Below are 72,089 nucleotides of genomic sequence, written 5' to 3' on the forward strand. Positions count from 1 at the left end.
AACAATCAAATCTGTAATTCATTGAGTTAAGTACAAATTCTCAAAGAACTTTCTCATTCAGGGTCAACTCGACCTATTTTTACCTTTTAAGGGCATTTTCGTAATTTCTTAACCCAAATAATTTCGGTATTAACTCTTAACGAACATACTTATAATTTAGAGATCATATGGTTAATTTCTTCCCCGAACATTCTCTGATCTTGAAATGATTCCTTAACAGACTTCTAGTATCTTGTCCAAAACCCTCTTGGAGTTAAAAATCGGTTATACGAATTTTCTAAGCAAACTAGCATTTCTTATGCACATATGTAGTTTTATCATATCAATATATCCTTTCAGAGTTATATAGAATTTCCAGGGACAATTCTTGTCATCTTACGGAGTTAAAAATCGGTTATACGAATTTTCTAAGCAAACTAGCATTTCTTATGCACATATGTAGTTTTATCATATCAATATATCCTTTCAGAGTTATATAGAATTTCCAGGGACAATTCTTGTCATCTTACAACTTAAGGGTATTTTCGTAATTTTACCCTACCGGAGTATTCTCATAATTTATCATCTAAGTACCTTTAATGAGATAAATTATAATCTACATATCCATGGTTGATTCCTTTATCACTTAATTCTAGAACTTGTAATTTAATTCCAATTGTCATCTAATTTCTTATAATAGTCATCTGAGCCATATTCAGTTACATACTTTCTACCGCATTCGTATAGAGTGTAGTACTTCATTAATTAACTCCACATAAGTGACCAACATTATCTTATTCATGCATTTACCAATATCAACATGTTCCATAAAGCATAAAGAGGTAGTAAAGTATTACCTCGATTTTCGTGCCATACTGATCGACCATAAAAATTCCATTCGAACGTCCTCGATCTTTAATTTAACTTTCAATAATTCCTCAGATACATATCAACATAAATTATATAAAAAACGGAGCTTAATTCTGAAAAATGGATTGAATCGGGTGATAAGCCTTTAAGAGGTTTCGTTGTTTACTTCTTTTTACCTTTTGTAAAGGTGTTTTGGTTCTAGCTAAGCCTTTGAAAAGCTAGTGAGTTTGTAAATGTTACTCTTTGTCCTTGAAAAATAAAGAACAAATTAGTAGATTTGTTAGAAAATTCTAAGTGAGGAGCTTAGGTATTGGATGTAGACTTTGGTTGAGAAAGTTGAACTACTATAAATCGTTGTGTAAAATTGTCTATATTTTCTTTCTCATTACTCCCTAAATACGATTTACCAATTCACCCTTCTTGACACTTTTTAGATTGTCAATTGAGCTTCATAAATCCAACATAAAGATTGCTCATCAAAACCGAGAGAAAAGATAAAACCCTAACGCAGAGGTACGAGTGTACAAATAGTTAAGTTTTTGAGTAGTTCATTTAATATTGTTTAAAGTGATTTATACTTTTATATTTATAATAATTTTGACAATTTTGATTTTCTTTTCTCTTTCTATGATTATATGGTGCACTCAATAAAGTAGAGAGGAGGATCATTTACAAGAATAATCATTTATCATTTAATAACTATATTTTTAATTTTTTGGTATTTTTAGTTGAAAGTAACATTTTAAATAATTAAATTTGTTATTCCTAAAAACAAATTGATTATATACTGAACCGATTGAATAAATCAATTTAAAATTTTAGAACCTTCGAAAATATTAATTAATACATCCGATTTAAAAATATAAGATAATTAATTTACATGAATTTGTACTTATCTTTGAAGTTAACAATTAGCAGATTCATAGTGACATACCGTTGAATAGTAATGTGAGTTTTGTCCACTTTCAACAGCTGGATTATCAATATAGTCACACTCACAAATGCCCACAATTTCCAATACTCACTGTAAACTATTTCATCAAAATAGCATTACTTAGAAAAGTAAACAATAAACTTTAAGAGCAATGATTTAATTAATGTCTCTTTTTCAAACTATTTTTATGGATAATTATCATTTTTCTAAATTAATTAAATTCAATATTGAGATTCATCATTTTGTTGGTGCAAAACATGAACTTGTGACAAATGTTCTTAAATTTATCAAGGATATTGATTATTAAATTTACCAATTAATCTGATTTAGATATTATAAAATTCAATTATAAGATAATTTTTTGAACCTAATTTTTTTATTTACAATGAAAAGATGTAAACAATAATTATAATTTTTCAATGCAATAAAAGAATTAGGATAAATTTGTTACGCCGACGGGCATCGCTGAGTAGCATTAATTTAAGTTATAAAAAATTAAAAATTCTAAAGAACTCAATGTCTAGTAAATGACCTCTAATTACCCTAATAAAGGGCATGAAGGCATGAAGGGAAATTAAGTTCTCATTTATTACGTGTTAATGAATTGGGATTGTCTTAGGAAAGTCGGGCTAATATACGGTGTTACCGGATACATTAAAAGATATTTATCAAATTCGGTTTAGCGCTACCGGAAATGTTGAGTAATAATAATGTAGTAGGTCTAAATCATGAAGAAATATTAAAAAAAAATTGGCAACAGGAAAACTTAACTTGTCAGTTTGTGTCGATCCAAATAAAAAATGTATCGATCCATATCAATATAACAGGTAAAAATATGACAAAACCGGTCACGAAAAGACAATACCAGTAAAGCGCTACCGGGTATATTGAAAGTGTCGATACTTTAATATAAGTATCGACACTTTGTGAATTTAAAAGAGAAGCAGTTTTAGCTCCTATAAAGTGTCGATACTTTGTAAAAATGTATCGATCCACAACGATATAACATGTAAAAATATGACTAAACCGGTATCGAAATGATAAAACCGATAAATTGCTACCGGATATATTAAAAGTGTCGATACTTTAATATAAGTATCGACACTTTGTGAATTTAAAAGAGAAGCAATTTTAGCGCCTATAAAGTGTCGATACTTTAAAAAAATGTATCGATCCACAACGATATAACAGGTAAAAATATGACAAAACCGGTATTAAAATGATAAAACCGGTAAAGTGCTACCGGATATATTGAAAGTGTCGATACTGTAATAAGTACGTGTAATAAATTATCGATACTTTCAAAGAAATAGATAATTATCCTATCGAAAGTATCGACACCTGACATAAAAGTATCGACAATTTGGTAGTTGTATCGATTAAATATAAATAACATATTCGATGAAAATGTAAAGGCCATAGCTAAATATCCTCTGAAAATATATAGAACAGACGAGTTTTTGAAATCGAAGCGTAATTGTTGCTGCATTTCAGAAAGCGTTTCTAAAGCGAAGTTTGTTTGTTGCTGCAATCGAATCGAAAAGTACGTTGTCAAAACCCTAATTTTTTTTATTATTACAATAATCAGAAATAGGGTTTTTATGTGTTGTTTGGGGTTTTGGAGTAAAGAAGCATTTGAGACCGATTACAGGTATAAAGTGATATTCAAGGTAAAATATAAATGTCGATACTTTTATTAAATATTATAGGTAGAAAATGATATTATAGGTTGTATAAATGTGCCGACACATTTTGTAGTGGCCATTCAAATTCTTTTGAAGAAAACCGTTTTACCACAATAGTAGTTATCTATATTTGTATATTGAATAAAGTGTATGTAACAAGTATTTGATTTGATTTGCGTTAACTGATATATGAAGGAAAAATGGAGTCAATGGGCGGAAAAATTGTTGGTGGCGCATATGACTTTGAAATTGAGGCCGAGACTCGGAAGCAACCAAAGGGTGGATATATGTACTTCTAGTAAGTATCAATGTCTTTTTGTTATTATTGTTGAAATGGTAATTGGATTAAAGTATTTAAGAACTTTAAATTGATGACAAATTTTAAATGTTGACAGTATGACCGAATGCCAAAGGATGAAGGAATGTGGTGAACACATCGGATCGATATGTAAATTGACATTGAGTATTATTTAGCGTTAATGTATTGATTAAGAAATGTTTATGCTTAATATTAGGTGAGAAATGATGTGTTGGAGAAATGGAATTCGATGAGTGATGCTGATAAGGAACCTTACATCGCACAGTCAAAGATGGATAGTGAAGAATACAAAGAATGGAGGAAAGCACATGAAAAGAAGGTATTCATTAACTTGTAAATACATTGATACAAAATATATAAGAACTATAACATTATATATTGTTAAAAAATATAGGAAGTGTCGACAAGGTGCAGCATTAAAAGGGTGAATTTATTAATTAAACACCTTAAGGAGACGGGTTAGTTGAATGTGCTGGGAGAAATGGGCTTTGGATCATTGGTAGGAGTAAGGGATCGACCTATTCGGAGGGAATTGTGTCGATCCTTGATGGCGTAATTTGATGTCAAACAATGTATTGCTAAGTATGGTGATTTTTCATTTCCTCTCGGGATCCCATATACTGCAGCCGTCTTAGGGGTAGAAAATGAAGGCAAAAGTGTTGTAGAAGTCTCTAAGAGTAAGAACTGGAAATCACTTGCCTCCAAATATGGTTTGAAGCAGAAGGTTACATATGCTGAACTTGAAGAGGAAATCAAAAGTGGATCTTACGGGGGGATGAGCTGAAGGTCAGATTTCTATTGTACCTTGTCGAGATCTTTCTTTGTCCAACGGGTGATACGTCAACGAACAATGACTATATGAAGCTCATTTGCGATGAAAGCTTGAAGGATGAATTCAATTGGGCTGAATATGTCCATTCGAGATTGATTGAATCAATAATCACCTTTAAAAATGACATCCAGAGATACCTCAAAGGGTGCATAGCAATCTTAGAGGTAACTGAGTTGAAGAACTTTTTTGTTTTTTATATATAAAATGATTGTATAGTTATTATATAAAATTATAAATTTTATTATAAATACAGGTTGCACTGTTTGATTTTTGGTCTGGCTGTGAGGCAGTGTCGACTTATGAAAGAACCGGAGTGGCACGCATCCGTGCATGGGGGAAGGAAGAGGTGGTTAGAGTGATGGCGAAGTTGAAGTTGGATAGATCGAGGAAGCAAGAAAGGGTAATAAATGTAATTAAATAATATTAAGAATATAATCATTTTCTTAATATTGTAATTTAATTTTGAAGGTTATTGGCAATAAGGTAGAGGAGGCAGAGGAGAAGAAAGAATAGATGGTTTTATTGGGGGATGACGGTGAGGGAAAATAGAGTAATTTTGACATTTTGATGTTTGAATTGGCTGATATCAAAAAAATCCAATTTGATATCATGCAAAGACGATCAAGAGTCGAAGAGAAACTTGAGAGAGTCGAAGATAATCTTAAGAGAGTCAAAGAGACACTTGAGAGGCATAAGGAGGAAGTAGAAGGAAAAATAGTGGACGGAAAAATAGATGGAGTAGTGAAAGAAGTAGAGGTGTTGAGGGGTGAAGTGGTGAAAGAAGTTGATGTGTTAAGGGGTGATCTTAAGATGGTGACGGGTGAAAAAATTGATGGAGTGGTGAAAAAAGTAGAGGTGTTGAGGGGTGAAGTGGTGAAAGAAGTTGATGTGTTAAGGGGTGATCTTAAGATGGTGACGGGTGAAAAAATTGATGGAGTGGTGAAGGAGATTGTGGTATTGAGGAGTGAACTTACGGGGGTGAAGTAGAGAAAATTACGATGAACTGAAAAAATATGAAGAAGAAAAGAGGGAGGAAGAAGAAAAGATGGAGGAAATGAGGAGAAAATGAGGAGGAAGGATGTCGATGTGATTTATTCACCGGAGAGTGTTATAGATGCAGATTTGGATACGGAATGTCCTGCACCCCAGAAGAAGAAGCAGAACGTAAGTTGAATAAAAGAAAACTTAATTTGATCTTTATCATGTTGTTGTGACAAAAATTTGTATGCAAAATTGTAGGTTGAAAAAGCGGATATTCCAAGCGGAATTGATGACATCGAAGCTACAATTTGTGATTATTTATGGAATAGTGGGTTAGAATCGGGGTAAGTGAAATATATTGCTTTGTGAGTGATATTTAAATATTTAATGACAAGATATTAATCCTAATGATTCATACAGATATTCTGTAATCTCAATAGGAAATCAATCCGCTAGTGTATACGACTTTGCAACGTTGAAGCCTACAGAATGTGTTGGCGGTGTGGTAAGTAGAAAGTACAAAATGTTAAAACCTATTGAATATGTTCTGATTGTGTAATTAATTTTGTTAGGTTATTGATTTGCTTGCCTGGACAGTATGCTACGATTCGAAAAAGTCACTCCGGAGGATTGGCTACCTTTCATACCACTTAGTGGTGAGTTAAATTAATAAATGTTGAAAAGTAGTGTTATAGACGATAAATTAATTATGATTGTTGCGTAATTATAGCAACAGGCGTTGGATGCCAACAACAAAGAAAGTGTTGAGAGTATTGCTACCTTTTGGGGTCTTATATTAGATAACTATATGAAATTCACCGATTGTGAGAAGGTAAGACAGCATACGAATTGCAAATGATGTTTTTAGATATAAAATGTTGAATTTTGTCAAATTGGGTGTGAAATTTGTTGCAGATCATGATCATAATAAACTACCTTAATTCACATTGGTATCTGTTGGTGTTGGATATGGTAGATCGTGTTGCAACAATATATGATAGTCTGTTTACATCTGAAGCAGCTAAACAGAGAGTGAAGGATGCTAAGAGATTAATATGTATATATGTATGTATGTATGAAAGGACATTATGTAAATTATAATGCATAATTGTTTGGATCATAACTTCATATTTTTTAATGCAGATTAAAATATTAGATATTTATAATAAGAAACTCATTTGGGTAGAATACCGTGGATCTCTAGGAAAGTTCCCCTTGAAAAATTTCAAATTTGTGGAGCATAAGAAGAATACACAATTGAATGGGTATGAGATGTTATCATAAATAAAAAGCTTAATTTATGCATATTTCATAATTGATATGTGTGGTTTTCAAATTTTGTAACAGATATGATTACGGCATGTATGTGATGATGTGGATGGAATCGATCGGTTCTACAGGGGCAACTGGTGATTTTGTAAGTGGAATTAAAAATTCGTTTGCGGTTAAATTGTTAAAAGTCGTAGATTGAATACTGTGGTTTACAATACTTAACGTTCTGACAATTTGAATATAGGTTGTTGGAGAGTGGGATCGATCGCGAATATTAAACGATCTCGTAAGCCACAATCAAAATCAAAGAAGACATGAGATAACAAAAGCTGCTATGAGACACAAGAATAACAAAAGGATGCAATGATGTAAATGTAGGGTTAATTTTGTATAAGATTTATAATTTTGTATACGATTTATAATTTTTTATATGAATGTAATTATGCATGAGATGAGAAAATTTAACAGTAGGTTGTTGTACATGTTTCTTATACACATTACGAGTCATGTTGATATTTACGATATTGGAGATTGTTGTCTGCATTATTCCAAATGTCATCATAATTGTCATCATGTGCGGGACTGAATGACCATTCCATATTGAGGGTATGTACAATAACTACAAAATTCAATAACTTTAAAGTAAAAGGTAAATTTACAATGTAGTTGGTAAAAATAGACTTTTTACTGAAAAATTAATAAACACAAAGATTTGTTTCAAACATTTTGTCCAGTATGGTTCCCAAACGTAAAGTTTCCAAAAAGTAAGTAAGCATATGTGTCGATCCATTTATAAAAAGTATCGATCCCAGAAACATCGAAACCCATAAGTATAATGTAATAAGTAATTTTTCAATGTAACCGGTATAAATATACCGGTTTTATGAGAGAATAGGTCTACAACATGTATCGACACTTTTTAATTTTGTGTCGATACTTTTTGTCCAGAATGAATGGACAAAAAGGGTGCACCCATAAAGTGTCGATCAATTTATAAAAAGTATCGATCCCAGATACATCGAAACCCATAAGTATAATGTAATAGGTAATGTCGATCAATTTATAAAAAGTATCGATCCCAGATACATCGAAACCCATAAGTATAATGTAATAGGTAATTTTTCAATGTAACCGGTATAAATATACCGGTTTTATGAGAGAATAGGTCTACAACATGTATCTACACTTTTTAATTTTGTATCGATACTTTTGGTCTAGAATGAAGCCAAAAAGGGTGCACCCATAAAGTGTCGATATATTTATAAAAAGTATCTATCCCAGAAACATCGAAACCCATAAGTATAATGTAATAGGTAATTTTTTAATGTAACTGGTATAAATATATCAGTTTTATGAGAGAATATGTCTACAACATGTATCAACACTTTTTAATTTTGTGTCAATACTTTTTGTCCAGAATTAAATCCCAAAAAGGGTGCACCCATAAAGTGTCGATATATTTATAAAAAGTATCGATCCCAGAAACATCAAAACCCATAATTATAATGTAATAGGTAATTTTTCAATGTAACAGGTATAAAGATACCGGTTTTATGAGAGAATATGTCTACAACATATATCGACACTTGTGGAGATCGTGTCGATACTTTTGGAACAGAATCAAATCCCAAAAAGGGTGCACCCATAAAGTGTCGATATATTTTTAAAAAGTGTTGATCCAAAAAAATCAAAATCCATAATTATAATGTAATAGATAATTTTGTAATATAACCGGTATAACTCTACCATTTTTATGAGAAAATAGGTCATCATAAAGTATCGACAATTTTTAAATTTGTGTCGATATTATTTTAAATATCGTGTGTTTTCTCCCTTAATTATTTATAGATTATAATCGATACAAACTCTAAACCGACAAACCCTAATCCTAAAGACAGAAGAGAACTCTTCCTCTCCGATGAATACTAGCGTTATCATAACAGTGACGATAAGATATTCAGGTAAATTTATCGATATTTTATGGGTTTGATTGATTTCTATATTAGAGTGTTTTTTCCTGAATGTGTTTGTGATCCAATGTAATAGCATCCATACCCAAAATGGTTCCAAAACGTCAGCGTCAGAAGCGCGGTCTTTCTCAAAGCTCTTCTCAACCCAGCTATTCTCAACCCATGTCTTCTCAACCACAACCTCCTTCTCAAACAAACGATTCTTTTAAGGAAATCAGGTCCTTCAAAACTCTGAACTTTAGATCCGATATGGAGAAACAAATATGGCAGACGAGTTTTAAAGTAAGGAAGATTTATCCTGAACGTGTCATTGACCTGGGTTTCTTGTTTGATGATAAATATGCATTTAGTTTTAAATCCACATTTCAATCTTGGGGTTGGCTTGAATTCCTTGGTGTAGGACTAAAATATTACCTCAACCTAGTTAGAGTCTTCTACAACAATGCTTCCTTACAGCATGAGCCTAATAAGACTAATATAATAGGAATTAATACCCATGTCATATGGAAGGATATATATATATATATCTCCGGAAACTATTGCGGATGGTCTAGGTATCGAGAATAAAGGGGATTCATATGAAAATAATTTAGATACTACAATACAACGGGTTGTTAGAAATATCCCAATTCACCTAGATATAGAGTTGAGAGTGTTTCACAAAATGCTCACTTGGTATATCCGGCCTACCGGGGGAAAACATTCAACGCTACGAGACAGCGATTATTGGTGGATAGTAAAGTATAAATCCAAATCCAAAACTGCTCCAAACATTGCTAAACTGATATTTAATACAATTGTATATATGTTCACAAAGGGAGCAACAATTTCAACTTCACTACCATATGGATGTGTCATCACCCATCTGTTGAATAAGAAAGAAGTTGATTTTTCGCATGACACCCCTGTTCGATTAACCCGCAAGATTGACATGTTATTTATTAAAAAAGTGGGATATGATTTTGTTGAAAAACTTGGTTGGAAGCGTGTCAAGGAGGTCAAATTAGATTAAGAGATGGAGGAAATAGACCCCATTGGCCATGAAGACGACCAACCAATTGGAGACGCAATGATGGAAGAACCTCCAGTTGGAGAGGATGTGACAATTAAGACCGTGATGAAATACATGGTCAATTTTTAGGAGCATATTGATTCCCTTATGAGTGGAATGTCATTACGTGATGAAGTCTCCATGTTGCGTGATGAGTTACGCCAACGACATCAAACGAGTTAGGTAATTCATTATTTATATTTCTTAACATTTACACGTTCTGAAATGTATTTTATTTTCTTTTAATAGATATGGACAACCAAGTGGTCAATGAAGATGACGATGATGATGATGATTCAAACAAGTATATCGTGTCTGCAACGCCGCCTTTAAGAAAACTTTTAATTTTTGATCTCAATGGTGTCCTTGCCTACATCCCAAGACAACATGCAGGTTTTAATTTTGTCTTTTTGTATCCATTATTTTAACATATAAGCGTAGAAATTTAATCTCATTTTCTTCATGTTGTATATGTTGTCCTCAGAACAGGATTATTTGATTTTCTGTATTTTTGTCTAGACAATTTTGTTGTTCCCATTTGGTCTTCCAAGATGAGGTTAGAACTGTTGAACAATTGAATTACTGTAGCCAAAATCGTTAATATACAATTGAATATTAACATTCAAACTTGATTACAATCTCAGGCATAACGTCGACCGTGTACTTGAGAAACTATCTTTATTTTCTGAGCATTTTCTATTCGTTTGGGTAAGATGAATGTCATTACAGTTTGCTGACTTTTATTTGTCTATGATTCCTACATATTTATGTTCGACTGTTTGTGAACAGGATCAAGCAAAATGTAAAACATACGATAATGTTACCTACTGTAAAGATCTCAATGATGTTTGGAACGCGTGTCCTGATTTTAACGAGCTAAATACACTTTTGGTCGATGATTCAGCGGAAAAAATGATTTATAATCCGGTAAGTTACATTTATGCAATATGTTTTTCCAGTTAAACAGGTGTTCATACATTGATTGATTAACAATTTATATGTTTATATAGAAATACAATTATATATGTCCACATACATTTAAACGTTGCTTCCTATTCGAACGACAGTGCTCTAGGTATGACATAAATTTATTTCTTCTTATGTGAATTTAGTTTATTGTTAGTAAAATTGCACCTCATTAGTTTGATAATTGAAATTATTTATGTATGTCCTCAGAAAAAGGCAGAAACATACGAGAGTAGTTGGAAAATTTGTTGAAGACGCCTAATGTTCCGGACTTTGTTAGAAATAACCATTTTTCATCGGATTAATTTCGTTGTGGGTACATTATTTGAACATTGTTGTGTATGTATCTTTTGGTTTGATTATATTGTGTGTATATTTTCATTCAGATGGGATGGGATGTGCATAACAAAACAATCTATCTATCTCTTCCATGTGAGTACTTATCTAAATATGCATGATATCATTGATTATTCCATATTTGCTTCTCTGTATACAGATACATTTAAGGATTGTTGAAATATCAATACTAGTTATTAATGTATTTTACATCTGCGTGCAAATGTATCGAAACACATTATTAAAGAATTGTTTTCTATAATCTCCACAACAAAGTTTTCATACTTAGAAATATCAGTATATTTATAATCGTTTTCTATAATGTATACAAACTTAAAGTTTCCCATAAAGTGTCAATCCATTTATAAAAAGTAGCTACCTCAAAAACATCGAAACTGATAATTATAATGTAATAGGTAAATTTACAATGTAACCGGTATAAATATACCGATTTTATAAAAAATAGGTATATAACATGTATCAACACTTTTTAATTTTGTGTCGATACTTTTTATCCAGAATGGATGCCAAAAAGGATGAACGCACAAAGTGTCGATACATTTTCAATAAGTGTCGATCCCAAAAACATCGAAACCCATAATTACAATGTAATAGGTAATTTTGTAATATAACCGGTATAAATTTACCGGTTTTATGAGAGAATAGGTCTACAACATGTATCAACAATTTTTAATTTTGTGTCGATACTTTTTGTTAAGAATGAATGCCAAAAGGGTGATCGCATAAAGTGTCAATACATTTTCAAAAAGTATCGATCCCAAAAAACATCGAAACTCATAATTATAATGTAATATGTAATTTTGTAATATAACCGGTATAAATATACCATTTTTATGAGAGAATATGTCTATAACATGTATCGATACTTTTTAATATTGTGTCGATACTTTTTTTCCAAAATGGATGCCTAAAAGGGTGAATGCATAAAGTGTCGATACATTTTCAAAAAGTGTCGATCCCAAAAACATCGAAACCCATAATTATAATATAATAGGTAATTTTGTAATATAACCGATATAAATATACCAGTTTTATGAGAGAATAGGTCTACAACATGCATCGACAATTTTTAATATTGTTTCGATACATTTTGTCAAGAATGAATGCCAAAAGGGTGATCACATAAAGTGTCGATACATTTTCAAAAAGTGTCGATTCCAAAAACATAGAAACCCATAATTATAATATAATAGGTAATTTTGTAATATAACCGGTATAAATATATCGGTTTTATGAGAGAATAAGTCTATAACATGTATTAATACTTTTTAATATTGTGTCGATACTTTTTGTCCAGAATGAATGCCAAAAAGGGAGAACACATAATGTGTCGATACATTTTCAAAAAGTGTCGATCTCAAAAACATCGAAACCCATAATTATATTGTAATAGATAATTTTGTAATATAACCGGTATAAATATACCAATTTTATGAGAGAATAGGTCTACAACATGTATCGACACTTTTTATTTTGTGTCGATACTTTTAAATAACACGATTTTTCTTCCTTCATTATTTATATGTAACATAGCAAACCCCAAATGGACAAACCCTAAAGGTAATTCTCTTCTCTTCCTCTCTGACGAATACCAGCGTTCATAACAGTTACGATCAGTTATTCATATAAATTTATCGATATTATGGTATTGATTTCTAGATTGGACACTTTTCTCCCCTTCTTGTGTTCGATAGGTATGTTATCAGAACCCTAATTTTTAGAAAGTCTTCAAAAAGAGGGGTTATGTTTTAAAGTTTGTTGTTTGTGAATGGTTATAGGTTACAAGTTCAATCTTTGTTCGTGAAGATGATGACCTTCAAATGGAGCCCTAACGTATCAATATTGAAGAAAATCGAAAGCGACCAGTAAGTATCAATGTATTCATGTAATTGTTCTTGAAATGGTAATTGGATTAAAGTATTTAATCCAATTTAATTGATTCAAATCTCTACAGTCTTACTGAATGCGAAAGGATAAAGGAAGCTCATAATCATGTTGACAGCATAGCCAAATAAAACCCCTAGTAGGGTTCAAAAGGTAAGCTAGGATTTGGTAAGGCAATCTTTCTTTGAGGGTTTATGTTTTAGAGCCCTCCAACGCAAGGAGTGCATGATTGAACATTACGTATAATAGTTGTATTCAGTTGTTGAATAATTGTTTTTAATTTTATATAAGGATAGTTGTTGTGATATACGTTCACGTTTCGGGACCAAGTAGTTAGATGCGTACATTAGCCTATATCCTCGGGGTAGAGTACAAGAAATCTGGCACTTAAAGATTTACCAAGAGCGGTAGCTTTTGCTCTGCATGAAGACCGAACTTAGAATCAACTTTGCAATTATGCCTATCATGCTGAAGAGAACCTGCTGAATAATAGGATTTGCACACAACTGCAAGCATTTTAATCCCTAAACCCAACCCCTCATATAGAAAATTATGCAACAGAGATGTCAATCATGTGAGGAGTTGGGTTTATGGATTAAAATGCTTACAGTTATGTGAAAATCCTATTTTTCAGCAGGTTCTCTTCAGTATGATAGGCATAATTGCAAAGTTGATTTTAGGTTCGGTCTTTATGTAGAGCAAAAGCTACCGCTCTTGGTAAATCTTTAAGTGCCAGATTTCTTGTGCTCTGCCTCGAGGATATAGGCTAATGCACGCATCTAACTACTTGGTCTCGAACGTGAACGTATATCACACAACTATCCTTCATTTAGACCCCCCAGGTTTTATTGGTTATGCTGTCAACATGATTAACCTGGATAATCCCAGTTACATAACTGATTACGACCATGATTGTGGGAGACTATAGTCTACATATTGTTTGGCATTTATGTGATACGGATGAAATATTAAACGGTGTCGTAAGCCACAATCAAAATAGACTAAGAGAGTAAATTTTGTTAATAAAGGGTTAATTTTGTATAAGTTACATACGATTTATAATTTTGTATGTGATGTAATTATGTATGAGATGAGAAAAGTTAGCAATTGGTTGTTGTACATGTTTCTTATACACAATAGCAGTCATGTTGATATTTATGATATATGAAGATCGTTGTCATCAAGTGTGGGACTGAATGTTCATTCCATTCCGTCTTCTAAAAAATCAGTTGATGTAGGCTGTGTGCTTGTATTCAAACTGAGCTTGACTTGAGGACATGTTAGTTTGTTATGTCCCTCACCGTTGCAGTACCCACATCGCCTAATTTTCTTCTCGACCTTGTTCTTCGATACTTCTTTTCACTTGCGTTGTTTTCGTTGAAGATCACGAACGTTGTTTACTACAATGCTCTGGTTTACTGAATCATTCAAAACAAATGATTTTTCTAATTCTTCTATTAGTCTTTTCATCTCATCTCTTGCGGTTTGAAAGACACATCTATATTTGATGCAATGTAGCATAACCTAAATTGACGTTGAACGTAGAGCAGCGAACCTTGCCATTTGCATCACTTCTGGAGACACATTCAAGTCAACATAACTGGGTGCAGAAGCCTTCGTATCCTTAGTCCACCTACTTTGAATCAAAGTCCCGGGCAAATATGTGTAATCCAAGTGCTTCAAAATGTGAAGTTGATGGCGACACGGAAGTCCAACGGTCTCGAATTTTTTGCAGTAGCAAATTAGGGTTTTCGTACGAGAATCAAAACTAATTTCAAATGTCCTATTTTTTTCTTTGTACTTTGACAAAATATAATGTTGACATTCATCTGATAAGGACTGAATCTCTTCCTCAATCCAGTACAATGTCTCCCGCAGAAGTTCATCTTGGAATGCACGAAAAGATTCGCGGGTAAAAATCTCAGTAGCATTGCTTTTAAGGTCGACCAGTTTTGTGATCTGGAAGAGCTTCGTATGGGAACTTAAGTAATCCTCTTTCAACTCGTTCATACACATTCTACTAATTCCATCTTCAATTGCACAAACAACATCTAAGTATATCTTCTTGTGTTTCAGTGCAATCGCTAGTGAAGCATTCATAGACTCACACCTTTGTGTTGAGCGAATATTGGCAAAGAAATGACCGGTTAGATATGCTTGTGCCCATAAGTGTCGAGTATTTCCCTTCTCAATCCCCGTGGATGCTTTTCGATGTTGAATTCTGAAAAAATATGTGACATTCATCTGATAAGGACTGAATCTCTCTCAATCCAGTACAATGTCTCCCAGAAGTTCATCTTGGAATGCACGAAAGATTCGCGGTAAAAATCTCAGTAGCATTGCTTTTAAGGTCGACCAGTTTTGTGATCTGGAAGAGCTTCGTATGGGAACTTAAGTAATCCTCTTTCTCGTTGTTCATACACATTCTACTAATTCCATCTTCAATTGCACAAACAACATCTAAGTATATCTTGTGTTTCAGTGCAATCGCTAGTGAAGCATTCATAGACTCACACCTTTGTGTTGAGCGAATATTGGCAAAGAAATGACCGGTTAGATATGCTTGTGCCCATAAGTGTCGAGTATTTCCCTTCTCAATCACCCGTGGATGCTTTTCGATGTTGAATTCTGAAACTTTAGCATAAGGGATAACAGATTTGATAGCCCTCTGCATTGCCCTATCCCCATCGGTGACAACTGAAATAGGTGATTTATTCATCATGGCTTCTAAAATATTCTGTAGCACCCACTTGAAAGATTGAGACGTCTCGTCAGCGATTATGGCAGTGACAAACATAATTGTGTTATGGTGATGATTGACACTGACAATAGGCATAATTAGTCGACCATACAAATTATCTTTGTACGTTGTGTCGAACGCAATTACATCACCGAAGCATGTGTAATCCGATCTCGATGTAGAATCCGACCAATAAGATTATGCAATGCCCCTGATTCGTCTTACCGAGTATGTCATAAAAAACCCAGGATCATCATGTTTCTTATAATCAAAGTAGGCAATAAGCGCATTCACATCCCCATCGACGATTTCCTTTGTTTTACCTCTTTGAAGTGCATTGTAGAGGTCTTTATGTGTAAATCTAACATTATGATAGCCCCCTGCCTGTTGCGTTAAATAGTTCATTACTTGTGACGTGCCAACACCGACCTCTTTCAATGTTGTTGCCTCATCGATATCAACCTTACTTACAGCTATATTAGAACGCATAAATGGTGTCATAGCAGGTGTGCACAATGCATGATTATGTTTCTGATAAGACTTACTTATAACCCACTGATCATTTGTATTTGTTGTTGAAACTACGACTCTAGCCTTACATCCTGTTCTTGTGACTGGCGTATGAGCACGTTGACGATCAACAATATTGACTTTTGATACTCAAAACCCTTATTTAGAACAACAAAATTCTTGTGTCTTCACATTCCCTTCCATGTTAAGCCGTGTTGTTCCCTTACGTGCACTAAACCCATGTTCTCGTGCGAATCCATTGTAAAAGTACTAAGCTTGATCACGTGAACAGAAGAGCTGACCAACCAATCTGTCAGATTCATCAACATTATGTACTTCATGGCATTCCTCGGTTGGCTTAACATTGTCTACATCAGTATGATCCATGGCAAAAATTTTGTTGTGCAAGTTCAGTGGTCTCGGAGTTGATGGAGATGTAAGTAAAGGTTCATTGAACATGTTTCAGTCGTGCTACTTTCAATAGGGTGTGGTATTGGTAGTGGTAGATAAAGGGTGGGTACAACATTAAATTAGCAGTACATATTTAGATATGTATAATAACTACCTAAATATGTGTCGATACATTTTCTACAAGTATCGACCCAAAAAAATGTATCGACACAAAAAACTTCAAAACCAATAATTATAATGTAATAGGTAAATTTAACAATGTAACCGTTATAAATATACCGGTTAATTAGAAAACAAGTCAACATAATGTATCGACACTTGTGGAATTTGTGTCGATATTTATTGTCCAGAATGAATGCCCAAACGAGGTGCATATATAAAGTATCGATACATTTATTAAAAGTATCGATCACAAAAATATCGAAAACTGATAATTATAATGTAATAGGTAAATTTACAATGTAACCGATATAATATACCGGTTTTATGAGAAAATAGGTCAGCATAAAGTATCGACACTTGTTAAATTTGTGTCGATACATTTAGTCAATAATGAATGCCAAACGGGGTGCACGCATAGAGTGTCGATACATTTATTAAAAGTATCGATCCCAAAAACATCGAAACGAAAATTACAATGTGATAGGTAAATTTACAATGTACCCGGTATAAATATACCGGTTTTATGAGAAAATATGTCTAAATAATGTATCGACACTTTTTTAGTTTGTGTCGATACTTTTTTTCAGAATGAAATATGAATGCCCAACGAGGTGCAAGCATAAAATGTCGATACATTTAAAATTGTATCGATCCAAAAAACATCGAAACCGATAATTATAATGTAATAAGTTAATTTGCAATGTTACCGGTATAAATATACCGGTTTACTTCAAAAATATGTCAATATAAGTGCTGCCTATTACATTATATAAGAGCTATCTAATATGTTATTGTACTTGATAATATTTCCGGTTAAATGCCTATTTTATTATATAAGCGCTACATATATAAGCGCTACCTAATATTTTACTGTACTTGATAATATTTTCGGTTAAATGATATAACATAACCGGTCTAAATTTTAACTTGTCACTTATTTAACCGATCACGCCGTTTTTTAACCGCCCGTACAACAGAACTTGCGTAATGAATTGGGCTAGTAAATGGCCTCTAATTACCCTAATAAAGCTCTCCTCCTTTGACGAAGCGTAGTTTGATGCAGTTTTCAAACATTTATATGACACAACCGTGTTTCTAAGCAAACCATTGGAATTGCCAACTTAATTATTGTCTTTAAATGAAGAAAGCTTATTTGAAGAGTAAGGTGATGCAGCCTCCTTCAAGTGTAGGGTTCGTAAAGTTTATTTAGGCTTCCTTGATATTGAAATTTATTATAATTAATTCATATAATATACGGTGACAAAACAAGTACACCTAACATGGACCATTTATAATTAAGTTTGTTCCTTATCAATAAGTTTTTATTTTTTATTTCAATAAAACAATGCAATAGAAGTTAGTTAGAAACATAATCTAATGACACAATGAGATGGAAATTAAGAATCGATGGGTAAATTAAGTTTTAAGCTAACTTGCATTATTTAACTTGATAAAAAAAGCATCGGATAAAAATGAAATTAGTGTTAAACTTAGGGTTTTTTTAAATAAATTTTCAAATAGTTTGAGGTGATTATAAGATAATATATGTTCATAATTTTTTATTTCGTCTATCGACAACATACACCTGCTTGCTTAAACCCAGCTTTTTTTAGAGAGAACATTCACTTTTATTACTAAAATCATTTAATGAATTCGTGTATTTTTAAATTTAATTCATTTCATAGTTATATTTATATAAAAATAAAAATAATTAAATCATATAATGTGGGAAGGAAATAAAATAAACGATTACCATAATCACTCTATATCCATTAATAAAAAAAGTCCATCCCTCACTCCATTTGAAGTGGAATGTTTAGAAATTCATTGTATGACTCAAATTTTGCCATTTAAGAGTGAATACTAATTCTATAGTCTGAATTCTGAATCTTGTTACGTAAGGATAAATTCAAAAAAATAAATATTTATTTTATTTAAAATTATAAATAAATAAAATAAAACCAATAAAAACCAACAATCCAATTTTTTTTCTTTTACGGTCTTCTCCATTCAATATACATATGCCCGAATTTTGCTAAGATATGTAATTCATCTATCATTTACAAAATTATAATTGAGCATCGAATATTCAAGTCACTCACATCGATATATTGAGATCAATGCGAGGCTTCTTAGCAGCTGGCATAATGGGAACAAGGGTATTGCACCTAGGACATTTAGGGTTATGTTTCATTATCAACACATAGGATAAGCAAGCTGGGCAGCCAGCCGCGACCGGCGACACGAGCTTCTCTTCACCCAGGTCACCCTCTAGTGAATATTTGATCGAAGATGACGACGAAGAATACGAAGGCGATAAAGGTGATTTCCACAACGACGACATTGATGTTCGCTTCTTTACCGGCTCTTTCTCAAATCTCTCGAGCGCAAATTTTACTTTGTCTAGGGTGCACACGCTCTGGTAATTGCTCGACGACGGTGAAGAGACTAATTTCAATTCCAAGCTGCTCTCATCAAATAGGTTTAGCAAAGGTTTAGAAGAAGGCAATGGCGTTGCCGGGAAATTCAAATCTTGAAGCTTTGCCATTGTTTGATTAGTTTGGTGCTTAGTCCCATCAGACGATGATGAAGAAGAGTTTGTAGAATTGCATCTTTGCAAGTACACTTTACCAGACTGCAACCAATTTACAAAATAATAAATGACTCGTACATTAATTACAACATTTAATCTAATAAAATCAACAAAAATACATAAAGAATTGGGTATGCGAAAATGTTAAAGAAAATACATTGCAATTAATGCCATGATTCAAAGAGACGCTATAGTAATTAATAAAAGTAAACCATAGCAGGCGACATTTGAAGTTGCAGACCATTAAAGAGTAGATTGATTTGAAGGTAATTAAATGCAGATTTTAATGCTATTGATTGGTCATTAAAATCAATTTCTACAAGGAAATAAAATGTTAAAAAAGTGAATGAGTTATATATTTTGCATCTAATATTTATTTAGAATCTGATTATGAATAAATGGCTTATTTCAGTTGGAAGAAAGTAAATTAATGAGGCAACCAAATTGTGTTGATTGATTTAATCTCCCAATTGCTTCATCACTTTCTCAGGACCCAAACAAAAGAATTTAACAAGAACAGAGAACTAATCCAAACAAACATATATTACATTCCCAAAAGGGATGATAGTAGAAAAACCTCCTACCAAATAAAAAATTATTGTAAAAAAATTATAGAACATTCATAACTGAATTCAACTGATGAAGAATCATATAACAAAGATAATTAAAACGAAACTTCCACTGACGAAATTGAAACCATGAGTGGGGAAAATCATATATGGCATTCGATCAAGGCGGAGCCACCACCTCCGGCGCCAAGCAAGTCTCTAGTAATCAAAGCCGTTGATTTCGCTCCAACGGATTCATTCCCCAGCGTTAGATCATCCTTGAACCCACTTAAAACTCTGTGCGATGAGCTAACGTCGGCAACCATAGCCAAAGAGCTTCTTCCTAGTCTAGCTTTCTTGAGACAGAAAACAGAGTTTTCTTTTTTGCTTTCTCTTGGAGTAATGTGACATTAAATATACAGAGATATGTGAGCCATTTATAGGTGTTATAGAGAGTATTATAGTTACGTTATTTAATATAAATAAATAAATAAAGGGTCATAATTTGTGTATTTAATCACTATTAAATTAAATTAAATTTTGATTTTTAAAAAATATATCAATTGATTAAATTACTTGTCCTAATTTATTTGTTTCATTCATTGCTTTGCTTATCTATTTAGGTGGTTATTAATAGGTATTTATAGATACAATTATGTAATTAATAATTTCTCTGAAGAATGACAAGGTCACTATATATGTTACCGTATAGATGGTAATACATTTAAATTATGAATATTTCAGGTGCATTTTTTTTATTGAATATAATTTTTGAAAAATGTTTTTTTATAAATAAATTTCAGTGTCTGTTTCATGAATTAATAGAAAATATATTATTTTTATGTAAATTGATTTCTCCTTTTTTTAAAAAGTGTGATTATTCATAATTATTTTAGATATTTAGTATTAGAGTAATAATACACTTACTTCTAGAGCAAAACTTGTTTTTTTTTTTTACTTTTTAAATATCGTTAAATGAATGAAGATAAACGGTTAAGATAATCTCATTTTTTTAGTGAACATCTTTTTATTTTCTATTATTAATATTATCTGTATATTTCAAATCATCAAATAATCTTAAAAAGATATAAAAGTATAAAAGTTCTATACAATAAGAACGAATCTTGCTTCTTAATGTGTAAAATTCCACCTACACCTAATGTAAAACTTTTAATTTTATTTTTTTAAGATGATTAGATGAGTGGAAATTGACGACTGTGATGATTTTCTTCTTTTTACAGTAAAAGTTTTATCATTTTCTACTGTTAATATCAATAATATATTTTCACTCATCAAACAATCCTCTTTAATTGTTACATTCTTGATGTAACATTCTAATGTGTTAATACAACGGCCTATAGTCATAACATGATAGTTTAGTAAGATAAACATAATTAATTAATATATTTAACTAAATATAAATTTAATAGAATTTGCATATATTATAAGAAATAATAATAAAATTGAATCAGACAGGTGCTCGTCGAATCAAATAGCACGAACTCAATGGAGGCTGTGAAGACTTTCATATAAAAGACAAGAGTTCTCACTTATAAAATTGATCCGTAAGTTGTTTCATGGAAACATCGTAGTTGGTTCATTAGTTAAGATGAATCGAGATAAAACCATGGAATGAGACTTCGACACTCTCCTCCCAACTGACTGTGTTGGTGCATGAAGAAATTACGTTAATTTCATCAAATTAAGTGTCTTGATAAATAATATTAATAAAAAAATTCTAAATTTTATTTATGTAGAAATAACATTTCCGGATATAAATTCAACAAAGACCCACACCGATCAACTAATAACATTTCAATGTATTTATTAAGGTAGGGTGGAGAGTGGGAAAGGAGAAGAGAAAGCATGCAAATAATTAAGTATCCACATTAATCATTTGGAAACACAAGTGGACAACGGGTATCTAATACATAAATAATTTTAGCAAAACTCATAAAAATTCTAAAATAATAATAATAATTTTAGTCAACGTAAGTAATTTGATTTTTTTTATATTATAAAACAATAATCCATTTGATTGCTGATTATCTTTTTTTTATTATCTTTATGTTTAACAATCATATTTGCTAAAATTTAAAAAAAACCAATAATATTTTTGGTCAGCTTATGTAATTTAAAAATATTATCAATTTTGCATGAAATGACAATTTATTTAATTTATCATCTTCGTTATTGAGTAACATAATAATATTTTTAATATTACTATACATATAATATTTGCATTCAGTACATCAAAAACTATCAATAAAACTATCCAATGTTGCATTTAATATTATAATTAATTTATTAATCAATTTAAAAAAACGTAATAAAACCTCAAAATAATAGTATGTATTAAATGGAGTAGGTTTTGATATGACTACGTGTATTAAAGTTGTGCAAAGCATTTTTGACTTTATTAAAAATATTTGAGGCGTTAGTTGAAGGGAGATGAACGACTGGTGATTTGTCAATTAAAATTCGAGTTTAATATCGTTGCTTCATTCACCTACCCAGGAGCATTTTCAAAGTAGTTAAATGATGCACCCTTCCATCTTCTTTATTTAATATTTAGTTTTGGGTTATTGTCAACGTATTCAAAATTAGCACGTATTTATTTTGAATATATCTTTTTGAATAATGGTAACTAGAATTTAATAATTAAAATAATTAAAATTACAATACACCCGAATGAAACGAGAACAAATAAAATAATTCATACAAAAATAAAAATATTAAACTCAAATATACGTAGAAAAATGAAATCTCCTTGAGAGTAATGTCGAACACCAAAATAATTTAGTAACTTTCTGTCAAACAAGACACTTTACGAAGTAATAAAGGAGTGGTAACCGAATCAATCTATATGGCAGATTGTTTCACTACACTATTCTGATTAACTATATCACCAAACAACATTTTATCAAAGATGAGATCTAACTATATATGACCACTGACAAGCCAATCATAAAACAAACGCCGTGAAAGTTTTGCACGAGTACTAAAACAACCGCAAAGGTATATGAAAAATGTACCAAAAGTCATAACGAACATGCTTAGGGGAAGAGCTCTCTTGGGGCCCAAAGGGCCCCGACCCCTGTAAAAAAATTGTGTTTGGTATATTTTGATCAAATAATATTATACTTTATGTAAAAATAAGTATTCAAATTAAAAAAATAAAAGAATTTATTAAATATTTAATCAAGTAGGGGTCGAAATAAAGAATGATAATCCAATGTTCTCAATTTTATGTCTAATAACAATTTAGGTCATTATAAGTTTAAATATTAAACAAATTAGACATTGTCTTCTGAATTATAAGTTTAAATACCTAATAAAACATTGTATGTTTCTTACAAAGTTTTGGCAAAATTGGGTTCGAATCCCATAGCCCTTTTGTGGTGAAAAAGACTGAAAAACTGAGATATGAAATGCCCGCATTAAGATTTAAAACTTGTCGTCGACTTTCAGGAAATGTTCGGAACAGAGAACTTACAATAATACAAGGCCGCAATCTCCGAAGATTGAGGAACAAGAAGAGATTTTCTTACAAAGTTTAATATCTAATTATGGTTCCGTCCCTGAACGTGTCACAAGCGCAGAGAAAACATTTATCACGAGAGCATAGAAAAAACATGTCATAAGAAAAGAGATTCTTATTAAAAATTCAAGAAAAGGGGAAAACAAAGGACATAATATGTTAAGAGGAAGTCTACAGCCAAAACTTAATGTTCAAGGTCAACCGAAAGTTGCTGCTCCAATGCAAACTCGATCCTATCTCTAATTGTAATTTGATTACCATCTTACATCTAAGGTGTACATAAACCTATCCTTGTGAATAATGACAACACAATCAATTTTTACATGGTATCAGTAAGTCATTAAGCACCAATGCAAACTCGATCCTATCTCTATCCATGGTTACTGTCATCCAACTCACCCAAACTCAGCTCCCACTCAAACTCATAAATATGAAATTTCTTTCCTCGTTTCACCAAATTGAATCACTTCTCATTGGTTTAGATTTAATCGGCTATATCACAGGTGATACCCCTATCCACACAAAAATATAGTCTCAACAGAAAAGAATGATGCTCGTGAATCTAAAAAAGTTAAGAATCCTAAGTATCATCTTTGGGAACGACAGGACAAACTGATTGTCCAAGCGATAGCCTCCTTTCTTTTAGAAACTGTTGTACTGGTGATAGCTATGTATGTCACGTCCATGGAAGCGATGAACAAGTTGATTGTTGTCTTTTCTAGCAAAACAAAATCGAGAGTGATAGCACTCAAAAGATCCTTGACGATGTTGACGCAAGGAAACAAACCTGTTGTTGAATTCCTTTAAAGTGCCAAGTCCTTGGTCGATGAACTTGCCCTAGCCCAAGCCCTGATCCCTAATGATGAATTGGTGATTTACATCTTCAGCGAAATTAATCCTAAATTGAATGATATTGTCACTGCGTTGAAAGCAAGGGAAACAACACTCACCTAGAAAGAATTAAAACGACAAGAAAAAGGGTTCGTTACACCTCTTAGTGTGAATTATGTACAACGAGGAAGAGGCAGTCATATTTCACGACCACCAAACAATGGAAATTACCGTGATAACAATTTCGATCCTAATTTCAGAAATCGAAAAGAACCAAACTATAGCCGAAAATTCTGCTCAAGGTCCACAACATTCAACCTCTCAACTTTGTGGTAAATATGGTCATGATGCCAAAATCAGCAAGAGCAGGCAACATAAAATATGGTTCAAAAAGCCCCGAAAACGGCAGCGTTGGGTCATTGACAGTGATGCCTCTACACATGTGACCAACGACATAGCAACCTTGGATGCCTACGACGATTACGGGGGCAACGATGAGCTAATCAAGGCAAATGGTAAAGAAATTCCCATCCGAAAATAGGTTCCATCAAAATTATTTTATCTCCAAAAAATTTACATCTTCCCAATAGTCTTCATGCCCCTACTTTTTAGTGACATTTGGGGAGCCCAAAAAAATAATTCTCTTGAAAATCATCATTATTATATAATTTTTGTAGACCATTTCTCTCGTCTTACATGACTCTATCCACTAAAACATAAATATGAAGTTCAAACAATTTTTTTAATATTTAAGGCTAAAATTGAAAATCTTATAGAAAATAAAATTCTTATAATTTTTACTGACAATGGGGTGAACACATGGGACTTACAAAGTTTTTTAACGAACATGGATTACACATCTAACGAGCCCGCCTCACACCTCAGAACATAATAGAATTTCATAGAGAAAATATAGACATATAGTTGAGACATGTTTAACCGTATTACATGATGTTTATATGTTTGATAATTTTTGGGTTTTTACCTTTCAAACATCGATCTATTTAATTAATATGATAACTACACTTGTTTTACAAAATAAAATTCCATTTGAACTAATATTCCAACGAGAAACAAATTATAAAAGCTTAAAAATCTTTGGTTGTTTGTGTTATCATTGGACTAAACCTTTTCAAGATGAAAAACTCAAAGTCAAACTCAAAGCTTAAAAATCTACGTCCACGTCCGATTCTATCCCAACCTCAAACATCCACCCAATGAAAACAAGACCAGAAAAGGAGTTACAAAACCCCAAACATAATATTGTAGGCAACAAATGGGTGTTCCGAATTAAAAAAAAAAATCCTAATGGTTCAATAGAGAGAATCAAAGCAAGATTAGTTGCTAAGGGGTTTCATCAACGTCCGAAAATTAACATTAAGGTTACGTACAGTCCAGTCATTAAACCATCTACTATACGAGCAGTTCTAGCAATTGCGGTCTCTAATAAATGGGATCTCACTCACCTTGATGTCAACAATGCCTTCCTCTAAGGGTCTACATGGCTGAACCAAGGGGGTCCATTGACAAAGACAAAAGAGATTGTGTGCAAATTAAAAAAAAAACGATCTATGGGCTAAAATAAACTCATAGGGCTTGGTACAAAGAACTAACTAAGTTTGTCATTGATTACGGCTTCCAAAACATTTCGGCTGATGCATCACTTTTTGTGTACACTTAAAGAGGTAATATAATTTACTTCTTAGCTTTCGTTGATGATCTAACAATTACATGGAATAACAAGGATTAACTCAACAATTTATTGAAGAATTATTGAAAAAGTTCTCTCTAAAAGATTTTGGAAGCTTAAGTTACTTCTTGAGAATAGAAGTAATACAAACTAATATCGATCTCCTTCCTCTTCAACACAAATATATACTTGACATACTTGAGCGGTTTCACATGGAGGGAGCCAAACCTACGTCTACACCAACATCTACGACCCTAATGATCAAAGCCACAGACGGTTCAGGCGAGACAAATGCCAATACGTTTCAGCAACTCTTAGGATCCCTGCAATATGTAGTTTTAACAAGATCGGACATTGCATATTCAGTAAATAGATTAACACAATACATGCATGATCCAAAGGCTAGTCATTTGGCAATGACAAAACGTATTCTTCTCAAAGGTATAATAGATCATGGATCTCTAGCTAATACATTTAGTGATGTCGACTGGGGAGGTAACATAGAAGATAGAACCTCTACAAGTGGTTATGTGGTATATCTAGGTGGCAACCCAATCTTTTGGAAGTCAACAAAGCAAAGAACTATCGCAAAGAGCTCAATCGAAGCAGAGTATCGATCTCTAGCTAACACTGCAGCATAAATCAAATAGCTCATCAACTTGTTGCAAGAATTGCATATTCCAATTGAGAAATCGCCAAACTTACTATGTGACATCTTTGGCGAGACATACTTGAGCGTCAGTCCTGTCTTTCACTCAAGAATGAAACACTTAGCTTTAAACTATCACTTTGTACAACAACAGATACAAGAGAATGAGTTGAAGGTCCAATATGATTCCTCTACAGAACAATAAGCGGATGGACTTACGAGAACTCTGTCTAGGCAATGGCTCGAGCATCTACGAAATAAGAATGGCGTCCTTGATGGGAGCTCATTCTTGCGATGTCATATTAAGAGGAAATCTACAACCAAAACTTAAAGCTCAAGGTGAATCGAAAGTTACTGCTCCAAAATCTCCTAATTATAAACAATTACTATTTTTTTTATTGATCTAGGGTAATTTTAAGTAGTAATATCTATTCTAAAGACTTTCAAACATTTAATAGTGAAAAACTCTTTAATCATTGAGATCATTTGATTCGTACTTATATGAATTAATACTTAAGTGAAAGAAATATTCATTTTGAATATTTAAAACAAAAAATTTTGACGTGATTAAATCTTATATATTTTTAGAATCTTAATACATTATTTTTAATTATACATGTAACTAATCTGTACATTGTATAGTATATAAATTATTATTAAATATATTATTATTTTTAAATATTTATTAAAAAATAACTTAAATATAAAAACAAAAAGTAATTAAATATTATTAAAATCGCTAATGATTAAATATATAAATAATTAGTGTATATAAGAATAGAAATATTTTCCTTGAAATGCAATTCAAGGATGGTTAATTGTTAATTATTTTAAATAGATATTCCAAAAATACATTTAATTTTATTCATCTTCATATCATTGCACATTTAGGCAAAGGAAGCTGTAAACATTAAAGATCCACCATACAGTTTTAAATACCGTGGAAACATTTTATGATGACCAGACCTTTATGTTCTACCCAATCTAAAATCTTTAGGGCTTGCTTGCTTTTCTTTTTTGATTAGCAAGCAACGATATAAGTCTTAATGCTGATAGTTATCAATATTTTTTTTATTTTTCTTATATTATATATTTATTATCATTTATTCTTTTAAATTTTTTAATAATGTTATCTTTAAAGCATATTTTTTTGTGATATTTTTTTTACCTTTTTGATACGTTTTTTGTCGTTTAGTCGTCATTTTCGTTTATCTTTTTTTTTCTTAGGATTATATGTGACATGCCACAATTGATCAATATGACTCTTATTTATTATTATGTTGATCTTCCTTACTTTAGACTATCAAATTAAATTTGGATATGCAATTTATGTTCGTGGGTAGTTCTCTCAATTGCTCGACTTTAATTTGCAGTTTATTGGTGGTGTTTCAGTAGTTTGATAATTTTTTTACGAATTATTTGCCGATGAGATCAGATCTATTCGTATTTATTTTTTGTTCGAGATTTTTTATTATGTTTTTTTTTACTTTTCTTGTACAATCATTGAATAATCTTAAATAGTAACTTTCTTTTGTCAATGATTATAGAAAAATATCTTAAGTATGTATTTAGTTTATAATTATAGTTATAAACCTTTATTATAACTCTGAATATTTTATCTTTTAAAATAAAATTGCTTGCTTCTAAAAAATATTAGTAATACTATAATATATCTTCTCATTATACTTCGTAAATTCAAAATAATTTTTTAAACATTGATGTATATAATGATTTAATTTCTAAATAAATTAATTTAAGATTTAAGTATTAAATTTCTTAAAAAAATTTCAAAGAAAAACAAAATATGAAAAATCAAATAACAAAGAAAATAATTTCATAAATATATCAAAATTTTAGTAAAATATCTTATTAACGTATAAGAAATTATATAAATTTATAATAATTTACATTCTTTCAAACGTCACTAGGATTGGGTTGTCTTCTTTATCGATTGAGGAGGGCATTGGGATATTTCCATTCCTTTTATATTAGAAGGATTCTTTTATTCAATTCTTAATATTGACCGAAAGAGTAGAGACAACTTTGTTCGAACAATAAGAGTTTCTTCATTGGAGTTCACATAACATAAAGATATATAAACTCAAAAACCTCGAGATGTCTTTGCAATTTCACAGTACTTTATTGGGAAAAATTATCTCACCCTAACTGTTATAATTTAAATAAATTTTTAAACTTTAAAGAGTGCTATGATGTCTCAGCTCCATCAATAAGAATCTCTTTGTTATTATTATGAGTGTATATATATAACAAGGGGATAAAGAACATCTCGCTACTTCTATCAAGATAAAGATACATGCACCCATCAATCAGACTTCTTTGATGATGTCGAATTGTATTATCTCCGATCGAAAATGTATAGATGTCTCCGTCCCACCTTAACTAAAGATATTATACTATAATGTTTCCATCGATCCAAGATAATTGAGATGTCTCGACTTCATTAATAGGAATCCCTCCATTGTTATTATAAACATTAAGATGCCTTTGTCTTAGTAAGAGAAAATCAAAATACTCTCATTACTTCAACCAAGACAAAGATGCCTTTGCTCATCAATTGAACTCTTTCGAAGTGTCGAGTTGTTTCATCTATGACCAAATACACATAGATGTTTTTGTCTCACCCTAGCCATAGAGATTATATCACAATCTCTTCATTTACCAAAAAGAGCCATGATACGTCCACTAAAGTTATAGGAGTCTATCCTTGATTTTTACAAAGTATCAAGATGTTGTCATTGCTCAAACATCCCACTAAAGCGTTGAAAATACTCTGCAATATTTATATACACACACGTTGAAATAACTCCACCTGACCTAAATATTACATAATTTATAATAATACGTTCAGATTATGAACCTAAGCAAAATTCATAAACCAAGGACCTCTATAAAACGTTTAGTGTAGAGGCAAAGTGAGGGGATAATTTTTTTTTCTTCCAAAAGGCATAATGCCTCTTAAAATGTAAAGCTAAGTTGGAGGAGTACCAATAGAAACATCGGTACATATGAGTCTTTATTGAAATCTTTTTATGACAATCCTATCGTAACCGTTTTTCGGCGGAGACAATCGTTTAATTGTTTTAAAAAATGGTATCGACTTTAATTTTGGAAAATGATTAATTTGGATTAAATTGGAAAGAGTCGTCATCGACCTTTGGATTAGGTAGGTCAAATACAAAAAAAACATTTTTTAAAATAATTTTAAGAAAAAATTATTTTTTAAAACAAAAGTTGGTATGCGTTTATCAGAGGTTCATTTTAAAGGGTTCGGGAGTCCGTTACACGTGGGAAAGGATTAACACCCCCATAGCGTCCAAAATTGGTACTGTGTAGCTTACCTATCGTCGTAAATAATGGAATTTATGAGTTGAATATAAAGTTAAGATATGATCCACCTAATGAGTTACTTTGAATTATTTATATTATTAGGAAAATTTTACTAGAATAAAAACCTCGAAATTAACAATCCTTCACCGAAAAAGCTAACTTGACTATTTCTTATTTGTAAAAAATATTTCCTCATCAATAAATATGCGAAACAAATATAAATTGAAAAAAGGACATTCGCGTAAAACAAAATAAATTGCTATATAAAACATATTAAATCGTTAAATAAGAGATATTTAAAAATATTAACATTAAGTACAAGAGATGTTGACAATATGACATTTTAAAAAATCGTTAAGTAAGATCAAACAAAATAAATTAAACGCTAATAATATACTGAAATACATATAAGTAATATGATATATAAAATACATTATTGTACAATAAAATAATAAAAAAAACTATGATATGCATGTAGTAAAATGCACATGTACAAAAATATATATATGTAAGTCAAGGACTAATATATAAACATAGAATCATTGGAGACTGGAATGTAAACAAATGAAACTAAGCATACTAGGTCATTAAAAAACTAAATAATAATAGTATTACGTTGGAAAACTAAACGATAACAATCATGAAAAATAAAAGGTTGAAAATATTAAACAATAAAACACTAAGATGCAAACAAAACACAAATAGTATATGGAACCCACAATTACATATTATTCAAGATTTTACTTTGAAAATGTAATCTATGTCCACGAAAGTTGAAAAAAAAAGTAAAAGGGATTATAGGCCAGTGCCGACAAGTTTTAACTACTTTATTTATTTATAGGATAAAATGTTTATAAAAAAAATTATGAAATATGATCCTTTTATTTAATTGAAAATAAAATGAGGTACAAATTCAAATTCAAAATATCTATCTACAAATGTGATGAGTGGAAATAACTATTCATAATAAAAACTCTAAATATAATGATAATAACATTGAACATATAAAAAACATACCCAATTTCCAAATATTATATAATAATTATAATAGAATGATAATAAATCCAAAATATTATAAAGGATTAAAATATGAACAATTAAAATATCATACCCTAAATAGAAACTCAACAAAAATATACAACAAAAAATGATTAAAATGAAAACGTAATAATTTATGCTGCTTAAATGTGAATAAACTAAAATACAATGACCCAAACATAAATAAAATAAAAACATTAAAAATGAAATATGGACATAATTATAATATAGAATAAACTAAGTACTCAAAATAAAAGGAATTTAAAGTTTCATTGGTGATCGAAATACTAGTTTTACAAATGTTAAAGGCCTAAATTGAAATTATTCCGAAATTAACAAAAACACGGGAATAGAGGGAACTAAACTACGTCGTTTTCAGCATGAAATAAAGCCCCCACACTCTAGCTTTATTTTCCCATTTCCATCATTTGCTCTCATTTCATAAAACAAAGGATTACCTTCGAAAGAAATGAAGAATGCAACAACTTTCGCGTTTCTACCACTGGCTTTAAAGACACCAAAAATTTCCTTTCCTTACCCTTAACACGAATCTAGCCTCCCCTTAGTCTAAAACTTAACCAAAAATCGTATATCTAAGGGATTACCTTCGAAAGAAATGAAGAATGCAACAACTTTCGCGCTTCTACCACTGGCTTTAAAGCTTCCCGAGGGCTTTGAACCTCCACTGTAAGTCTTTTCCCCCTTTGCTTCTTGTTTTTCGTTTTTTCCCTCCTTGATGAGTGTTTTTTTTGTATGTTCCCCCTTATTATGCGTTTTCTTCTTCCTTTTTATTTCTCTTCTCAATACCAAATCCTCTTGTCATTGCATGCTTATTTTCTATGCGTTTGGTGAGATTTTGATGTGTTTAGTTGGGATTAGGTGTTGTTTTGACATGGGTTGTCGTTGACTTGGTAGATTTGTGCAGGTTTATCGATGGTGATAGCTCGGGATATCTCAGCTTGATATCCCGACGATGGCTTCGACTTACAACTGGTGGCGTGCGACGGCTATTGGCTCGAGATGAGCTGGTGTACGGTAGCTGTTGGCTCGGTGAAGGATCTGACGTGGCTGGGGAAGCTAAACCGTTAGGCTGCCGACGGCTTTGGTTTAGGGGATTAGGGTTTCAAAAACCCTAAAGTTACTGGGTTATCATTTGGGATGCTTGGGTTTACTTCACTGGTGTTGGACGTCTTGGTATTTGTAATTGGACCTGCAAATATTATAAAATAATACTAATAATAATAATAATCATACTATAATATATAATAATAAATATAATATATATTTTAATCCTAATCAAAAAATGGGTATCTACAAATCGATTGATCAATAGAGACAAATATTATGTATCGATAAATACTAACTAATAATAACTCTTTCACAAGACTGTTAGCATAAATGAATAGATTTGTAAAATTTAAACCTACTGGTAAACAATTATTTATATTCATTTACGTTATCAGCTTATAAATAATCATTTTGATTATAGATGTGACATTAAAATTAATAGTTAGTTTATAAATCCTATACTAAAGGAGAGATCTATCCTCGAGTGTTCAAAAGATAGATATATTTAACTAGTTGAAACGATGGAAGAAATTGTTTCCCCTGAAGCTCTTCAAATCCAAAATTCCAAAAGCAGCGTGAAGGTCCCCACCAGCCACCACTAAGCAAAATCCGACTTTAGCAGAACACGGATTTTGGAGATTCCCATTCGCCGCTCGTTTTCTCATTACCACAAAACGAATATATTTAATTTATACACTCAAATATTCCTTTCCCTTCCAAAATTTGCTTCTCAGCGTAAAGCCATTGTTTGCCTAATAATTTATTTGAAGGAAAAATAGTTTTGTGTAGTAAAGACATGCAGATCTTTGTGAAAACGCTTACAGGGAAGACTATTACTATCGAGGTTGAGAGCTCCGACACCATTGATAATGTCAAGGCGAAGATTCAGGTTTTTCTTCTTTTGTTTTTCGTTTTTCTACGCTTTTGATCTTGGTTTATATTTTTTTTAAGGAATCAGTATTGTTATTGTTCTCGTAGTTGATTTCGTGTTTGGTTGATGAGAAAAATAACTAACCGATTATGGAAAAAACTCTAATTATTTGAAGGGGAACTGTTTGCTAGGTTTTAAGGTGTTTCCTTAGTTTTTTTTTCTTTTTAATTTCATTCAAATATTATACTTCTAGAATTCTTAGTTGACCTTTTCTGTTTGGTTGAGGAGAAAAGTACAGAAAACGAAAAGAAAAGCTAAAAGGAAAAAGAAAATCGATTGGGTTATATCAAATTATGTTTTGTTGTTGTTGTTGTTGTATTTGTTTGGTTCAAAGTTGGCTAAATTGATTAGATGCTTCTAAGTCTGAATTCAAATTTTATAGGAATGGAAATACTTCGAATTCTGAACTTTATTTTGTAAGAAAAAAGCATTACTCAAATTTATTTTAGGATTAGAGATAGTTTGATATTCAATGCCAAAAAACTTGCCATGATCACTCAACCCAACCCAACGTCGAAACATTGTGTAATATTTTAGCCTTTTTGGCTTTGTTCATAGCTTTTCTGCTATTTAACAGTGTTGGTAAACGATTCTTTGTTGTTTTAAGTTTGAAAAGTTATCACCAAATTTACATATTAAGAAGCTTTGATTTGAAATTTTCCTAGAAAAACTGAAAAATTATCATTAGTTATATATCAGGTTATATCGAATTGTCATTTATAGTATTATCCAAACTCATTCTTTTTCTTTAAAGTGTCTGTCCAACACATATTTGAACATTTAAGGGGTATGATCCTCCAAAAAACTTTTGAAAACGGGAACATGTATCTCGGATACATACTTGTATTCAACGACTTTCAAGTCTGGTTAACGTGGTTTATGAGATGCTTTGGTTTAACTTAGCGTACTGGATTATCTCATATTAAATGCTTGTAAAAATGATGATGATCACCCTTATTTTATTATACAATCTAATGATGACGATATTGTCGACAATGCCTCCATCTTGTGTTTTATTTACTTTCTTCTTGAGTGTGTTTGTGTTACTAGGCACTGTTTTTCTTTTAATCGTTTCGCTCGTTTCGCTATTTGTCCTGTTATGAAATGTTTGTGGATACACCTATTTCTACTTTACAGGACAAGGAAAGAATACCTCCTGATCAGCAGAGATTGATTTTTGCCGGCAAACAGCTTGAAGATGGTCGAACTCTTGCAGATTATAACATCCAGAAGGAATCGACTCTTCATTTGGTTTTGAGGCTTAGGGGAGGAACTATGATCAAGGTCAAGACTCTCACTGGTAAGGAAATTGAGATTGATATCGAACCAACTGATACCATTGATCGGATTAAAGAACGTGTTGAAGAAAAAGAAGGAATTCCACCTGTGCAGCAAAGGTAGCCGAGGGTTTCCCTTTTACACTGTCATCTTGTTTTGAATTCTGTGCATACACCATGAAAGATGCTTGTTGAGTATAAAACACCTGGTTCTAGTGGTTCACTTTTGCAGTTATCTACACTTTATGGGCTCCACTGCAAAGTCATGATGTCAAATTTCTCTTGAACTGTCCTATGGCTGCAGGCTCATTTATGCTGGCAAGCAGCTTGCGGATGACAAGACCGCTCGTGGATACAATATCGAGGGAGGCTCCGTGCTTCATCTTGTGCTTGCACTGAGAGGAGGAAGCCTTTAGATGGCAGCTTCTATGATCAGAAACGTCTAATGGCATAAATTTTATAGTTTGCACACTCTGCAATATGATCTGTGATGATCGAATGACATCATCCGATAATTTCCTTGACATGTTATAGACGTTCTGTTCCTTCTAGTAATTCATGACTCACTGAGGAAGTCATCTACTTTCTGCTTTGAATCCGGGAAACTTTTGAGACAATCGAAAGAAATAAACTTCTTTCTGCATGAATTCCCCGGTCTAGAATTTTTTTAATAGTTTAAGGTGATTACAATGTAATATCTGTTTAGAATATTTCTTAACCGTTGATAACTTACTGCAGATGCATTTGTTCGAATCCATTTTAGACTAGATTTTTTAATTTTAGAATCCCTTATTATTTCTGGTAATCTTAGACGTGATAATGATTATATGACATAAAAATGATAAAATAACTAAAATTATGTTTACATGTTGATTGTGTGTGATCTTGTGTGTATCCATGTACAATTTAGCAAAAATGTTCATAAAATAAAATAAAGGAAATCATACAACACACTACTGACATACTTAGATATCCATTTAAATACGCAATGTATTTATCTATCAATTTCATTTTACTTAAAAATAAGTTATCTTGGAATATTTAGAACTTAGAAGTGCAAGCTTGCTATTGTGCAATTACTGCATAATTTATGCTAGATAATAACAAAAGCATTGGGAAGAAAAAAAAATAAATATATTTTTAAAGTAAATTATAAGTTATTTTATAAATAAAATGAAGGTTGAAAATTAATAATTTATAGCTACAATGAATCTTGAAACTAATTCTCAAGATTTTCGAGGTCTCAACATAATCACTTAGCTAAAATTTCATTAAATTTTAAATGACATATAGTAGATTAAAAAATTTATAAAAGTATTTAATTATAATTTTTTAAAATAAATATATTAAAATAATTTAATAAAATTTATTTTAAAAGAATTCTCTCAATCAAATATTATAATTTAATATCTCTATCTAAATAAATCAAATAATATAATATAAATATTAAAAGTACACTTTTATAAAAATATTATTATAATCTAAAAATTTTATTCTTAATAAATTTTGTGAATGAACTTTAACAAATTAAAAGAAACGCCGTCGTACTGCTGTTGAATTATTACTATCTCATTTTTTTTTTTATTAACGCCGTGCTGATTCAACTTCAAATCCCACACAAATTAGAAATAAAAAGGAAAAGAAATAGAAGTCCCTCCCGGTCTCGGCATAGGGCATCGTCCACCCTTATTTAAGCCTTTTGAAATCATTCATAACTCTTCGGCAAAATTAACTTGAAGTTATAGATTTTTCGTTAATTTTCTCCAGTTTCCTTTAATCACTGTAAGTTTTGCTTTTGGCTTTATTTCGTTTCGATCACTAGTAGGTGAATAGAGTTTAATTTACCTTAAGTTAGTGTAAACCTTGTTCTTTAATTGTATTTTCAGGTTATTATTGTGGATTTTCGTTGAGTTCAGCGATGGAGGTTGGTTAATTATTTATTAATTCTTTTAAGTTTTGAATGGATTTTGTGGTTTGGAATTGGATTTTTGATTTTTTGAATGTTTTTAAAACAGCCTTTTGATGTGAATAAGACGATGGAAACCTTGGAACCTGAAGTGGTCAATGAAGGCAGTGGTGGGGGATTGTTTGTTCCAAAGGATAGACCCAAATACATATCTCCGGCTGCCAAGAAATCTGTTTTAGGTATATTTTTGCTTTGACATAGTGATGCCGCTATTATACTCTTTTTAGGTTCTAAAATTTAATTGATTGTTTGAAATTGCCTGGAGCTTGATTGTGGGTTAACTTGTGAAGGTTAACCGTTAGAATTGTTGGAACTTTTAGTAGTTTGATATATTAATCATTCTTATTGTATCTTCTTTCTGAAGGAAGCTGGTATCGCTTTACAAATAATAAACTGTATTGATTAACTATGAGTAAGTTTGCTAGCAGTCTTACTGCTTCACTTTCAAAATCTTGTCCATCTACTAGTATCTTTAATGGTTTGGAGGTTAAATTTATAGATGACCTGATTCTTTTGGTTTTCTTGTACTTAACTTTGTTTTCTGTTTCTTTGGACATCAGTTTGTTTTTCCAGTAGAGTTTTTTGTGCCCTTATTCAGCTTTCTTTGCAATAATTGCTTCCACGGAGTGTATCTGTTCTGATGGTTTTGTTGTTGAGAGTACTTTTACCACTCTGTTTTTTCTTTGTCGATTTTATCTGTCAAGAAAAAAAGAAAGAAAGTTATAGCATGTTTGTATTGCCTGAATGTGCATATTATTTTCAAAATTTTTATTAGCAGTAACACCTAGTCTTTTCTCTTCTTCCTATGTATTCCATTACAGCTTTTACTTGTATGCTTCTTTTAGGCATTTCTGCTTCCAATTAGCCTTTTGTTTGTTAATTGAGTTTTTTTTTAATTATTAGGTTTGGATGTTCGTGCTAAAGAGAAGCAAGGACATTCTAAGGTTGATGATGGATTCAAGGTTCCTAAAGAAAAAATCACCTCCATTGCGGCATCTATTGATGTGGACGACGGGTTTGAATCTTCTGAAGACACTAGAAGTAATATTACACATAGAAGCCGAAGCCACACTAGCAGACACTATCGTGATAAGACAGCTAGTGTAATAACTAATACTGGTAATCTATTTATTTACTTCTTCTTAAATAACTTAGCAAGATATTGAAGTTATGTTTGGTTTTTAATTAAGAAATTGTGTTTGTTACCCATTTTTTTAAAAACATTTCTTCAAGTTTCATGTAAAACTCTTATGGAAAGTGGCAGCATAATTAAATTATCAGATGCCTGTCATTAGGCCATTCAAAGTTTGCATGTGTAAGTTCTTGTTTGAGTATTTGAGAATTGATCCCGTAAAATAGTAAAGGTGATACGAAAGTGTACAGGGCAGACATAATCTGTTATGTTTTCTGATTGGTTTTTCAGTCTCTTCAGTCCACAAACTGTCTTAATGTATTTTGGCAGAACAAATATTGTTATTTATACCTGCATTTTCTTTTCTTTTCTTTTATTTTCTTTGGATGTATAACCCTGTATTGTTGACTTTGAGGCATAGCATGATGACAACCTGATTTATAGAGGACATAGTACAACTAAAGTTGTTTGCATGCTAATGACCTGCTTTGACATTTGAGAATTGAGATAGATTTCCAGCACATGCTTTCTTAACTTTGTGGTTTAGAGTTATGAAACAATCTTTGTGCTACATTTGCCTTTTGTGGGTTTTTTGTGGTTTCTTGGGGTTGGTGGTTTTTTTAATGTGGTGGTCCTGATAGTATACAACTTTTTCCACTGGTAATCCCTTTCTTTTAACAAGCTTCAAAGGTTCTCTTCTGTCTGAAGTACATTTTTTTACATTGTTATGCTTTTCCTGCGATTATGTTTTTCTTTCTTTCTCTCTCCCTTTCTTTCAGTTATTCAATTTTTATTTCTGTTATTGCTATATTGCAGAAAGTGCACTTACTGTTGACAGAGGAGGCATTTTTGATACGGGTTGTACTCCTCGCTCAAGAGAACATAGGAGTTCAGATGTATGTGAATAACTTGCTGTCAATATTGTTCTTTTATTCATTTTGTTATACTTTTTATTCTGCAAACTTATTAAACCTTATATACATCTGATTATTCTTTTAATTAAAGGTTCGAGCTTCACCTAGTCGGAGTTCCCGTACCGTCTCTTCTAAGAGCCCTAGGTATCAGAGAGATGAACATGGTATGGAGAGAAAATGTTTTGGTGATGATTCTAGAAGTGAAAACAGGGACGCAAGCAAGAGACACTATTATGATGATAGAAGAGATACCCATGGTCGATATGGTGAAGACTATAGAAGAAGCCGAAGTAGATATGAAAGTTGGACACCTGGTATGTGATACTTCATACTAAACAGATGCAAGTTTGGGTACTTTATCTCTGAAATAACTTTTGCATTTTGATTGTCATGCAAAAAAAAAAATTAACTTGTGCATTTTTCTGGGGATGGGTGTTATGGGGATGATGGATTATGCATCCAAACTCCATTACTTGGAACTAAGACATATTTAGGTTTGAAAATATTATTGGTAATTTATTATGTCAACATGCTGCTTAGAGTTTGTACTCTAATAGATTCATGCCATCTTTCCGGCATCTTTGCGGATGCGCAAGAAGGTAACTCATATCTTAATCCTTTGTAGGCAGATCTGATTGGGATGATGGGAGATGGGAATGGCAAGATACACCACACTGGGATGGTTACTCTGGCAGTAGCAGGCGCCATCAACCTTCTCCATCTCCAATGTTTGTTGGGACTTCACCTGATGCTAGATTAGTTTCTCCATGGATGGGAGACCACACTCCTCGTTCAACTGGTATGTTAGTCAGAAAGTAAAGCTGTCCTTATTCTTGATGCCATCCACTGTTCATTTCTTCTTTTATTTCAATTTTTTGAGTTGAAAGATAAAACTAATTTTATATTTGTGCTGAAATTTGGTACAGTTGGTGCCTCTCCTTGGGACTATGCATCTCCTTCTCCAGTTCCAATACGAGCCTCTGGGGCATCTGCAAAATCTTCAAGTTCTAGATATGGTCGGGCACCTCACCAGCGTAGCTTTTCAAGGGAAAATTCTCAGTCATTTGAGGTAGTATAAGGAATTTTCGTATTTTCTTTAATTTTCTCTCTATTCCCTCTTAGATATTTCTTTTAAGTAATATTTTTGGAAATGAATGAACTATTAATTGATAATGATTAGAGGCTGTAATATTTCTCTTTTTTTACTCTTTTCCCCTTAGTACAGTAATCTTTTATTCTTTATACATTTGTCAATGTTAATTTTTTATCATAATTTGTTATTCTACTGTTTAGGACGAAGCAGATAAGAAGGGTTTGGAAGAAGAACACAATTACGAGATTACAGAAAGTATGCGCTTGGAGATGGAGTATAATTCAGACCGTGCATGGTAAGTTATTTATTTAATTCATCGTAGATCGAGTATATTCTGATTTCGTGTTTCAGTATTAAAATATATTGTACTTTATAATGAAAATGGGGATTTGATTTGTTATTCAGTACAGTGACTTTTGACTGTTCATTGATGGCGATTCTGTCATTCATTTGTGCTTCTATGAATTCTGCTGAAAAGTTGTCTCAACTTTCCTTGCTGGTATATCCTTGTGTAGGTATGATAGAGAAGAAGGAAATACCATGTTCGATGCTGATAGTTCGTCATTTTTTCTTGGGGATGAAGCTTCATTCCAAAAGAAAGAGGCAGAGTTGGCCAAAAGACTGGTATTGCTCTAGTGCTGTATTATCAAATAATCTTTTATGTGCAAAGTATTTGTCATTTATGATAAAACGTTGGATGCTTGATTGAAAATCTTATTAATTTTATGTTGTACCTTCGCTTGTTCTTGTGCAAGTCTAGATCTAAACATGTGTTTATAGACCTTAGTAACATGTATACAAAGATATTGATTAAAAAATTTTATTATCTTAGGGTTCATAATATCTTATGACATTGAGTTCTGAATAATAGCTAATTGATAGCTTGATTAGTGATGACATTGAGTATGACTTTAACATAAGTGATGAGATGTAAGAAGTAAATAATCTTCTGCAGATTGAATCCTTAACACCTTTTGTTTACTAATTTTCAAGCCACTGTAGTTAGGGTTAAATGTTTTGCAGAGATTTAAAAGTGGAGGAGCTATTCCTTTTTCATTTTATTGCCCTTCATATTTGGATATTAAAATAAGTAGAATGAACAACTTTTATCTACTTTTTTTCCTGGCTTATGTTGTCTCAGTTTGAACATTTCCCCCCACCTCTATGTCTCTCTCTCTCTTGAATCTGTGACCTGTCGGTTGCCGAATAAAATGGTCTCTAAACAATTGTATCGGCTCCTAAACAGGTTCGAAGAGATGGGACTAAGATGTCCCTTGCTCAGAGCAAAAAGTTGTCTCAGCTTACTGCTGATAATGCTCAATGGGAAGACCGGCAGCTTTTAAGATCCGGAGCTGTTAGAGGTACTGAGGTGCAAACTGAGTTTGATGATGAGGACGAACGCAAAGTGATTCTTCTTGTACATGGTAAGAGGATATTATGATCTTTCTGTTGATATATGAAATGCTCATATGTTTGGCTAAAAGTTCTGTATATTTTGCTGTCACAGATACAAAACCTCCATTCTTGGATGGCAGAATTGTTTTCACGAAACAAGCAGAGCCAGTCATGCCCATAAAAGATCCTACATCAGATATGGCCATAATTTCACGCAAAGGATCTAATTTGGTTAGGGAAGTTCATGAGAAGCAAAGCATGAACAAATCTCGCCAACGATTTTGGGAGCTTGCCGGCTCTAAACTTGGTGATATTCTTGGAGTTGAGAAAACAGCAGAACAGGTATTGTTTATAAAATGTATTTTACTATTTTTGACGTTTTATTTTTACTAAAAGTGAAAATGTATTTCATCAGTTAACTTTCTTTTTCATTTGATGCTAGATTGATGCTGACACTGCTGAAGTAGGCGAACATGGTGAAGTTGATTTCAAAGAAGATGCCAAATTTTCACAGCATTTGAAGAAGGGGGAGGCTGTAAGTGAATTTGCAATGTCCAAAAGCATAGCAGAGCAGCGTCAATACTTGCCCATATATTCCGTTCGATATGAATTGCTGCAGGTTTGACATTTATCTGTTATTATATGTTGATATAAGTTTGAATCAAATAACAACTTTAGCTTACCACTTGCCCTTTGAGGTTGGGGCCGGTGGGAGTTAGCCACCTTGGACATCTGCAGCTGTCTGAAAGGAATGTAAAAGTTCCTCCCCAAATTTTTTGGGTTTTTGTCCTTTTTCTTTTAATTTTTAAAGGTGTATTATATCATGCTGACTATTTTTAAAGTACCAAGTTTTTGTTGACCTTCTCCTTATTCTATTCTTGTATGTTGACAGGTGATTAGAGAAAATCAAGTAGTTGTCGTTGTGGGTGAAACTGGCTCTGGGAAAACAACTCAACTTACACAGTATCTTCATGAAGATGGGTACACTATAAATGGTGTAGTTGGTTGTACCCAACCTAGGCGTGTGGCTGCCATGAGTGTTGCAAAAAGAGTTAGTGAAGAGATGGAGACAGAGCTGGGTGATAAAGTTGGCTATGCTATACGTTTTGAAGACGTGACCGGACAAAACACCATAATTAAGGTGAGTCATTCAGTTCTTATTAGAAGTCAATATCAAATCTTTATACACACAAGCATAATTTACATTTCTTATATTCTTAGCTTTTGGGATGAAGAATGCACTATGTCTTTTCAATTCCAGTGGTTTGGCCATCTTTCCATTGTTTTGGTCTAAAATCGATTTATTAGTTTCCCAAATAATTGTTTGGAGCATTGTCTCTACTCCTTTGTTGTGTTTGCTTTTGATCTGACATGCTAATTTTTTTTATATTCTTCAACTTTACAGTATATGACTGATGGTGTCCTCCTTCGTGAAACATTAAAAGATGCCGATCTTGACAAGTATCGGTGAGGAGAAATTTTATCTTATTTTTCTTGTCTATCCCAATTGATAAATGAATTAGTGGTGAAATCTATGTTATTTACTTTCAATTTTGCAAATATTGCAGTGTCATTGTAATGGATGAGGCACATGAGAGATCACTAAACACTGACGTGCTTTTTGGAATATTGAAAAAGGTAGTTGCCCAACGCCGTGATTTCAAGCTTATTGTGACATCTGCGACACTAAATGCACAGAAATTTTCAAATTTCTTTGGAAGGTAAAGTGTCTTGTTTTAATATCAACATATGCCGACATCTTCCTCTAATGATTTTAATATAGATGGTTGTCATTTTATCTTTCACAGTGTACCAATTTTCCATATTCCTGGTAGAACATTTCCCGTCAATATTCTGTACAGTAAGACTCCTTGGGAAGATTATGTTGAAGCTGCAGTGAAGCAGGCCATGACTATTCATATAACGAGCCCTCCGGGTGACATCCTCATCTTCATGACTGGCCAAGATGAGATTGAAGCTGCTTGTCATGCACTTGCAGAACGAATTGAACAGCTTACCTCCTCCTCCAGTAAAGCTGTTCCTAAACTACTCATACTCCCAATATACTCCCAGTTGCCTGCTGATTTGCAGGCAAAGATATTCCATAAGGCTGAAGACGGAGCTCGCAAATGCATTGTTGCCACTAACATAGCTGAGACATCCTTGACTGTAGATGGGATTTTTTATGTTATTGATACTGGTTATGGTAAAATGAAAGTCTATAACCCCAAGATGGGTATGGATGCCCTTCAAGTTTTTCCTGTTAGTCGAGCTGGTGCCGACCAGCGTGCAGGACGTGCTGGTAGAACAGGGCCTGGCACATGTTATAGGTTGTATACAGAGAGTGCATACTTAAATGAGATGTTGCCAGCTCCTGTGCCTGAGATACAAAGGACCAACCTTGGCAATGTGGTGTTGCTGCTCAAGTCGCTCAAAATAGAAAACTTGCTAGATTTTGATTTCATGGATCCACCACCACAGGAAAATATCCTTAATTCTATGTACCAGTTATGGGTCCTGGGCGCCCTTAACAATGTGGGGGCATTGACCGACATTGGATGGAAAATGGTGGAGTTCCCATTGGATCCTCCACTTGCCAAGATGCTTCTGATGGGTGAACGGCTAGAATGCCTAGATGAGGTTTTGACCATTGTTTCAATGCTTTCAGTCCCATCAGTGTTTTTTCGACCCAAGGATAGAGCAGAGGAGAGTGATGCTGCCAGGGAAAAGTTTTTTGTACCAGAATCTGATCACTTGACATTGCTCAATGTTTATCAGCAATGGAAATCTAATCAGTATCGAGGAGACTGGTGTAACGATCACTTTTTGCATGTTAAAGGGTTGAAGAAAGCCCGAGAGGTGAGATCTCAGCTATTAGATATTCTGAAGACACTGAAAATTCCGCTAACATCCTGTGGTTATGATTGGGACATTATCCGCGAAGCCGTTTGTTCTGCATACTTCCACAATGCTGCAAGATTAAAGGGTGTTGGAGAGTATGTTAATTGCAGGAATGGGATGCCATGCCACTTGCACCCCAGCAGTGCTCTTTATGGTTTGGGTTATACTCCGGAGTATGTTGTTTATCATGAATTGATTTTGACGACAAAGGAGTACATGCAGTGCGTTTCGGCAGTGGAGCCGCAGTGGCTGGCTGAACTAGGTCCCATGTTCTTTTCGGTGAAAGAATCGGATACGACATTGTTGGAGCATAAGAAAAAACAAAAGGAGAATAAGAGTGCCATGGAAGAGGAAATGGAAAATTTGAGGAAGGAGCAAGCCGAGGCAGAGAAAGAAAGCAAGGAGAAGGAACGACAGAAGAGAACAGAGCAGCAGCAACAAGTTTCAATGCCTGGTTTGCGTCAGGGTTCTTCTACTTATCTCAGACCCAAGAAGTTCGGTTTGTAGATGCATTCACGGATGTTGAGAAATAACTAAACTCTGGTTATAGAGATTGTTGTCTTACATGGCATAGCAAAAACGAAATTGTTTAGGTCATTGTCGTGTCAACCAAGGGTTTTAGAGATTTTTTTGGGTGTAATTACTAATATTCGACTTAGAGATTCTATTGCGAGTTTTTTTTTTCTAATTCAGTTTTTTATTTACGTCATCTTGATTCGAATCCTAACATGACAATCTTTAACTTGTTTGAAAAATTGTTTTGCATGAAAACCAATGGACATCACATTATGAAAAATGAGATCATAGTTGTTTTTTTTAATCTAAAAGACCTATAAATATGATGTTAAAAAGGACATCACATTTGTAGAAATAAAGGAGAGGATAAAACGAAGAATTCGATCTACTGTAGATAGTTTGAAGTATATGTTTATGGTATGTCTCAATCTAGTTAGATATGTCGCTGTATCAGTAGAAGTAGATGATATTGAAATCATGATTGAATTACATGAATCAACAAATGTTGCAGTTTTTGAGTTATTTGTTGAGGTGTGTAACATATTATATGTTCCTGGGTCATCAAGAAATGTGGTTGGAAGTTCATCTTAAATGACTTTTGGAAGTGAGCTTGAGGACTCGACATATAGGTTGATAAACATTTTTATGGCACTATTGGAAAGTTGAAATGAAGTCGGTGGGACATACGCAGTAACAGAGTATGGGACGAGAAATATACATAAGTCGGAATTGACTTTTGATGTTAATGCTGAAAATAAGTAGGGAGAAAGACATGATGATTTCAGCGAAGATGAAGAAACTGAGGAACCAGTTTTGGCGAACGATGACAATGTCTACGATGGTGGTGCATTTGATTTCGGTAAGTCGAACTGGTGAAATCAAAGTCATCATCTTAAATAGGAGTAAAAGCTAACAATGACGACCCTCTTGCATAGCCCAATTCTATATGATGCATAGCCCAATTCGTGTCATGCTTACCATTTGCATTCAATTTATGGAGCTTGCTATGATCGCGCGGAGGTCCCTAAATAGGTTGGTGAAAGTCAAACTGCCTCAACACTCTTTCCGAATGTTGGAACTCCACAAAAGCAAAATAGATCAATGGTGTAACAGCGCACCAATATTGACAACCATCCCAAACATCTTGCGACACACACAAAGTAATTTTATCACCGACGTACGACCTCCAAATAAACTGTAAAATACATGTAAAAAATATTATCTTAAAAATCAAAATTTAAGGTAACCATAACCTAAACTCGATGTTGATATTATATATACCTTTTTTCGCTTTTAATGTCGATATTCAACATAAACTATTTGATATTATTATGCACCAACTCCATTTTTCTATTTTATCTCTCCATTTGTAAATCAATTAAAAAATCAAAATTCATCAATTTCTTTTAATAAAAATATTTAATAAAATTATAATTAACATTTTAAATCAAAACCAAATAGAAATATTACCTTTTGGCAGGAGGAAAATCAACAGCAGTTCGAATGATCGATGTTAAAAAGTGAAGTCTGTGCCAAGCCCATGATTGTAGTAACATTAGACATCCACGGATTTCCATGATTGCATTATCATTTACGATTACTGACACCTTACACATCTCACGGTACAAGATGTCAATATCGCCGATCCCCAATTGTGTTGATGAGTATCTTAAAATTGCTCAGAAACGAGAGATAATGAGTGTGAACTAAACTATTGGATTTATCCGACATCAAAAATGATTTGCCACTTCGTTGATTCCGTCTGATACTCGAATCTTTGAGATTTGGGTGTTATATTTTATTCAAAGACTTTCGAGTTGATCCATCAGTCGACAAGCATGGTGAAGGAGCACATTGTGCTCATTAACACGTTGTTCATATTAGCGTAATTGGAGTTGTTAACTCCCATATGACCGTCAATTTTTACTCCTTATGGAACGGTGAGATGATTATGTTGATGCATTTGTCTTCTGCGAAGCTAAATATGTCGACGTTCATGGTGGCATAGGGCGATACGACCGAAATCGTATGGACTGTCATTATATCTTCCTCGTTTGACTTCTCGAAGTTCTCAAATACACGGATGATGTTGGTTATCTCTGTTTTCATCCAGTTGAAACAAGTGACATAATCTTGACTACCCTCATTGTGAACAATGAGGATCATCGTGTTGGCTTGCTTCGAGAGCTCTATGAGATGGGTACCGAAGACATAAAGAGGAGACTCTTTGGTGACATTGGAAAGGTTAAGGATACTAAGGGTTCCACACCAAAATCGAATGGAATGATAACATAAGGGACCAAACATAGTTAATTTTTCAATTGGTGACCAAATTTAATCAGACCGATAACAACAGAAACCATCCATATAGTTTACCATTTATTTTAATAAGAGATTTAATAATAATCTTTTGGGTAAACTATATCATATACCACTAATAAGTATATTACCAGCTCGTTAACTCGTTTATACTATTGAACTTTCAATTTTATCAATTATTGCACTGAATTTAGTTCTACATTCAATTATATCACTTTGTCATTAGGTCACTAACGGAACGATAACATGACTAATGGTTGTTGATGTGGCATGCCACACCAAAATGACATCGTTTTTGTACGACTATTTTGATGTCTATAACAATATCGTTTTAGACCCTAAATTTTAGGGGTGTGTGTGTCAATTTTGCCATTGAACTCTTAAACAATTTACCTTTTCGGCCGCCGTCTACAAGCAAGCATCGCCCGTCACTGATCGTCTTTAACAGTAAAATTGATATCAAAATGTTCGTATTTCACTCTTCATTTTTCTCATAAGATTCATTTTCTACAAAATTCACTCAAGATCGACGAAATTAAACAGAAAAAATTACCATTTTTTAGATGTTTAGAGACTTTCTTAGATTTAAATGATTTTGGGTGTTCTATTCGAAAATCTGAATGGTGAGAAGCATTGTTTCAAGAACACGAATAACATACCTCAAAACTAATCTCATCGGACAGTTATTTAAAGAGACTAGAGTATTAATACGTCAAATTTTAAAATAGATTTTCGTCGATTCTAAGTGTGTTTCATGTAAAACCAATCATATGAGAAGAAAGATGAGTGAAATGTGAATGTTTTGGTTGCCACAAAAAAAGACTGGTGGCTAGCGATGCTTGGCTGTCGTCAACGGCCAAAAAGTGAAGTGCCAAAAAATAAATGGTTTAAAAATTTAGTGACAAAATTGATACGACCCTAAAGTTTATGCTTAAAATGATGTCATTTTGTGTATCAATAATCGTCGCCAAAATGATATTATTTTGATGTGACAGGTCACGTCACGTCAACAACTGTTATTCATTTCGTCACCTCATTACTAACTTAATGGTAGAGTGACATAACTTAATATAAAACTAAATTGGTGTTATAATTGAAATTTATGAAAGTTTAATAATATATACAAGTCATCAGACAAAGTTGATTTGTATCTAAAGAAGTTTAACCTAATCTTTCAAGTGGAAGTGTTATTTAATATTGACTTGATTAGAAGAAAATTTGAGTATGGAAAATTAAATAGTTGAAAAATGGAAAGATAAATATTTTTTTTTGGTAAATTATCTTTTGTATTTGTATATTTTCTTTATTTAATTTAAAATAATTATACTTTTATCATTTATATTATTGATTTATTGAATTTCAGTCAATTATGTTACCAATTGTTACATTTTATTTACATTTAAAAATATAGAAACATAGTAAAATCAAAATATAAATAATAAATAATAATTTCATAAAATTTGTAGAATTATAATTATCTTATTTTTAATTAATAATTATTTCTTTATATACATATAAAATATAAATATTTATAAATTTATAAATAGGAAAAATTTATAAATTTTTATGTTATGTTTATTATATTAAATATAAATATTTAATATTTATATATTATAATATTATTTTATAATTTTTAAATTAACAATATTATTTAAACTCTTTTGTATTTTTATGTTATATATTTCATCAATACTGCTAATAACTGCTGCGGCTAATATTATTTATTTTGTTTGTGTGCGGCGGCTAACAGAGTATACACTTTCCACATGGATATGGTGGAAGTGTCGTAAGTGACGGCTTTTTTTGTAATTTAATTGCCATTGTCAGCTTTGAGTGGTGGATTTCAGAGATATGCCTATTTTATCTTTATGTGGGAAGTGTATCATCACTTTAAACATGTTTTATTATAGTTAAGACTCCTCATTCATTAACATATTGTGACGGATAGAAGTGCTCATGATTAAACTATTTACTTGTAAGCTTAATAATAGTTGAATTTTATTTACTTATGAGCTTAATATTTTAAATCAATTTGATCATTAATTTCGATCAAAAGATCAATTTAATCTGTTTATCACGTTGTTATTTATCATGGATTATCATATTATTATTGTAATGGTTAACATTTAATTCTGTCGGTTAAATAATCAAATTAATTTCTTTTTTTAGTTTAAGTAAAAATATTTAGGGGTCGTATTAATTCATTAGAAAAGTTTAAGGTCTTCATATATCATTAAACCGATAAAAAAACATGATAAAACTTGGAGTGCACTCTATTTTCTTTCATGTTACTCCACCTGAAATATTGTTGTTGACAATTAAATGTTGACTATTACGCTACTGGCATAGCATTCACGACATTCACATAATGATTTATAGTATTAATATAACGATTGACACTCGACATAGCATTCACGACAGTAACATAATGATTTATAGTATTAATATAATGATTCACAATTGACGATAGTTCATGGTAAATGATAATAAGTTAATTTTTAAATTAATTTTATTCTTTTGAATAAATTTCACTTTTAAATTCTTGTATCAACATCATAGCGGTCAACATTCGGACTTTATTGATCAAAGGATCAAATTATTTAAAAAAAAAGGTTTGAGATCCTCTCGGGCATCGCTAATCCAATGAAAAGAACGTAATAAAATTTGGAGTGCAGTCTATTTTCTTCCATAACTCCACCTGAAATATTACTGTTCCGGGGATCCAGTGCAGCCATGAAAACCAGCTCCCCTGTATTCTACTCCTTTTCACCTCTCTGATCTTCATATTCATGACTTTGAGGACATGGATGAACTCCAAATCTAATCACTTTCCATCAAAGCTACCACCAGGCCCTCCAAAACTGCCACTCATCGGGAACTTACACCTCCTTATTGGTACTCAACCTCATCACTGCCTCGCCCGTTTGGCTCACAAGTTGTTGATAAATCGGGCGAAGTAAACGAAAGAACACAAGAATTTTAACGAGGTTCGGCAATGTGCTTACGTCCTCGGTGCCTAGGCAGCGCTAGAAAAATTTTATTCAATGATAATAGGTTTAGGTTACATCTCTATTTATAATAGAAAATCCTGGTACATAATTACAAAATTAACCCTATACCGTACCGTGGAGGCGCAGCCCCCGCACCCCCAACCCATATAATCGTAACCCCCTCTACAAGACTTTCTTTGTAAGGACAGTTGATGTTCGATGCGTTCGCTTCGCTCACTCCGCTCCATCCCTTGTCCTCTTTACCGGTATATTTATGAGTCATACCTTACAAATCTCCACCTTGGCGAATATCATGCCCCTTAGGAAACATTCAATGTGGGTTGGGTTACCTTACTTCTTTAACAACTTGAAACATTCAACAAGTCCAAGCAATGCTTGAACTTGTCTGTTGTAACTGGCTTGGTGAACATATCAGCGACATTCTCATCAGTGTGTACCTTCTGAAACAAAATCTCTCCAGATGCAACCAACTCTCTGATCTTGTGAAAACGTACATCAATGTGCTTAGTTCTAACACGATATACCTGATTCTTAGCTAAGTGAATAGCACTTTGATTGTCGCAGAGCAGCTGAACTCCACCTTGCTGAACACCCAACTCCTTCACTAAACCAGTGAGCCATAAAGCTTCTTTTACAGCTTCAGCCGCTGCCACGTACTCAGCTTCAGTTGTAGATAGTGCCACAACAGATTGAACAGTAGACTTCCAACAAATAGGTCCTCCACCAAACATACCCTGTCGTAGATCTTCTATTATCCAAGTCACCTGCATAGTCTGAATCCACATATCCTACAACCAAAGGATTATCTCGTTGACTACCAAAAACAATTCCATGTCCCACAATACCCTTTAAGTACCGAAAGATCCACTTGACTGCTTCCCAATGTTGCTTACCAGGTTTAGACATATACTTACAAACTTGACTAACAGCATGAGCTAAATCAGGACGGGTACATACAATTGCATACATCAAGCAGCCAACAACATTAGAATACGGAACCTTTGCCATATCTTCAGCTTCCTTATCTGTCTTAGGGCACTGTTCTAATGAGAGCTTAAAGTGGTTCGCCAATGGAGTGCTAACTGGTTTTGCGCTGCTCATCGTAAACCTTTCTAGCATTTTTTTAACATAACCCCGTTGAGATAGCCACAGTTTCCTTGAGTCTCTGTCCCTGCAAATTTCCATTCCAAGAATTTTCTTTGCAGCACCTAAATCTTTCATATCAAATTTCTGACTCAATAAAGTTTTCAAACCGATAACATCATCCATGTTCTTCTCAGCAATCAACATATCATCAACATACAATAATAGAAAAATAAAAGAACCATCATCAAGGCTCTTAACATAGACACAACAATCATACTCATATCGATTGTAGCCAATCTTGATCATATAGGAGTCAAACCGTTTATACCACTGTCTTGGAGACTGTTTCAACCCGTACAAAGATTTCTTCAATTTACAAACTAAATGCTCGTTTCCAGGTTGAGTGAAACCTTCAGGTTGCCGCATGTAGATCTGCTCCTCTAAATCATCATGCAAAAAAGCAGTTTTAACATCCATCTGCTCTAAATGCAAATCCCAACTGGCCACCAATGCAAGTACTGCTCGGATTGAAGTGTGTCTGACCATAGGAGAAAAGATTTCATCATAATCAACTCCTTTCTGCTGTGAAAAACCTTTTGCTACCAAACGATCCTTGAACTTCTCCCCCTCTTTTTCTGTTACTGCTGGTTTCTTCTTATACACCCATTTGCAACCAATCGGCTTTTTACCCTCAGGAAGGGGAACCAACTCCCATGTACGATTGTGATTCAAAGACTCCATCTCCTCAACCATGGCTGCCATCCACTTGTCGTTTTCCTGACTAGTAACATCATCATGAAAAGTAACCGGATCATCACTGCTAACAAAAAGTGCAAAAGAGACCAAGTCTTCAAACCCAATCTACTTGGAGGCTTTATATTCATCCGTCTCACCCTGTCTCTGGCGAGACTATAATCCTGCAAATCATCCGTAGTGGAACCACCAGAAGTCGGCTGAGACGTTTCTGGTTTCTCAACTGGAAACTGCTCAAAATCCACCATTGTCATGTCTTTCTTCTGTTGCAACATGGATTGTTCATCAAAAACAACATCTCTACTTATCACAATTTTCTTCGCAACTGGATCCCAGAACTTGAATCCTTTGACACCTTTCTTGTAACCCAGAAAAATGCACTCATTCGATTTTGCATCAAGTTTGGATCTCTCATTAGTAGGTACATGCACATAAACAGGACAACCAAAAAAACATCTGGCTCTTTCATTCAACGACCTGTTCATCCGTTCCGCAACACCATTCTGTTGTGGTGTCTTACGCACTATAAAATGTCTCTTAATCCCGTGCTCCTTACAGAAGTGTAAGAACTGTGAATCTGTGTACTCCGTACCATTGTCAGACCGCGAACACTTGATTTTTTGTCCTGTTTTGGTTTTCTACCTCTCCTTTCCACAGCTTGAACTTCTCAAAACCTTCAGATTTCTGTTTCAAAAAATACATCCAAACTTTCCGTGAAAAATCATCAATAAAAGTAACATAATACCTAGATCAACCCAAAGACGATGTCGTGGAAGGCCCCCATACATCAGAATGCACATAATCAAGAATCCCTTGAGTTGTGTGCTTCGCAGTCTTGAAACGGACTTTAGTCTGTTTACCAAGAACACAATACTTGCAAAAATCGAGCTTACAGCTTTTGACACCATGCAACAGATTTATTTTGTGTAATTCTGTCATACCACGTTAACTAAGATGAGCAAGACGCATATGCCATAGTTTTGTAGTATCATCACAGGATTTAACATAATGAACTCCACCTACAACTGTACTCCCTAACAATCTATAAATATTTCCTGCAGTCATCTTTCCTTTCATCACAGTCAAAGCACCTTTAACAATTTGAATGGTTTCCCTATCCTCATCAGCCTTAGGGATAAAACCATTCTTGTGCAAAGTGTCCAAAGAAATCAAATTCTTCTTCAAATCTGGGATATGTCGAACACCACTCAACGTCTGAACAGAGCCATCATACATCTTAATTCTGATATCACCAATACCAACAATATTGCAACATTGATCATCACCCAAATAAACAGAACCAGAATTAACCGACCTGTATGTCGAAAACCATTCCCTATTTGGCGTGATGTGATAAGAACATCCAGAATCAAGAATCCACGCATCCGTCAATTGAGTCGTTGAAATAGAAAGCATATATCACCCTCATTGCAATCAGAATTGTCATCCTCGACCACGTTCACAGACTTGGATGAAACATCACGCTTCTCATCAGTCTGTTTTTTCAACTTCGGACAGTCTCGCTTCATATGTCCCGCCTCCTTGCACTTGTAACAGTGAATTGTCTTTTTATCCCTAGATTTGGATCTGGAATTTCGCTTGCCAGACCATGCCTTCTCTGGCTTCCGTCCACGGTCTTGATTACCCTTGACATATAAGCTATCGGCTTGAGAGTTTTCCCCTGCATTCTGCTTCCGCTGGTTGTGAGCCAACAAGGCTGCAGTAATCTCCTCAACGTTGATATTCTCTTTCCCATATGTAATAGTAGTCACCATGTGTTCGTAAGAGGGAGGCAACGAACACAACAAAATCATCGCTCTGTCTTCATCCTCAATTTTTACATCAAGTCGAGTCAAATCAGAAACGATTTGATTGAAGACATTCATGTGTTGCGCCAAATCATGATCGTCCTGCATCTTCAGCCCATACAGCCGCTGCTTTAGATACAGTTTTGTCGTTAAGGATTTGGACATAAACTGACTTTCCAACTTCCTCCAAATTTCGTCTGGAGACGATAGATGCATGACGTGAGACATAACCTCGTCCGCCAAGCATAATCGTATGGTTCCTGCCGCTCGTTGTTGCAATTCTTCCCAATCTTCCTCCTCCATCGACGCCGGCTTTGTAGGTCGCAAAGCCTTCAGGATCCCCTGTTGCGCCAACAGATCCTTCACCCTCGTTTGCCATAATCCGAAGTTACCCAGACCATCGAATTTTGCAACTTCGAATTTTGCTCCTGACATCTGATACCAATTGTTGATAAATCGGGCAAAGTAAACGAAAGAACACAAGAATTTTAACGAGGTTCGATAATGTGCTTACGTCCTCGGTGCCTAGGCGGCGCTAGAGAATTTTTATTCAATGATAATAGGTTTAGGTTACATCTCTATTTATAATAGAAAACCCTGGTACATAATTACAAAATTAACCCTGTACACCGGTTTATTTATGAGCCATACCTTACACAAGTATGGCCCCCTCATGCCTCTTCAACTCGGGGAAGTCCCAACTGTCGTCATTTCTTCAGCTGAAGCTGCTAAATAATTCATGAAAACTCATGACTCCATTTTTGCTGTGCGGCCCTTTCTCTATGCTGCTATGAGGATAACCTACAACTTTCAAGACATGGTGTTTTCCCGTGGCGATTACAGTAGACAAATACGCAAGATTTGTGTGCTGGAGCTCTTGAGCCAGAAACGAGTTCAGTCATTTAGAACAATCAGGGAAGAAGAGGTCCATCATTTGGTAGAAACCATAAAATCGAAATCTGGGCTGGCTATCAACCTGAAGAACTTGTTGTATTCTTTATCTCTTAGCATACTCTCAAGAACAGCCTTTGGGGCCAGATTCAAACAGCAAGATGCATTCAAGAAACTCCTTCCTGGCATTGTTGAGTTGTTTGGAGGTATCAGTGTTGTTGACGTCTATCCTTCCATCAAATTTCTTCATTTGATCAATGTTGTGAGGCCTAAACAGAGGAGACTACATAGAGAAGCAGATGGGATTCTCGAAAGCGTCATTCAAGAACATAAAGCTGCAATGAAACAGGAAAACGAAGTAGATGATTTTGTCCAAGTCCTTCTGGATATTCAGGATCGTGGAGATTTTGAAATTCCTTTATCAACATCCGGTATCAAAGCAATTCTCATGGTTAGTGTTGATTAAATTCTTTACTTTCAGTCTTTTTTTTTATGGTTCATTGGAGACAATAATCCCATTTCAGGACATGTTCCTGGCTGGGGCTGAAACCACATCTTCAGTAGTAGAATGGACAATGTCTGAACTGTTGAGAAATCCTCAAGTGATGCAAAAGGCACAAGCAGAGGCGAGGCAAGTCTTTGGGGTGGAGAAGATGTTAATAAATCCGCCATTTTTAAGCTGAAGTACCTCAATCTAGTCATCAAAGAGACACTATGGTTGCACCCACCAGCTCCTTTGCTACTTCCCAGAGAATGCCAAGAAAGTTGTGAGGTTATGGGATGTGAGATACCACCCAAATATAGGGTCATAGTTAATACATGGGCGATAGGAAGAAATCAAAATTACTGGACTGAAGCTGACAAATTTGAACCAGAGAGGTTTATGGAATGTCCACTTAGCTACAAATGAACAGATTTCGAACTAATCCCTTTTGGTGCAAGAAAGAGGATGTGTCCTGGGATGTCGTATGGTATTGCCAATGTTGAACTTATACTTGCAAATCTACTTTATCATTTTGATTGGAAGCTTCCTAATGGAATGGAACCTCGAGATCTTGACATGGCTGAGATTTTCGGTGCTTCGTTGAGAAGAAAACATGATCTGTGTCTAGTTCCACTTCCTTGTCAATTTGGCACTTGACATGAATAGTAACTTCTACCTACTTGAGCAGTAAGCAAATGAATAAAACGTTTGATTTGTGATGTTCTTTCACATTTATTCGGGACAAAACTTTTCATGTATTTTGAGTTTAAAAACTCAGTCTTCATGTTTTAGGAGGATTATGATATACAATATTCTCAAACTTTTCATGTGCAGTTCGTTTCCTATCTTCCATTACCATCTCTTTTATAAAAAGAAGTAGAAGAACAAAAATAAAACTTGGCTTTCTCTACTCTTCATCTCCCTGATATTTGCAGCAATCTAATCCGTACGGTCTTCATCCTCATCGCTGTAGAAAGGCAGTGGGACCGATTTAAACGCACGAAATTTCCCCACATTGTTCAAATGTTCATTCTCCAACCTGAAGAAATTCCATATGCCACGTCGAATAATCTCGATACCAGCAACGATAGCAGTCAATGTTTCTCTGTGCAATGACAGATTTAGATTCAACACGGTTTGCAACCACGCAAATCTCAGCAACACGTTCAAAACCTGCATTTATGTGCTTTGTTAGAAACTGATAGCTATTCTGCCATGCTTTGGAAGACATTATATGTTTCATTTTAGTACCATTGCTCCAAAATATACACTTTTGTAAGGGATTAGAAGCTTGTCTCTCAACCAGCGGTTCTTGGACTGCCTTTGAAGAAGCCCCCAGTCGACAACAAGGTCCCAATAAGTACCATAGATAGCTGCCATGGCTGAGAACGTCCAAGCTAATGCTTCCCAACTGGTTCCCCTGTCCAGGCCATAAGCAGTCCTCGTACACACAGCAATAATTGTCAGAAAGTACTTCAATCCGTTGAATGCTTGCATTGAATCTCTCTCGTCGTAGAACCTTCGTACACACTGACAGTTTGAACAAGGATTATAAAGCTTGAAGTCTGTTTTCATTTTTTGAGAAATGAATTGAAACAGAAACGGAAGTGAAAATACCTGGAGGAGACGAGACCAGTAGGGGATTACAGCTACAATGAAGTAAAAAGTGTTGAATATGTCATTTGATCTGCATGTGTTTTGTCTGAGTTTGAAATCTCCCCAACCATAATGACAAATGTAAAATTCCAGGCTTCTGAATGCTTGCACCTCACTAGTAAACTGATCTGCCAAGTAAAAATCTTGAAATCGGACCTGCATCATTGTTGCAAATCACAGATGAATCCCCAATATACTGATTCAGCTACAACAAAGGTATTGAAGTTACGATATATATTTACCACGTAGAGAGGAGCACAGATACAACGAAACAAAGTTGTGAGCAAGAAGAAGCGACTTGAGCGATAAAGGATGTTGAAAGGACAGAGTAATACAATTACCACAAGCTGGTAGAGATTAAAAAAATGGCAAAAAAGATGAGGAGATTGTTTTGTTGAATTCGGATTTGTGATTATGAAATCAAATAGTTTTTTGTTTTTACCATAAGCAAGCTTAAAGGGAGTAGTTCAGTCAATGCTTTATAATCTCTGGTTTTAGGATCCATTTCCATGTCCAAGTTGGAGACCACGCTAATGAGTGCTAGCGTTCCGAGACCGAAACTCAAGAGAAGAACTTCCCGAAATCCTAGCTCTGTTCCTTGCTTGAAGCCAAATATGAAGGAGTAATTAACTCTGTATTTCCTCCAAAAGTATATATTCCCAGCATGCATAAGCATATGCAGAACCATGAAACCAAACAAACTATATAGTGGGAACATGCTTTCCATGTACTGAGCTCTTCCTTCCTTATCGAGGATATTGCGAGCATGTATAATCAATACCAGAGCCAGTACGAGGGCCGCTGTGCAGCCAGCGAAGAAGCCTGAAAGATCATTTTACGATAAATATCTTCATGTTAAAAAAAACGAAACATCTTCCTATGCCATTCAAAGTGAAAAGCTGACCTGTGCCGAATGATATCCTATGCCTTTCTTTCTTCTTTTTTGGTCTCAACTTGTTCATGCCTTTACTCCGGTTTGAATTCGAGAAATGTTTGATGAATGTGGCTTCAACCCTCTCCATTAGCTTTGTTACCTGAAACAATAAACGTTCTGCGATAGAACTCTCCGATGTTATCCGATCTTTTTGAACTGAGAAGCCACCTACCTCGTCGGAGTTACCAAGATAAGAATCATCCAGTGTCCTCATATAATACTTTGATGCTCTTCTCAGTGCCATCTGAGAGCCATGAAGGGAGAACCATCAATACCAACAGCACCGGATTGTGTTTGATGTTAAGAAGGCCTATGAATCATACCTTATCATATTTCTTCAAGATTTTAGAGAATGCTAGCACATTTAAGAAGCTGTTTTCAGACACAAGTATCATAGATCAATCAGCATACAATGTAAAAAGTTAGAAAGAAAAAGCAACCAAATATTTATAACTGGTTTTTAGCCATTGTTTACCTGTAGTTCTTGAGAAGCCGAAGCTTGTAATAAAATTCAATAAAGGCACGTTTCAATTGGTTTTCGATTTTCTTTAGATTCTTCCTGTTGAAATTCATTTTAGCAGGTGTTGAAGTAGCTGGATTCAACTTCACATGATTCAACACCTCTTGTGGAGCAAGTCTAATACTGGGAAATTTCTTGGGGTCATCTTCTTGGATCTCTTGGCAGCCATTGTTGGATTGTTTAACATCAGTCGTTCCCTGTAACTCGTTCATGTGAATCATGATTTCTGCAAATGAAGCCATGGATATGAATTACAAAATCTCTCAACTTGGAAATAAAAAACAATTTCTGAAGAACTTACGGTCACTAGAACCAGAAACAAACCCCTCCTCTAATTTATCAGCTTTTATCCGAAAAGCAATTAAAGCATGCATTTGATCAGTGAGTGCATCGGCTTCAACCATTACTTCCTTCACCTTAGATCTATAAAACTCGTCAACTTTATTCAACTCATTATCGAGCTTTTTAAAGAACTCTTGCTCGTATTCAGCTCCTTCTTCTGTAACCATGAGAAAAGTGGTCTCGTACTTCCCCGAGCCATTTCCTCGCACAGAATTCACGAGAATCGTTTGGCTTTCAACATCGTGATCGTCGAAAGAACTCGCACGTCTGTTTTGTGTGCGATTCAAACCGCTGAAGCTTCTATAAAGCGTCAAGGCTCGTTGAAGCCGAGCTTGGGTATCCGGCTCCCGATTCTGTTGTTTCCGACGATGGATTTCTTTCAAACACGTCTTCAACGAACTGTAATCCACGTAAGCTTCCTGCCATTCAGGCACCATTTGAGCAGCAAATTCTTTCCCGAACTTCATTTTATAGTAACACGATAGTGTACTTAATTTGCTCCACAAGTACGCAGGAAAGTTACAAAGGAACTTAGATCAATCAAAGGGGCTAGAGGTAATAATTATGTTTTATAGCCAAAGAACAAGACTTAATGAACACGAGAACACTTTCCACGATATTTCCATCTGAACTAAATCGTGCTTTTCTTTGCTTCTGCATAAATCGTAGCTTATATAAGATGCCGGTGATAATGTACGCGTTCACCGCTTTTATTAATACATTTTCCCAAGGATTATTAATACATTTTTCTATTTTTATTTTACATAAAATATTTATTTTAATTCTAAATCTTAAATTTTAAACTTAAAATAAACAGATTTGTATATCATATAATTTTTTTATATTTAATATGTAATTTAAATATAAAAGGTTGCACCGATTCCATTTGTTTAATCTTTGAATATAAGTGCCACTGCTACTTTTTTTCGGCACATTCCATTTCCGACCTCTTACTCGCTATCTCATTGTTTTAGTGGGTTTGTTAATATTCATCTTTCTTTTTCCTTTTTTTTTTAAATAATTACTTTTATCTGTTTTTTTTCTTGGAAATTTCAGAAAGCTAAAATGGAATGTAAAGTAAACCCAAAATAATTTTATTGCGATTTAATAGAGTTTTATATTGTAAATTACCTACACATGTATTTACCTTTAATTGAAGCCTACTCATCTAAACCCATTCTAACATTAATTGGACGGTTTTAGAACTTCTAAGATCCAAAACTTTTCAATTTTAAGCACCCAAACACTTACCTTCTTCTATTAATTGAGTACAAGTAATATTATATATTTATTTTTATTTAAGGTTTTAAATATTTACTAATTAATGTTGAAAAATATAGATTATGATGTAAGAATTTATAAAATCTTACAAATTAATTTCTTTTGGGGGGGGGTTAGACGGTTTTAAAAATATGTCAATTATTTTTAAATTCACGTTGATATCTAGAGTAAATTATACGTTTAATATTTAAACAATTAATTTTGGTCTGTTTTAATACTTAAATTTTTTTAAAAAAAAAATTCAAAATCATATCTAATGTTTTGTTTTTATTTCATTTTAGTACTTCATTGTTAAAAAGTTAACGATATTTTTATGGGTAAATTACATCATTTATTACTCATCTATCATCTCACTCCTGTTTTAATACTAAAGTTTAAAAAGTTGCAATTTAACTACTCAACTTTTAAATTGCTCCTATTTAATCACTCTAATTTGTTTTATTAATAATCTTTATGATATGATATTTTTATTATTATTTTATTAATAATTTGAAAGATAAGTAATTAAGTTAAAAAAATTAATTTTAGTGACCAAAATAAGACTGAGAAGATAGTTGAATAGTGGATGATGCAATTTACCTATAAAAAGGTGCCATGTGCAAATCACCTGTTAAGTTTTTAATCTTGAGGTACTAAAATGAAATAAAAACTAAATGTTATATATTATTTTGAAAAAATTAAAAGTTTAGGTACTAAAACGAACAAAAACTGATAGTTTAAGTACTAAATGAGTAGTTTACCCTAATATCTATTATAAAATGATATCAAATTTATTTTTTAATACTTATTTGTATTCTAAAGAAAATATAAATTCAAAATTTGAAGATGCTATTATTATAAACAATAATCAGGAACTAAAAAAAATCAATTTTTATGTATCATAAAACAAATATGAATGATGCATTTTGTTGTATGAACGAGTTAAATATTTTAATTTTATCAATAGCTATGCTTAAAATATAGATAATATAATTCGGGTTGAGTTTTTAGCTTATCTAAACTCGGTCCGAAAAATAAGTTTATTTGCCCGTACATTCATTATATTTTAGAAGAGTTTCAATTGATTTAAAATTCGTTCAATTTTTTTTTGGGTTGAAAATCCTCGTTTGACCCGATATTAATAGTAAAAAAATATTATTTTTTATAGGTTTTGAATTCGTGCAATTGCATTGACAGAATGTATGTGTTATCAAGATATTTAAAAAAATTTAAACAAATATCATCTTATAATCCTCCATACTATTATTTTTGAAATAAAGTCACTAGTTTTATTAAAAATATAAAATATTTATAATTGCAATGAATATTTACAAACATAACAATAAACGTAAACTAAATTATAATTAAAACATTTTCATATAACCATTAACGTAAAAACTAGTCAACAAGATCACACAAGGATCAAAGAACGAAAATGTTAAAAAACCTAACTAAAATGCTCGAACAAAATAAAGATACGAACTAATCTGACTGCTTCGATAAACAGACCGTAAAAATGGATGAAGTTATTGAAAGATCACCGATAAATCGCAAATAAGAGTTAAGTGACGTGAGAAAACTATCCACGAACACAAAACGTATATCCAAATCAATCCGAGGGTCCAAAGCAGGGAAGATCAATATGATAACAAATAAATGACATCTTGCTCAGTCGTGGCGATGTCAAATCCAACCATGAGAAAAAAAATAAACGAAAATAACAGTCAAACAACCAAAACTATTAAAAGATAGAGAAAACGTGTCATAAATATATAAATAAACGTGTCACACAAATAAAATTATTCTTATTAAAAATTTAAAAAATAAAAAAAAAACAACTGACTGTCGAAAATCAACATCAAAATCGATGTCACATTTAGTTACATAATATGAAAGAATGAAAATTGATTTGATTTAAAAAATGACAAAAAATATAAAGAAAAAAAAAGAGCAGAGAGGAGAGAGACAAGGGTTATGTAAATTTGTATTCTATAATCCTCCATATTATTAAAAAACATACTAATAAATTAGAAAATACTACAATAAATATCACATGTTAATATAGAATGTTAAACAAAAATCTGAGACAAGTATTTCAAATTTTATTTCAACGGTTTTCTTCAAATATTTCAAAATCCAATGATTAGCGCATACCACCAAATCTTTTGTAATGATAATAAAAATGTAAATAACTAAATTAACCTTATACTAATAGGTTATATGAAAAAAAGAGTAGGTACACTGTTAGGTAAGGATGGGCATGATATCTGAACCCGACGGGTTTCAACCCGACTCGACCTGATCAGATAGGATTTTTTTAAAAAATTTCAGGTTTGGGTCGGGTTTTTTTAATGTGCTATTTGGGTCGGGTCGGTTTGGATTCGGATTTAGAGTTAAAAATAATCGACCCGAAAATATATATAATATTACATTTAAATATTTATAAATAATTACAATAATATCCCTCTATATATTATTTTTTTCTTCAATTAAGTCATTGTTTTTATTGGATAAAAATATTTTTTTATTATTTCGGGTCAGGTCGAATTTTTAAGTTATATATTGAATCGGGTGAGGGGTCTTTGAAAACAAAAGAATCAAAGCCAACCCGATTCCTTACTTCTTTGTTCTTCCTCCACATTTTCTATCTACTTTTCTTTTATAACTGTTTTATCTTTAAATAATACCTCAATGAAAAACGTTGGTATATAAATATTGTTGCATTTTTATTATTTTTACTGTTTCTTTTTTGACCCACGTGAATTGCGATCAGCGAGTAAACAGATTATTGAAGCTGCCGCTAAATTTATTTTTTTATAGAACAATATATTAATTGTTAACTAAAAATTTATCACTTTCTAATTCTTTATTAAAATATTTCCCATTTCAAAAATAGAAAGTTAAATAGGTTTCAGACATTATTTTATTCGTTAAAATAAAACATAGCAAATCACTAATATATATTTATTAATGATGAAAAGGTTGATGGGAAACAAATCAACTAAACCAAGAAGACTATGAGCCTACCTAATTGCCCTCTTTTGACCCACACTGATGTGTTGAGTGGAATCCAGCTTTTAACCTGATTTATAATCCAAATGTCAACTAATTAACATCTTATAACTTATCGAAAAAACTAATAAGAGTATGTAACAAGTTGAATCTATTTAATGATCTTAGTAGTTTAAAAATTTATTCTTTTTAAAATTTTAAATTTAAATAATTACATTTATATATATATATATATATATATATATTATTAATAATTAAAAAAATATTTTAAACATATAATATCTCATATTATTTAAAAGTAGATTATGACTTTATGATCAATAATGGGTAAGATCAAATAGAATAAAGTTAACCTTTTTGTAAGTCTTGTATTCTCCGAAGCGTGTTTTCATTGCATGCCACAGTTTCTATTTCGGAATTTATTATATATCAATAAAAAAGAGACATTGGTATGTGATGTTGGGGACTCGTTTTCACTAAAGCTAATTGTATGTTCATGTTCGTTCATTTAATAAATAAACGAACATAAACGAACACGAATATAAACGAACAAATTTTTTTTGCTCATGTTCGTTTATTAAAGAATATAACTTGTTCATGTTCGTTCATTTAATAAATAAACGAACATAAACGAACACGAACATAAATGAACACGAACATAAACGTTGGAGACCCTACCTTCCATTGTTCTTTCATGAAAAATAGTCGACAATGCAAATCAACCAAATCTACAGTGATAAATAGTATAAGAGTTGATTAGCAGTGATGAAATGTTTGCAGATATCAAATATTTCGATCGATCTTTTAAAGATATGAAATGATTCACACGACTTTAATTTAACGCTACAACATTATCTTAGTGGTCCATGATTACATATGAACAATCATTTTCCACTACTTTATTATAATAAATTCGCCGGCTAAAAGTTTTGTGACATTAATGTCAGACTTTATTGATGTTTGTTAATAATGGTCTTTTCCGTTGGCAAAGTAGAAAATTTAACAGCATGAAGATTTCGAACGGTTCAAATTGGACTACAAGACAATAACATAGATCCGAAATCCCTTCGATGCTACATATCGTAACTGATATTATTGCTAAACCACCATTCAAAATTTTAACTTACTTAAAGTCTACTCCACAACTAAAGGTCACACAAGAACTATGAAAACAAAAGTTCATTGTCAAAGTGTTTTTTCTACTTATTAATGGGTTCTTCCTTGAAAACACATTACTTCCGTTATTACACTCTTTTTCAGAAATTGCATAGAAACATTTGTTTTGTTTTCTGGTAAATTTCATATATTTTTATCTTTACTTATGCTCATATACTTCCGATTGTTACCTTTATTTTCTCATCTATTTCTAGAAAGAAGTATGATGTTTTCTTGAGTTTTAGATGTGAAGATACCCGCAATAACTTTACATATCAACTGTTAAGCCAAATAAAACAGAGAAAGAGATTAAAATAGACCTGTAAAACTTCAGATTGCACTATAATATAACTTGTTTTGAAGTTTTCAGCTATCGTCTCCACTCTCCAATGAACACTAGGGTTTGGGAAAAAGGGGGAAATGAATATAGGTGTGAGGTGCCTCACGGGTTAACATATTGGATTTAATCTCTAAATAAAATTGGGTTAATTATGGAGTAGTCATCAGAATATCAGATTAATTAATATTTTTAAGATACTTACAAATTGGTCACCAAAATTGATTTAAGAAGATTGGGTTAAACATAAATGAATGAACATAAACGAACATAACCGAACGAACATAAACGAACATAACCGAACGTTCACGAATGTAAATGAACGAACGAGACCTATGTTCATGTTTGTTCATTTAATTAAACGAACATAAAATCTTGTTCATGTTCGTTCATTTAATAAATAAACGCACATAAATGAACTTCCCGCTGCACGGTTCACGAACGGTTCGCTGAACGTTCAGTTCATTTACATGCCTAAATTTGGTGTGGTTTTCAAATGAAATCAATCTTATATGGGCCACCGGATGATTCGGCGCAGTTATTTTTGAATTCCTTTTTGAACGTTCAACCATTTCAATCATCTTTAGCTTTGGGATAGGTAGATCTTTCAGTGGGTTTTTCCCAATACCCTAAGGGATTAATTATTTAGGGTATTGGGTCAACATAAATTTTATTTTGAAAATTATGGTATTTTTTTACTATGAACACCGGACTTGTCATCTCAAGAAAATGAGTTTCTGAAAATATTATTTTTAAATTGTTCCTGTGAAGTGGGTTCCACGTATGTCATTATTTTACTATCATTAAAATGATTCGTCATCTCCACGTAATGAATCAGTTTAAAAGTATTTTTTAAATTAATAAAATAAAATAATATAAAATTAAAAAAAATACGTGAAACTTGTCACCTCGACGTGACAAGTTTCTTCAAATTCAAAAAAAGAGTAATTGGTCAACGGCTATATGGGCAACTATCATGGCCAACAATCAATTGGAACTCGTCACCATGGGGTGACGAGTTCGACCGGGTATTTTTCCCAACTAGTTGTTTATAGTCGTTGGATGTAAAGCTATAAATAGGGTTTTGGTTTCTCACTAAACAATGAATACAAAAAAAATACAAAAAACAAACCTTCTTTCAAAATCTCAAAAAATGACAACTCGAGAATATATATTGCGCCTGGATAATGTTCATGTTTCGTTGATCGTACGTCGTAACGTCGGCCAGATAATGAATGGAATATTCGTAAGCGCGGGATGACATACGAAGAGCCCATCAGTGGACCGTGATATATCTACAACAATCTGGTCTATTTCCGGTCATATTTGTGCATGGCTTCAAGTTGTATCTAGCGTTGGTTGAGGCTCTAGTCGAACATTGATGGCCCAAGACGCACATGTTCCACTTTCTGAGTGGTGAAGTGATGATTACTTTGGAAGATGTCGCTTAACAACCTAGTGTACTTGTGAATGGAGCCCTCGTGGTGAGTCAGAACATGTACGACCCCGCAACGTTGATCTACCAAGTTTTTAGAAAATAGCCACCATTCGACGTCATTAATGGCTTTTTGGTACAGATAGCATGGTTAGAATTGGAATTCCAAGTGACGGACGAGTCTACCGAAGAGGAGGTTATTTTTACTTCTCGAGCATATATTCTCTAACTGATCGGATGAATATTATTACAAGATAAATGCAGTAATTTGGTGCACACTCAGTATCTGTGATAATTGGAAGATTTCGTTGTGTGCGGTAATACCAGCTGGGGCTTGGCAATTTTAACCTTTTTGTACTGGGAGCTTAGCAAGGATGTAATTGCCCAGCCGGGTCGAAAAATTGATGTCGCCTGCTGTCTGATACTACTACAGTCGTGGGCTTGGTATCAATTTCCGTTTATGACGCCAATTACCACAGCCCCTATCGAATTTCCTCTTGCTGCAAGGTAATTATTTTTTTATGATTTTTTAATCTCAAAATTTAATTATTTTATAATATTTTTTTATTTTCAAAAAATTTAGATGATGTCATAAAATATATGAGACGAATTGTAACACCCATAACCTATATATGTCTCGATATACGAGTCATAGAGTCACATCAACTTAAAAACATTTACTGAACTGAATCTGTCTAAAAATTTGTTTCCTTTGAAAACACTTCTATTCTAAGTTTAGAAATTTATTTTAAAGTATATCTCAACTTATAAGTTATTTTTTGTTACAGGAAAATTAAATCATTTGTTAATCATAAATTTTACTAAATCATGTTTTTTCGTAAAATCTTTTAAAAACATAATAATATAATAAATTCTTGTCATGCATAGATACCGATAAAACTAAACTAAGTAAGATAAATTAAAATAGTTCTAGTTTACTATTATAGATTATTAAAAATAAATGTGATAAATAGAAATCACTGACATAATTATACATGCCACTACTAATCAAAAGAAAATTCAATGATGTCTTATTGATAATGATATTATAGATGATATGCACATGATGCTTGGAAGGCTCCTCATAAAACGTTTGTATCTCAATTAGACCCTACGCATGAAAATCATCACGCGCTAAGTATAACTTAGTGAGACAGATCTAAGGTGAGAAAAATCTGAAAATATCATAAACATAAATAAAATAATTCGAATTAAAATATTAAACAGACAAACCAACTTTTCCAAGTCAATTTCTTCACTGAGACCTGAAATTTCCTTTTTAAATCATGAACTCATGAAAATTATGATAAATCATATATGTTAAAATAAGGATATCATGCTTTCTGTCAACTGGAATTCATTCACAACTTGCATATTCATTTTCATAACCCAATGCATATTTATGAGAACATAAAATATGTGAGTAAGGTGTGCACTATGCACAACATGGTGCAAATTCTAACTAATATTGAGAAATTATGCACTTCAGTGCCATCATAACCTGAATAAGCACCATTGGTGCTGGACATTGATACACGAATGTACCAAAGCTGATATGATAACATTGATACACAAATGTACCAAAGTTGATATGATAACATTGATACACGAATGTACCAAAGCTGATATGATACATTGATACACGAATGTATCAAAGCTGATAATACTCAACTAATGGCATGTCAAGTGTACCAGTAATTCTCATTATACATACAATGGGCTCATGTATCATAATTAAATCCATAATCAAAATATCATGCTTGGGCAGTTCATACCCTAAATCATTCATAAAACTGATATAGAATATTATAAAAATATTCTTTATAAACTTTATAAATCATGCGATAAATTGGAATGAGGTTGACTTATCGCAAGTCGTACTCGATCAAATTAATTAAATAAATAACTACACTCATCGTTGCCTCACTACAGAACTCTTATACAATAGTCTTAGTCACGAGCTTTGTCTTTTCCTTTCGGATCGCTCGGATTGCTAGATTTATCGTAGTCTGGCAATACCAAATTATAACACAAAATGTTTGAACTACATATTAGTATTGTACTAACATGAGCTGATTTTAACATTCGAAAATATATATAAAAATCGAGATTAAATCGATATCAACTAAATCACATTTCCATTATAATTTCCAACTTCTCAAAAATACTCTTCTAAATTCATGAATATTTATTTTCATCTTTAACCCTTCATCTTTGCTAAATTACACAAATAAGCCACAAATTATGAATTCTTTTTAGAATTCATCTCAACCTTTCCATTTAATTCATAATGGTCCTTCACCATTATGCTCATTGTACATTAAATATAAAAATTCCAGCACTTTAATAAAATGCTCAAATCAATACTTCAACATTTCAAACATTTATAATTTATACTGAAACTTTCCTAACTTTCGATTTTCAACCACCAAACTCAATAAATTTGTAATTCAACCTAAACTCAATATTTAATTAAAATTTCAGAATACTAATAAATTTTCCAGCATTCAATAATTTACTCAAATAATACTTTTTCATTTAATAACTTGCAAACAAGTCCCCAAAGTTTTGAAACCTTTCGAATTCCACCATCTAACCATTAAAATGAATTCTTTTAGAATTCTTCTCAATATTTCCAATTTATTCAAAATGGTCTCTTGCCATTTAACTTCAATTCCAAGAATCCAAAAATATACTCAACATTTAAACATTACTCTTTATATTCTAATCCATTTCAACTTAAATTCTAAAATTTCCATATTAAGACAACTTGCACTACCTTTAAAGAATCAATATTCTGTATTGATATACACATTAAAATTTAATTACGTTTCTTCCGTTGAAAACTATACTTGAATACAAATCTATCCATATAAATAACTCCTTCTAATTCATTCTGTACAATTGATGGTAAATTTTCAAAGTTGACCGACAGAATTTGTTTTACGCAGAATCTGTTTTGTGCAGAATCTGCTGCCCGTTTTTCTGACCTTTCCTCGGTTAAAAATTCATATATTTTTATACACCTTGAAATTGATCCTCGTTTGTTTTAAACAAAACTAGATTGATATACAAACACAATATATAAAACTCACCTCCAAATAAGTTTTATAGAATTTCTGGTGAATTTTCAAACTCACTGTCAGATTCAAAATCTAAACTGTTTTCATTAACTTCATCCTTAGGTTCTTCATCAATTCTTACAACCAATTATTTAAAATAACTTAACTCTTCATAACCCCTAAAACACAAGAAATCAACATCCCCTTCATCAACTCAAGATGAACTTGAACATAAACCCTAGTGATATTCATGTCAAAACGTAACGAATTGAACGTAGAACATTTTTCATAACTACACCGAAGTCTAATTCTCAAGAAAATAGCTTCAAAAATGAAAATAAAAATCTTACCTATATCGGTTCGATCCGATTATCCTATTTCAATACCGACTTTACTACTTTCTAGCTTTTAACCTAATTTCCGTATCAAAAATCTGATTCTCACTAAAATCTCTATTTTAATAAAACTATTTATTTACAGGCTAAAATATATAACTTTTCAAAATTACAATTTTGATCCTTAAACTTTTCAAAGTTTATACTTTAGCCACTATACTTTCAAAACTTATATTTTAGTCACTAGAAAAAATTTGGGGTATTACAATTACTCCCCCTTAAAGAAAATTTGTCCTCAAATTTCTATACATATCTATATACATGCATTAAAAATATGAGGAAACTTTTCCTTCATATCTTCTTCTCGTTCCCAAGTTGCTTCCTCAACTTTATGGTTTCGCCAGAGAACTTTTACCAGTGGAATCATATTATTTCTCAGTTCTTTGGCTCTATGTGCTAGAATCTTTACTGGCTCCTCTTCGTATGATAAGTCAGGCTGAATCTCAATTCGTTCTGGTGTAATCACATGTGAAGGATCTGATTGATATATTCGAAGCATCGATACATGAAATACATTATGAATCTTGTCCATCTCTGGAGGTAACGCCAATTGATAAGCTACTGGTCCAACTCTCTTTACAACCTCATATGTCCCGATGAATCTTTGACTCAATTTCCCTTTCCATCCAAATCTCAGATTTTTTTCCAAGGTGACACTTTAAGAGAAACCTTATCACCTACTTGATATTCAATATATTTTCTTTTTAAATAAGCATAAGTTTTTTTGTCTATCTGCATCTATCTTGAGATTATCTTGGATGATCTTCACTTTGTTTTCCATCTCCTTAATTAGATCTGAACCAATTATATCTCAATCTTTTAATTCATCTGTGTAATAAACAACTCACTGATATATTTATTCTAAAATACTTATAGGAAAAACCACCAAGTGATATGATCTAGAGGAATATGTCATCATATTTTTCCACCATATACGAACTAGTCCTCGTAACAGTGAAATTACTCCATTCAATCTTTCATCATCAGAATAGTGAAGACTATCCAACATTATTTTCACATAATTTAACCACATATCTACCACTAATGGTCTTAGTTTGCTTCTCCATTAAATTCTGCAACTTCTAAACTTTTTAATTCATTTGGAACCGATATTCTCGGAACTGGAGGAGGAAGTGGAGGCGTAGGAATGGGAGGTGCTACAACTAGCTGATATCGAGCCATGATAGCCCCTAGAGCTTGTAAAACGTTTATAAATCTGGGCCGACACTCCTTGATGTGTATGTGTTCACTATTGTTGAGGTACATACTCTACCTCGTTACTATTCCCTCTTGTTCGGTGGATTGTCTTATGCCTTCTGAACCGACATATAAATACAATCACAAATTTACATTAGTGAGGAGCAACATCATAAATAAAATATCATACCATATCAGTAATTTCGATATCCTAGTGGCATGTACATATTTCTGATATAACATAGGCTTGGTTTAGACCGAGAATCGGCTAAACCTGTAGCTCTGATACCAATAAATGTAACACTCTTAACTCGTATATGTCTCAATATACGAGTCACAGATGTCACATCAACTTAAAAACATTTACTGAACTAAAACTGCCTAAAAAATTGTTTCCTTTGAAAACACTCCTATTCTAAGTTTAAAAATTTATTTTAAAGTATATCTCAACTTATAAGTTATTTATTTGTTACACGAAAATAAAATCATTTGTTAATCAGTAATTTTACTAAATCATGTTTTTTGTAAAATCTTTTAAAAAACATAATAATGTAATAAATTCTTGTCATGCATAGATAACGATAAAACTAAACTAAGTAGGATAAACTAAAATAGTTCTAGTTTACTATTACAGATTATTAAAAATAAATGTGATAAATAGAAATCACTGACATAATTATACATACCACTACTAGTCAAAAGCAAATTCAATGATGTCTTATTGATACTGGTATTATAAATGATCTGCCCATGATGCTTGGAAGGCTCCTCATAAAACGTTTGTATCTCAATTAGACCCTACGCATGAAAATCATCACGCGCTAAGTATAACTTAGTGAGGCAGATCTAAGGTGAGAAAAATCTGAAAATATCATAAACATAAATAAAATAATTCGAATTAAAATATTAAACAGATAAACCAACTTTTCCAAGTCGATTTCTTCACTGAGACATGAAATTTCTTTTTTAGATCATGAACTCATGAAAATTATGATAAATCATATATGCTAAAATAAGGATATCATGCTTTCTGTCAACTGGAATTCATTCACAACTTGCATATTCATTTTCATAGCCCAATGCATATTTATGAGAACATAAGATACGTGAGTAAGGTGTGCACTATGCACAACACGGTGCAAATAGTAACTGATATTGAGATATGATGCACTTCAGTGCCATCATAACCTGAATAAGCACCATTGGTGCTGGACATTGATACACGAATGTACCAAAGTTGATATGATAACATTGATACACGATTGTACCAAAGCTGATATGATAACATTGATACACGAATGTACCAAAGCTGATATGATACATTGATACATGAATGTATCAAAGCTGGTAATACTCAACTAATGGCATGCCAAGTGTACCAGTAATTCTCATTATACATACAATGGGCTCATGTATCATAATTAAATCCATAATCAAAATATCATGCTTGGGCAGTTCATACCCTAAATCATTCATAAAACTAATATAGAATATTATAAAAATATTCTTTGTAAACTTTATAAATCATGCTGTAAATTGGAATGAGGTTGACTTATCGCAAGTCGTCCTCGATCAAATTAATTAAATAAATAACTGTACTCACCTTTGCCTCACTACAAAACTCTTATACAATAGTCTTAGTCACGAGCTTTGTCTTTTCCTTTCGGATCGCTTGGATTGCTAGATTTATCGTAGTTTGACAATACCAAATTATAACACAAAATGTTCGAACTACATATTAGTATCGTACTAACATGAGCTGATTTTAACATTCGAAAATATATAAAAATCGAGATTAAATCGATATCAACTAAATCACATTTCCATTATAATTTCCAACTTCTCAAAAATACTCTTCTAAATTCATGAATATTTATTTTCATCTTTAACCCTTCATTTTTGCTAAATTACACAAATAAGCCACAAATTGTGAATTCTTTTTAGAATTCACCTCAACCTTTCCATTTAATTCATAATGGTCCTTCACCATTATGCTCATTGTACATTAAATATAAAAATTCCAGCACATTAGTAAAATTCTCAAATCAATACCTCAACATTTCAAAATTTTATAACTT

General features: G+C 32.7%; 4 protein-coding genes and 1 pseudogene across 5 annotated transcripts; 3 read left to right on the forward strand and 2 right to left on the reverse strand.

Annotated features, from left to right (window-relative positions):
* Positions 1–18,936: 18,936 nt before the first annotated feature.
* LOC120128858 lies at positions 18,937–20,390 on the reverse strand. The gene is made up of 2 exons (XM_039146476.1): positions 20,264–20,390; positions 18,937–19,632 (listed from the first exon to the last, which is right to left on the reverse strand). The coding sequence occupies exons 1-2, from the start codon at positions 20,388–20,390 to the stop codon at positions 19,022–19,024; spliced, it is 738 nt and encodes a 245-aa protein (XP_039002407.1). The 3' UTR covers positions 18,937–19,021.
* Positions 20,391–32,968: 12,578 nt separating this feature from the next.
* LOC120128755 (ubiquitin-NEDD8-like protein RUB2) lies at positions 32,969–35,003 on the forward strand. Its single transcript, XM_039146387.1, has 3 exons — positions 32,969–33,118; positions 34,298–34,557; positions 34,742–35,003. The coding sequence occupies exons 1-3, from the start codon at positions 33,026–33,028 to the stop codon at positions 34,851–34,853; spliced, it is 465 nt and encodes a 154-aa protein (XP_039002318.1). The 5' UTR covers positions 32,969–33,025; the 3' UTR covers positions 34,854–35,003.
* A 1,084-nt stretch (positions 35,004–36,087) lies between these two features.
* LOC120128978 (pre-mRNA-splicing factor ATP-dependent RNA helicase DEAH7-like) lies at positions 36,088–44,521 on the forward strand. Of its 2 annotated transcripts, XM_039146584.1 has the most exons (17): positions 36,088–36,219; positions 36,324–36,361; positions 36,453–36,582; positions 37,307–37,522; positions 38,352–38,431; positions 38,541–38,763; positions 39,075–39,248; positions 39,376–39,518; positions 39,743–39,837; positions 40,058–40,166; positions 40,789–40,966; positions 41,050–41,279; positions 41,380–41,556; positions 41,830–42,078; positions 42,343–42,404; positions 42,506–42,658; positions 42,746–44,521. In XM_039146584.1, the coding sequence occupies exons 2-17, from the start codon at positions 36,356–36,358 to the stop codon at positions 44,343–44,345; spliced, it is 3,825 nt and encodes a 1,274-aa protein (XP_039002515.1). In that variant the 5' UTR covers positions 36,088–36,219; positions 36,324–36,355; the 3' UTR covers positions 44,346–44,521. The 2 variants fall into 2 exon arrangements, with proteins under 2 accessions (XP_039002515.1, XP_039002516.1); XM_039146585.1 differs by lacking the exons at positions 36,088–36,219; positions 36,324–36,361; positions 36,453–36,582; positions 37,307–37,522; positions 38,352–38,431 and having other exon boundaries at positions 38,635–38,763; positions 39,079–39,248.
* Positions 44,522–44,768: 247 nt separating this feature from the next.
* Positions 44,769–55,391, forward strand: LOC120128859 (annotated as a pseudogene).
* Positions 55,392–55,538: 147 nt separating this feature from the next.
* Positions 55,539–58,692, reverse strand: LOC120128792 (phosphate transporter PHO1 homolog 7-like). The gene is made up of 10 exons (XM_039146421.1): positions 58,118–58,692; positions 57,772–58,042; positions 57,620–57,668; positions 57,469–57,540; positions 57,267–57,396; positions 56,805–57,184; positions 56,605–56,709; positions 56,324–56,518; positions 55,958–56,236; positions 55,539–55,879 (listed from the first exon to the last, which is right to left on the reverse strand). Exons 1-10 carry the CDS (start codon positions 58,623–58,625, stop codon positions 55,646–55,648), a joined length of 2,223 nt encoding a protein of 740 aa, XP_039002352.1. The 5' UTR covers positions 58,626–58,692; the 3' UTR covers positions 55,539–55,645.
* Between the last annotated feature and the right edge of the window lie 13,397 nt (positions 58,693–72,089).

The sequence above is a fragment of the Hibiscus syriacus genome, unplaced genomic scaffold (genome assembly GCF_006381635.1).
Source record: "Hibiscus syriacus cultivar Baekdansim isolate YM2019G1 unplaced genomic scaffold, ASM638163v2 tig00110482_pilon, whole genome shotgun sequence".
Lineage (NCBI taxonomy): Eukaryota > Viridiplantae > Streptophyta > Magnoliopsida > Malvales > Malvaceae > Hibiscus > Hibiscus syriacus.

What these genes read in the sequence shown, in the direction of transcription:
- LOC120128858 (XM_039146476.1), bottom strand. Translation starts at nt 20,390, where the DNA reads ATGGTTGCCGACGTTAGCTCATCGCACAGAGTTTTAAGTGGGTTCAAG. An exon ending in AGACTTGCTTGGCGCCGGAG is followed by an intron (nt 19,633 to 20,263) that starts GTGGTGGCTCCG and finishes ATTCTTTATGTA; the next exon opens with TTTTTGTTGATTTTATTAGA.
- LOC120128755 (XM_039146387.1), top strand. Translation starts at nt 33,026, where the DNA reads ATGCAGATCTTTGTGAAAACGCTTACAGGGAAGACTATTACTATCGAG. An exon ending in ATGTCAAGGCGAAGATTCAG is followed by an intron (nt 33,119 to 34,297) that starts GTTTTTCTTCTT and finishes TCTACTTTACAG; the next exon opens with GACAAGGAAAGAATACCTCC. An exon ending in ATTCCACCTGTGCAGCAAAG is followed by an intron (nt 34,558 to 34,741) that starts GTAGCCGAGGGT and finishes CTATGGCTGCAG; the next exon opens with GCTCATTTATGCTGGCAAGC.
- LOC120128978 (XM_039146584.1), top strand. An exon ending in TTCGATATGAATTGCTGCAG is followed by an intron (nt 41,557 to 41,829) that starts GTTTGACATTTA and finishes GTATGTTGACAG; the next exon opens with GTGATTAGAGAAAATCAAGT. An exon ending in TTTTCAAATTTCTTTGGAAG is followed by an intron (nt 42,659 to 42,745) that starts GTAAAGTGTCTT and finishes TATCTTTCACAG; the next exon opens with TGTACCAATTTTCCATATTC.
- LOC120128792 (XM_039146421.1), bottom strand. Translation starts at nt 58,625, where the DNA reads ATGAAGTTCGGGAAAGAATTTGCTGCTCAAATGGTGCCTGAATGGCAG. An exon ending in CGGCTTCTCAAGAACTACAG is followed by an intron (nt 57,669 to 57,771) that starts GTAAACAATGGC and finishes GTCTGAAAACAG; the next exon opens with CTTCTTAAATGTGCTAGCAT. An exon ending in TAGGATATCATTCGGCACAG is followed by an intron (nt 57,185 to 57,266) that starts GTCAGCTTTTCA and finishes ATGATCTTTCAG; the next exon opens with GCTTCTTCGCTGGCTGCACA.